Source organism: Miniopterus natalensis, chromosome 4, assembly GCF_054644295.1.
Source record: "Miniopterus natalensis isolate mMinNat1 chromosome 4, mMinNat1.hap1, whole genome shotgun sequence".
NCBI classification, from domain to species: Eukaryota; Metazoa; Chordata; class Mammalia; order Chiroptera; family Miniopteridae; genus Miniopterus; species Miniopterus natalensis.
The window spans coordinates 7,807,311-7,879,399 of NC_142084.1; the positions used below are offsets into that span (position 1 = coordinate 7,807,311).

General features: G+C 45.2%; 1 protein-coding gene across 7 annotated transcripts; it reads left to right on the forward strand.

Annotated features, from left to right (window-relative positions):
• Nucleotides 1–30,432: 30,432 nt before the first annotated feature.
• MGAT1 (alpha-1,3-mannosyl-glycoprotein 2-beta-N-acetylglucosaminyltransferase) lies at nucleotides 30,433–50,318 on the forward strand. Of its 7 annotated transcripts, none has more exons than XM_087816241.1 (3): nucleotides 30,433–30,620; nucleotides 31,721–32,151; nucleotides 47,748–50,318. In XM_087816241.1, exon 3 carries the CDS (start codon nucleotides 47,857–47,859, stop codon nucleotides 49,198–49,200), a length of 1,344 nt encoding a protein of 447 aa, XP_087672367.1. In that variant the 5' UTR covers nucleotides 30,433–30,620; nucleotides 31,721–32,151; nucleotides 47,748–47,856; the 3' UTR covers nucleotides 49,201–50,318. The 7 variants fall into 7 exon arrangements, with proteins under 7 accessions (XP_087672367.1, XP_016057001.1, XP_016057004.1 ...); XM_016201515.2 differs by having other exon boundaries at nucleotides 30,433–30,610; XM_016201518.2 differs by lacking the exon at nucleotides 30,433–30,620 and adding an exon at nucleotides 30,824–30,838.
• The last annotated feature ends 21,771 nt before the right edge of the window (nucleotides 50,319–72,089 follow it).

A 72,089-nucleotide genomic window follows, 5' to 3' on the forward strand; every position in this document is an offset into this window, starting at 1 on the left:
TATTGTGCATTCTCTACATGTTCTTTCTGCTTTCTGGGGCCCTTGGGGGATGGTGGAACCTGGGTGCCTGAATGATCACCAACAATGGAACCACCCACTGACTTAAACACCCATCCTGGAATGTTAAGTGAGCAAGAATTAAATTTCTATACCATAGAGACTATACTGTAGAGCCATTTAAAAAGAAATTATTAATTCTCATCTGTTGGTGTATCAGTAATATGCTAACAAGTGAGAATATTTCTTCATATGCCCCTGACTCCCAATGCTCATTTTTCATAAGACCCAACCTCCTACTTCCCTACATTCAGTGAGCAACAGGTACCGGGCAGGTACACTACATTCAGTGAGCAACAGGTACCGGGCAGGTACACTACTAAGACCTGTGATGCCCCTATCTTTGTCTCTTCGGGCATACCTTCCTTCCTTGTTGGCTTTTCTAAACCAGGTCTCCTTTTTCAGTTATACTGCTCTGACCACGTCCAACTTTCTCTCCACTGGCTACTACCAAAGCGATCTATAGGTTCAATACAATTCCTATTAAAAAGCAATGGCATATTTTTACCGATCTAGAAAATATATCCCAAAAATTTATATGGAACCCAAAAAGACCCAGAATAGCCTCAACGATCTTGAGAAAGAAAACAACATCGGAGGTATCATACTACCAGATATCAAACTATACTACAAGGCCATTGTAATCACAACAGCGTGGTACTGGCATAAGAACAGGCATATAGATCAATGGAACAGAAGAGACAGCCCAGAAATCAACACACCTTACAGTCAATATTTCACAAAGGAGGCAAGAGCATACAGTGGAGTAAAGGCAGTCTCTTCAATAAATGGTGCTAGGAAAATTGGACAGGTACATGCAAAAAAATGAACCCATATGTTCATTTTCCGGATGCTGGTAAGACCTCTGCCTGATTCCAAGGGGAAGGTTGTGATAAACCAGGAAGCACATCAGAATTATGAAACTATGCAGAGCTTTGTGTCTCTCAACCAAAGTCCACCAAAGAAGATTTGCAGTCCTGCTTGATTTGTGTGGCAAGGAGAGCCCCCATGAAGGAGAGACCGTTTTTTCCCTCATTGGAAAGTTTTTCTACTCGCCAAGATCTCCAAGGCAAGATCATTTCACTGGACACCAGAACCATGCGTGTGAGTCCAGGCTGGGAGGACCTGGTGAGAAGGTGCGTTCTGAAGGTCCGTGCACAGCGTGGGGGGGAATCTCTGTCCTGTGCCAAAAGGCATCATCGTGAGGTGCTGAGACAAGGACTGGCTTTCAGTCAGATCTACCATCTCTCCTTGCCCAACAGCATTTGTGTTGTTGCACAAACAAAAAGCAAACTCATCAGTTCTAAGACTACCAATGAGCCACAGCTGCTCATACCTTTACATATGCTTCACAGAGAGCAGAATGTGTATTTGATGAATCCAGACCTGGCTGGACAAGTGATGGAGAAGCCATTGAATCCAATTAGCTCCAGCAGCCTTGCCCATCAGGCCATGTGCAGTGCGAGCCCAGAAAATGGTGTAAATGGAACAGTAACTTCAAATGGACCAGACTCTCCTGTAATAGAAAAGAGAAATTGTCATAATGAATTATAATCTAATTGAGTAATGTCCCCAAAGAAATCGGCTTTATACTGTATCTTTCAGCACTAGAGATTTTTTTCTGTGCTTACAAATGCAGTTTATGCTCTTTGGGTTTTGCTACTATACTGTTTCATGCGTTTTTTTAAAGGGCAATTGACAGGAAGATAATTACTATAAGTGAGAAAAATATTTTAGCTTAGACTAAGCTACTTGCTTTTAAAATAGTTCAGGGACCATGACCATATTTTACTTTGTTTTTGAATCTTTGAACATTTTTCTAATGATTTGGAGAGAGAACTATTTACAAAAATTCTACATATATATCAATGATACAATTTTTTGCTCTCACTGATTTTTTATATTAGCAAGATGGTCTTTTCCAGCCAAGTCATATTTTTAAGTTATCTTTCAGGGTAAAATGGAGATAATATAAAGGTGGTTGCCAAACTTTAATATGTTTTCAGTGTTCTCTAATTTTTAGGAATTTTTGTAGCCTTTATACTAGGGAAAAAAGATTTGTAAATTCACCAAAATAATAGTGTGCTTTATTTTATAGGTAGTGGTTGTTAGTGTTACACCCCATTTTTTAAAAAGAAAAACCAAACACATATACTATTGGTTACAATGTGGAGATTCATTGCCATATTTGTTGAATCAAAATATCTTCTATTAACATAAAAGTACTTGTGAAGTAAAATCTTTCCTGTGCATTTTCAACACTTGTAAACAGGAAATCAGAAAATTAAATATTTGCTATAAAAAAAGGTCTGATATAGCCCTTTTTGATATGTTAATAAAGATTCTTTTTAAAAATATATCTTTATTGATTTCAGAGAGTGGAAGGGAGAGGGAGAGAGAGAGAGGAACAATCAATGATAAGTCATTGATCGGCTGCCTCCTGCAGCCGGGAATGGAGCCCACAACCCGGGGATGGAGCCCACAACCTGGGCATGTGCCCTGACCAGGAATCAAACCACCATCTCCTGGTTCACAGGTCGATGCTCAGCTGCTGAGCCACGCCCGGCCGGGCTTAATAATGATTCTTAGTGGGGCTTGTCATAAGTTCAACATGCATAGCATCTTAAAAGAACATTGTTTAACCTGCAAACCCTCTTTAAAAATAATGCCTACTTGATTTATATCTACAAAAAGAATGTCAGGTAATTATATTTGGAAAACATTTAATGCACTAACCTTAAAAAAATTGAAAATACAGGTGGATAAATACTCTTAAAAGGACACAGTGCTTTATGTTACAACTATAGCTTTGGTCCCATCTTTAATTAAGAAGCATTTATCTGTATAAAACATACTTTTGGATAAATATATATATATATATATACACACACACACACACACACACACACACACACGTATTTGTATCTCTACACAAAGTCTCTAAAGACATTTGAGTAAAATATTTGGCTCTCTTTTCTATAATTATCCTTTAAAATCCTTTTGTGGTCTTTACATACATGCATTGCTCCTTTCGGTGTTCACATCTTGTCCCCCACTTCTCACTTTTGTCACCAGTTCATCTTTGTACCGTCTTGAGTATAAAGGTGCAGCCTGTTGGCTGTGCAAGTGAGAAGTTTCCATGCTGCTTGGGAGCCGTGCTTTCTGTTTCTACCTGTTTACCTACTTCCTGGGAAAAGTAGTAGCTCTCTGTAGCATCACGGAGTTTGGAACCACATTTTTGCCATTAACAACTGGCATTATATTGAACCATTCTTTGAGAAATCAATCAAAATAAATTATTTTACTTTTACAAGCTAAAAAAAAATAGAGTGAACAACTGATCTGTTTACACAAGTTGTGCCAGTGTAATTATTTCCACAGGTGTCTCAGTGTAGATGATAAATTGTATGGACACCCTACTTAAAGAGCAAAGGACTTTCTATCTCTCTCACTTTACATGGCAAAGTGAGCATTCCTGGCACTCTGCCCTCAGTTCTTTTACAGGATTGCTCTGCAGACTTCAGGGCATTATCATCTGCAAAATTGAAGCTGGGCTGCTGCAGGTGGAGGTAATCATCAGTCATTTTTTAATTTTTTAATGTTTTGATTCCCCTTGTCAAAGAAAAAGCAAAGTAAGGCCACAGTTTGAGCATAGCCCTACACCAAACTCACAGTCACAGAACCAAAACTTAAAACTATCCTGATTTTCCTGAAGTGCTGACTCTGAGCTTAAACAAAAGTTAAGCTTTCTTCATTTCAGCATGACCTTACAGCTTCCTAGGAAAGAAGTAGCTTCCTTACTGTACATGAGTATGCAGTGCTTTTAGCATCAAAAGAATGTCAATGTCTAGTAACCAAGCACAATAGACAACAATGTATTTCTTCATTCTGCTTTCAAATGGAGCTGTAACTGCTGAGCACTGAGTTTCTAACCACTTTCAGTTTGAAGTCTCCCTGTTCAGTGTTTTCTCACTTAATAAAATATTCCTAACAGTAAAGCTCTCTGGATTTTCTTTTGATACCATCCTAGACTGTAGGCACAGAGACCACTTGGGTCCAGTTGTTTTTTTGTAACTTATTTTGAGATAATTTAGATTAACACTCAGCTGTAGTACTATAGAGATCCTTTACCCAGTTTCTCCTCAAAGATATTATCTTGCAAAACTATAATACAATAGTTTTATCATGAGTAGGATGTTGATATTGGTACAACCTAAAGATCTTGTACATATTTCCCCAGTTTTATTTGTATTTATGTGTGTGTATTTCTATGCATTTTTATCACATGTGTAGGACTGCATAACTACCAGCAGTCAAGACACAGAATAGCCAAGTTTGTTTTTGCTTACTTCACTTCCTTCAAGGCCTAGTATAATGCATGTCACAAAGATGTAAATACTTGTTGAATGAATGAATGAATGAATGAATGATTGACGAGCAGAGTGGTGTACTAGCTCAGGTTCTAAGATGCAATGAACCAGCTCTGTAAATGAGATACATGTAACAATTTCAAGATGGCAGCAGAGTAGGTAGAAGCTCCACTCACCTTCTTCCAGGACCAACCTGGAATTACAACTAAACCAAAGAACAATCATCCGGAATAACCAACTGAACACTAGCTGAAGAGGAGTCTTATACCCAGGGACCTACAGAAGAAGCCACATCAAGACTGGTAGGAAGGGTGGACAAGCAAAAAGGGCTGGCCCCACTCCCATGGGCCACGGCTGAGGGATATCTCAGCTGCAGGGTGTTCACCCCAAGAAATGTGGGGCCTAAACCCCAAGTGGGGCTCCCAGCCCAGAGCATCAGAGCTGGGAAGAGGCTCCCACATGCTGTGAAAAGCAGTGGGGGTTTCCGTCATCCTGGGAAAGAAGAGTCCGATGGAGACACAGGCACCCTCTTGAAGGGCCAACACACAAAATTTTATTCACAGCCTCTCACCCTGGGCTCTGGCAGAAGGAGGGCAGAGCAGACTAGAATTGCCTGAGGAAAATCTGGGGATTGAGGCTCTGGGGAGGGAGCTCGGGGGATCAGCACCAGGATCCTTGTGCTGAGTCATTCTATGACACAACAGTTCCCAGCTTTCTTGGGTGGAGCACTCCCCTCAATATGCATCAGCCTAGGGGAAAGCAATTGCCTTACCCTCTGGACTCCCACTCACCCCACCCTGCAGAGCTTAGTTCCTTCTGAAAAGTCAGCTGCCTTGGCCAGGGTGTAGAGATCTGGGAAGGCTCGGGGTGTCAGCGCCTGAGTTGTCTGGCTTTGGGGCAGGGACCATCCCCCACTTTTCTGTGAACCTGACTGGCACTTCTCTCTCACAGGTAATCCAATAGACACATCCTCCCAGCTTCCTGCAACCCACCTCGGGGCTCTGCGAGGCCCACTCACCTGACTCCTAGTGGCTCTGCAAAATCTGGGATAGAGTCGTGTGGCACTGGAGCAGGGACCACACCCACCACCTTCCCTGAAGCCTGAATGGCACCTCCCACTCATGGGGCATCCAATAGCCTCATCATCCTGACTCCGCCAGAAGCTCTTTCAGTGACTGAGTCTAACAGGCAGCCGGTAGGTGGAGGCGGATCTCAGGGTGCCTTGTGACTTTTGCTGACCTGCCCCTGGGCCTATTGCTGGTAAAAGCTGGCCTTGGTGTATAGCTTGGTCATTTCCCTGCACACCCAAACCCAGCAGAGGCAGCTATAAACGGAGGATCATTTTTAGCTCCAAACAAGTTGCCAAGGACCAGGCACAGACAGCATCTGGCATTAGTGTGCACCAGAGTCCCTCCCAAGAGGCCTAGAACCAATACACCCAGCGACCAGCTTCAGACAACATCAGAACAGGATCCAGTAAGCTTCACAAACAGTATATCCAAAGGGAGATCTCAGCGAGCACTGAACCCTGCTGAGGTGAATTCTGCTTCATGTGGTCAGGATCTGCACAGCAGCTCAAATGCCATGGTTGGGGTTGAGCTTCACAGTCAGCCAGCGTGAGGGTTGATCACACAGTCGAATGGACCAATAACAATCAAGACTCAATTATAGCCCAGCCCGCATGGCTCAGTGGTTGAGTGTCAAGGAGGTCAAAGTTTGATTCCCAGTTGGGGCACATGTCTGGGTTGCTGGCTCAATGCCCAGTAGGGGGCGTGCAGGAGGCAGCTGATTGATGACACTCTCTCATTATTGATGTTTCTCTCTATCCCCCTCCATTTCTCTATCTGAAATCAATAAAAACATATTTTTAAAAATGACTCAATTACAACAGGAGGGTCCACATGACCCATGCCAGGGACATTCCTGGAGCACCCACATCAGGTGATCACTGAGACTCCACCACTGGGTCCCAAAGAATACCTACTACGTAAGGCCACCCCGCAAAGACTGGGAGTCATAGCAGATCTATCTAATAATTAGAAACAAACACCTTCGTTAAATTTATACCTGGGTAATTTATTCTTTTTGAAGCAGTTGTGAATGAGATTGTTTTCTTAGTTTCCCTTTCTGATAGTTCATTAATGGTGTAAAAAATGCAACCAATTGCAGGATATTTATTTTGTATCCTGCTACTTTACTGAATTCATTTATCAGTTTTGGTAGGTTTTTGGTAGAATCTTTAGGGTTCTCTATATAGAGAGGCCTTTTATTTCTTCTTCTTGCCTGATTGCTGTGGCTAGGACCTCCAGTACTATGTTGAATAAGTGCGGTGAAAGCAAACATCCTTGTCTTTACCCGATCTTAAGGGGAATGCTTGTAGTTTTTGCCCATTGAGTATGGTGTTGGCTGTAGGTTTGTCATATGTGGCCTTTATTATGTTGAGGTATGTCCCCTCTATTCCCACTTTGCTGAGAGTTTTTATCATAAATGGGTGCTGGATTTTATCAAATGCTTTGTGTCTATTGATATGATCATGTGGTTTTTATCCTTGATTTTGTTATGTGGTGTATCACGTTTATTGATTTATGAATATTGTATCAACCTTGAATGCCTGGAATAAATCCCACTTGATGATGGTGTGTGATCTTTTTAATGTGTTCCCGGATTCAGTTTGCTAATATTTTCTTGAGGATTTAAAATATTTTGTTTAGGACATAAAGGACTGTACTCAGGAAATTATAAGAAACTGAGGAAAGAAATTGAAGAAGATACAAAGAAGTGGAAGCACATAGTGTGCACATAGTGGACAGGAAGAATTAACATCATTAAAATGTCCATACTGCCTTGGCCAGTGTGGTTCAGTTGATTGGAGCAGCGTCCCATACACTGAGAGGTTGTGGGTTTGATTCCTAGTCAGGACACATACCTATATTGCAGGCTCAGTCCCTGGTTGGGGTGCATACAGGAGGCATCAGTGTTTCACTTTCACACCTATGTTTCTATCTCTCTTTCACTTTCCTTTCCCATCTCTCTAAAATCAATAAAAACATATCCTTGTGTGAGGATTTAAAAAATAATTTAAAAAATGTCCATATTACCCAAAGCAATCTATAGATTCAATGCAATTCCTATCAAGATACCAATGGTGTATTTAAAAAAACTAAAACAAACAGTCCAAAAATTTACATGGAACCACAAAAGACCCTAAATAACAACAATCTTGAGAGAAACAAAGTTGGAGGAATCATGCTATCTCATATCAAACTATACAACAAGGCCATAGTAATAAAAAAAGCATGGTACTGGCATAAAAACAAACATATAGATCAATGGAACAGAATAGAGAGCTCAGAAATCAACCCACACCTTTATACTCAAGTAATATATGACAAAGGAAGCAAAAACATACAGTGGGGTAAAGATATGCTTCAATAAATCATGTTGGGAACATTGGACAGATACATGCAAAAAATAAAACTAGATCACCTTCTTATCCTACACACAAGAATACACTCAAAATGGATTAAAGACTTAAATATTAGACTCAAAACCATAAAGATCCTAGAAGACAACATAAGTAGTAAAATCTCGGACATTTCTTGTAGCAACATTTTTCCTGTTATATCTCTTTGGGCAAGGGGGAAAAAAAGAAAAAATAAACAAATGGGACTACATCAAAATAAAAAGGTTTTGCACAGCAAAGGAAACCATCAACAAAATGAAAAAACAGCCCACTGAATGGGAGAGCATATTGGCTGAAACATCTGATAAATGGTTAACATCCAAAATTTATAAAGAACTTATAAAAGTCAACACCAAAAAACAACAAACAATCCAATTAAGAAATCGGCGAAGGACCTGAATAGACACTTCTCCAAAGAGGACATGCACATGGCCAACAGACATGAAAGGACACTCAATGTTGCTAATCATCAGAAAAATTCAAGTTGAAACCACAATGAGATATCACCTCACAGTGGCTATCATCAGTAAATCAACAACAAGTGTTTGGCAAGGATGTGGAGAAAAGGGAGCCCTCATGCAGTGCTGGTGGGGATGCAGACTGGCGCAGCCCCTGTGGAAAGTGGTATGGAGCTACCTCAAAAAATTAAAAATGGAGCTGCCTTATGATCTGGCAATTCCATTTCTGGGAATATATCCAAAGAAACTCGAAACACTAATTTGAAAGAATTATGCACCCCTATGTTCACTGAAGCATTATTTACAATAGCCAAGATTTGAAAGCAGCCCTAGTGCCCATCAGTAGGAAGTAGCTGAGTGGCTGAAAAAGCTGTGGTTCATTTTCACGATGGAATACTACGCTGCTGTAAAAATTAAGTTCTTACCCTTTGCAACAGCAAGCGTGGACCTGGACATTATTATGCTAATTGCAATAAGCCAGTCAGAGAAAGACGAGGACCATATAATTTCACTTATACATGGAATCTAATGAACAAAATAATCTAATAACAATGTTGGAACAGACACATGGATACAGAAAACGTACCGACAGGTGTCAGAGGTGAGAGTGTTGGCGCTGGGTGAGAAGAGTGAAGGGATTAAGTAAAGAAAAAATAAAAACAGACACAGACAACAGTATGGTGGTTGTTGGGGGGGGGTAGAAGAAGGTGATGGGGGATAAATGGTGATGGAAGGAGACTTGACATAGGGTGGCCAACACACAATACAATGTACAGATGATGTGTTATAGAACTGTATACCCGAAACCTGTATCATTTTATTAACCAGATACAAGTAACAGTCCAGAAGCTGGACTGGCAGGACACCGGAGCCATCTGCCTCTGGGCCAGGTGACTGCTGCAGTCTCACAGCGTCCCTAGCTGATGGGTGGGATAAAGGCAGGGCAGGCCCAGTTGTCACAAGGGCAACACCTGGACGTGGCACGGATCGCTTCCCACCTTACCCCACGAGCCAGAGCTTAGTTGCAAGGACACGCCAAGCGTCAAGCGAGGCTGAGGTCGATTTTGCTATTTGCCTGCAAGTCTTCCTCCCCTCCCTGGCCTTGGCAAGGTTCACCAAGGTGGAGACGACTTCCCCATCCCACTGATGTTGGGCTTTGGCTCATGGAATGTGGATAGAAGTGACAGTGTGTCAGCTTTGAGCTGAGGCCTTAAGTGGCCCATGGTGCTTCTGCTTGTCCCATTGGCACAACTGCCACCCTCAGTGAGAAGAGCGTGCCCCAGGTAGCCATTGGTCCAGAGCATGAGAGACAAGTGAAGCACCTGCGATTGATTCATGGCCTGAAGCAGAGCTGCCTCTGCCTGCAAGAAAAATAAATGACTTTTTTTTTTTTTTTTTTTTCGGTAAACCACTGAGCTTTTGGAGTTGCTTGTTATGCAGCTTTAGGGCAGAAAAAAACTAATGGCCGTGAGTTCAGCCTGACTGAGGAGTTCTATTACTAAATAAGGGTTGAACCAACATTGCTGGAGCAGAGACAGCCTGACCTATGGGGATCCTTCAGAGTCCAGAGCATTGCCTCACCAGCTTATCTGGCATGAATATAACATAAGGGGGCCCACTTTCCTGGGACTATGTCGTGGGTGGAGGCACTAGAGATGGGCTGACCTGGGGTCAGCCAGCACTGGGAGAGCAGACTGAAGCACCACCGTCTTGAGGCATCTTGGAAGGAAGGGCAGGTCGGGGATGGGAGGAATGGTGATGATGGAAAACTGTCAAAACTGTCACATTAACAGAAAGAGTGTGGGAAGTTTCCCTGGTGAGTCAAGAAGTGGTATCAACAGAAGCCTGAAATAACGGTGCATTTTACCGTATTAAACAGTTAATCAGTGTCTACTTGTTGCCAATACATGTTTGTAGCTGTGGAGACTGATGCCATTCCAATCTGTAGCCTGGATTTCGGGCTCGATCCCCAGTGGGGGGCGTGCAGGAGGCAGCCAATCAATGACTCTCATCATGGATGCTTCTATCTCTCTCTCCCTCTCCCTTCTTCTCTCTGAATTTGTGTGTGCAAAAGTGACATCAAAGTCTATCCACCTGGGAAGCTGCTAGAGACATGCAAAAGGTAAAATCTTTCGAAAGCATAGCAATTTGGGAGTGAATGTCTCTTTTGAAGTGGATGAACTAGTCCCTGGTAAAGTATTGGCTACTTACTTGAGACTAGTTGAGGAAAATAAAAACATCGTTAAAATACAATATGTTCTAAACTTTACCTAGAGGTTTTTTTGGTATTTATTTTCTTTCTTTTGTGAAAAATTTAAAACACTTTAAAATATTGAAAGACGAGATGGAAAAACAAGATGGCGGCCAGGTAACAGCTGCACCCGCCGCCTCCCGCAACCACATCAAAATCACAACTAAAATACAGAACCACTGTCACTCAGAGCCTCCTGAGATCCGGCTGCACAGAAGCCCCACAACCAGGGAACTGAAGGAGCATCAGAGCGGTAGGAGGGGCGGAGACGCGGGCGGGTCGGGGCTGAATCCAGGGACAAGGCCGCGGGCCCACACCCGGTCCTGCGGTTGAAACCCGGAAGGGAATCTCGGGGGCGGGGGTTTCCCGGAGGAGGGAGGGGTCCCAGCCCCACAGCAGGCCCCCAGCCCAGGGCTCCAGGGCCAGGAAGAGACGTCCCCACAACTCCGGGCTGTGAAACCAGTGGGGACTGTACCTGAGGATCATGGAGGCTGCGGGAGCCCCAGCAGCTCCCCTAAAGGGCCCGGCACGGACTCACTCGGACGCTCCCTCTGAGCCCAGCGCCGGGCAGCAGGAAAGGACCCGGGACACTCGGGGGGGAACTAACCTGCCTGAGATCCGGGCGAGAGGCGGAGGGCGGCTTCCTCCCGGGCAGAAGGGCTGGCGGAGGCCATGGCTCCTTGGCGAGTCCTCCCCGCACAGCCGGCAGCAGGCGCCATGTTTGAATCCCCAGCACCTGACTCTCACCTTCGGCCCCGCCCCGTGATCCCCGGAGGCCCCGCCCCTCCCCACCTGCAGCTCATCCAGGCCATTTCCAGGGGCTTTTCTGTGCAAGTGGCCTCTGGAGCCTCATGCTTAGGACTTTCCTAAAATCTCTCAAACAAGCAGCAGCTGCCCCAAACGGCTTGATAAGCGGCCCCAGGCCTGGCACTAGTGGCAGCTGCACTGGCTCATACCTTGGCCTCTCCTGGACACCTCCAAGCCCAGCACAAGGAGCAGCCAACTAGGTTTGCGTGTAGTTCATGCTGGGGGACCCTGGGCAAGGCACTGGCACAGGCTGACTTTGCACCTCCCGGGAGGCCCCAGAGACAGTGCACCTGGTGGTCAGACTTGACCACGCTGGATTACAGCCCTACCACATCCATGAGTGACACACCCAAGGGGCACACTTGGTGAACCAAAGCTCCGCTGAAGTAAATCCTGCTCCATAGGGGTGTCTCCAGCACAGCAGCTCTTTGGCTGTAGATGCAGCTGGTCCTCACAGCTGATTGGCCTGGGGGTCAGTTCTTCCCAGGGACGCCAACAGCAACCAAGGCTCAACTACAACAGGACAGTGCACACAGCCCACACAGGGGAGCACCTAGAAGGCCCAGCTCAGGTGACTGGGGAGGCTGAGCCACTGGACCCTACAGGACACCTACTACACAAAGCCACTCTACAAATTACAGGAGACATAGCAGCTCTACCTAATACATAGAAACAAACACCTAGAAGCAGCCAAAATGCGGAGGCAAAGAAACATGTCACAAAGGAAAGAACAAGAAATCTCTAGAAAAAGAACTAAATGAAATAGATCCAAGCAAGCTAACAGATAGAGAGTTCAGAATTTTGGTTATAAGGATGTTTAAGCAGATGGTTAGGGAAATAACTGAGAAAATCGATAACATAATAAAGTACCAATTTGAAATGAGGGCTACACGAACTGAAATGAAGAATAATTTACATAGAATCAACAGTAGAGTAGAGGACGCTGAGAATCAAATCAGCAATTTGGAACATGAGGAAACAAAAAACACCCAACCAGAAGAGCAAAAAGAAAAAAGAATCCAGAAATATGAAGAGAGTATAAGGAGCCTCTGGGACAACTTCAAGAGGCCCAACATTCGTATTATTGGGGTGCCAGAAGAGGCAGAAACAGACCAAGGAATTGAAAACCTATTTGAAAAAATAATGACAGAAAACTTCCCCTACCTGGGGAAAGAAATCGACTTTCAAGTCCAGGAAGCACAGAGGGTCCCAAACAAGAGGAACCCAAAGAGGCCCACACCAAGACACATCATAATTAAAATGCCAAAGGTTAAAGACAAAGAGAGAATCTTAAAAGCAGCAAGAGAAAAGCAATTAGTTACCTACAAGGGAGCACCCATAGGACTGTCAGCTGATTTCTCAACAGAAACCTTGCAGGCCAGAAGGGAGTGGCAAGAAATATTCAAAGTGATGAAAAACATGGAACTACAACCAAGATTGCTCTACCCAGCAAAGCTATCATTTAGAATTGAAGGTCAGATAAAGAACTTCACAGATAAGAAAAAGCTAAAGGAGTTCATCACCACCAGACCAGCACTACAGGAAATGTTGAAGGGTCTTCTTTATGAAGAAGCTAATGAACAAAAGGATCTGATGAACTAAATAGATCCAGAGACATTGACACATACAACAGATGATCATATTTCAGAAGAAAGAGGGAAGGGGGGTGGAGGGTGGGAAGAGATTAACCAAAGAAGTTATATGCATATATGCATAACCCATGGACACAGTCAATAACAGGATGAAACCCTGGGGAGGGGGTGGGAGTGAAGTGGAGGGGGTCAGTTGCGGGGGAAAATGGTATACCTGTAATACACTCAACAATAAAGATAAGTTTAAAAAGTAAAAAAAAAAAAAGAAAAAGAAACTTACACTTTTTTAGTTTTAGTGTAGTATCCAAGAAAATATTCACAATTATCTGAAATGGCTACTAAAATACATACTTCTTCCTCTTCTAATAACATATCTATGTGGGGCCACATTTTCTTCAAATACTATACTTCAATCAAAACAACATATCACAACCAAATGAATGTAAAAGGAGATATGAAAATCCAGTTGTCTTCTAACAATCCAGACATTAAAAGTTTTGCCAAAATGTAAAACAATGCTCCTCTTCTCACTAATTGTTTTTGTTCAGGAAAATATAGTTATGTTTTATTAAAATGTTATTTATGTTAAAAATAAAATAAAATAAAATATTGAAAGACTACAGCCACAATGTTTTACATTTGCTTTCTCTCCTCTCTCTCCACGCCCCACAGACACACACAGATGACACACATTTTCAAAATAAGTTGTCAATGTGACATCATGACCCCTAAACACTTCAGCATGAATCTCCTAAGAATGGCAATTTCCCACATAACCACAATGCCGCTATCACACCTACAAAAGTAACAGTCCTTCTACAGTCACAACTAATATCCAAAGACAAACTTTCCCAACTGTCCCCTACGGATTTCTATGCAATTTCCCCCCAGGATCTAACCAAGATTTGTAGAGTCTAGAAAATATCCCACCTCAACTTCTGCTTGGTTTTGAGCTATGACATTGGCTTTTGAAGAGTCCACGCCAGGTGGCTTAAGGGAAGTTGTATGTTCTTTGTTTGCCTGGTTGCTTCCTGATGGTGTCCTTTAACTTTTACATTTAAGCCTGTATTTCCCTTAAAATGGAAGTTAGGTTTGGAGGCTTGATGAAATGTGAGTCAAACTTCTTCTTCTTTTTTTTTTTTTTTTGTGAGAATACTTCAGAGACATCTCATGAGGAGGTTCATATACTGGGTGTTCCCACTACTAGTGACCTATCTCCATGGAGAAGAATCTGCCTGGAAACAAAGACTGAGGCAAAGTTTGCAGGCTAATATTTTATGACAAGTGCAATCCTATGAAAACAGAAAAGGGGGAGGGAGAAGAATTGAGGCAGAAGGGTTGGGAAAATGAATACAAGGGGGGTGGGGGGTGTTGCCAAGCTGGCCACAGCTTCATAGGCAGCTTGCTGGGCGCTTTGTCATGTGGGACGTCTTCCAAGCACCGTGTGACATCATCACATCCAGGAGGAGTCCTTCTCCGGGACAAAGCCCACACGGCATGTTACTGCCCCCAAACTTCTGGATTGTGGGCAGCCGCTGGGAAAGCCTGGGCCTCCATGGATCCTGCTCCACGGGCCCTGGGCATGGGCACTGCAGCAGCTCCTGCCCTGATGGGCATAAGGAGCCCCTGCAAAGGCAGAGAAGGCTCCCACTGTAGGAGGAAGACAAGATGGAGACTGACGCTTCACAACTCGGTCAGGGCAAGTTGGGCCAAATGCATCTGCGGGGCTGGGCATACACGGGATCCAGTACAAAAAGGCGCACCTTTCCCACTGAGAGTAAGGATCTGCCTTTCGTGTAATGCTTTTAGTACCCACTGCTGCTAGGGTGTCATTGCTTCTCAGCTCCCTCAGGAATACAACTAGGAAATCCTATATATATGTATTTTATATATATAGAGTGAGTTCATATTGCTACCTTTTAACATAACAGTGTTTTTCTTAAATTCTTTTAATATTTACCTTATCCTCTTATACTAGAAATTTCTGGTTCCCAATAATATTTATGTATGTATGTATGGCCAGAGTAGTGTGTTTAAGTTACCCAAAATAACTCTTTTATTGTTGGCTCAGTAACCAATTTTATATAGAGTTAGGTCATTTGTTTCTTTTATGACCCAATTTTAAAGCATTTTCCCTTTATGATTTACTTTTATTTCATGGTTCAAAAATCATTGTTGTATAAACACATTTAGTCAGAGAGATCTCACTCCCATGCATATCCTCTCCACACTGTTCCAATCTAACCCTGACATTAGTGTTTGGTTCCTCCTTTACTGTATTTCTTTTTGCAAAAATAAGCAAATACATTTGTACATTTTAGTTTCCCTGACTTTCTTACATAAAATGCAGCACACTGTATATTCTGTTCTGTAGCTTGCTTTTTTCCTCTTAATAATATATACCCATGGAATTGTTCCATACTGGTTCACAAGCTACCTTAAATGCTAAAATTCATTAACTGTTTACTACATACATGTCAAGTGTATTACTCAAGGCAGGCTATGCCATGCTGCAGTAACAAACCCCCACATCTCAGCGGCTTTACAAATAAAGGATGATTTCTAGCTCACATAAACTCCTGTGTGGGTTGGGCCACCCTCCTTTGTCTTGTAGCCACTTTACCTGGAATGTGTCCCCCATGGCAGCCAGGCCTAGAAATAGCCCAGGCCAGAGCCCAGTCACATGGCCCCAAACCAGCCACAGGGGAGGTTGGAAACGTGGTCTCACGCTCATGAAGAGAAAACGGAAGTGGACTTGGTGACTATATGGCATTGCCTCTGCCACACCGGGCTTTACATTCATTTTCTCATAGAAACCCCACAACAGCTCTGCAAGGCAGGTACTTTCACTATTCCTCTCTTACAGCCCTCACAGGCCCTTCAAAATCACAGTGTTCCTGTGCGTCAGGATGGGTTTCAGATCCCAGCGTATTTGCCTCGGAAGCCTGTGCTCTTTCCACATTCCATGGGCAGCCAGCACTGTCCACTAGGGAGCACGGCAAATCCATGTCACCCGCGCCCGGGTGCACATCGGGAGAAACGCTGGCCATCAGAACAACTGGCACAGGGCACTAAATATCTAGGCTTAAGATTCGTAAGTTCTTCTCTACGAAAGAGTGCAAGGTAAATCCCTGGAACGATAAAGATGGAACCGCGCTGGCTGGTGTGGCTCAGTGGTCAGAGCGTCGGCCAGCAGCCTGAAGGGTCCCAGGTTCGGTTCAGGCCAGAGGCACGCACCTCAGTTGCGGGCTCCATTGCCACGGGCAGGAGGCAGCCAATCGGCGCGTCTCCCTCACACCGATATTTCTCTCCCTCTCTCTCCCTTCCACTCTGCCTCTCTGAAAAGCAATGGAAAAAATAAAAGAGACTAAACCATCACAGGACACAATGTTTCAGTAACATTGGATGATAAAACAGCTTTATAAGTTCTGAATCAAGAGCTAATTGTTATAAAAACGTTTGAAGTTGAAAGTGAAACTGTAAACACGTTTCCTTCCTCTTCCCAAGTAAAAGCATGAGGGAAATGACGACTCTCTCCACCGGGGTAGCTCTAATGAATTAAGCCCAGTAATCTCCAAGGGTTTCAAAATTGAAAACCCTTCCCTTTAGGAGGAGATAATTTTAACAGCCCCATGGCCACTTGGACAGTGCCTTAGTCCCACATTACCGCCTATATTTAATTGGTGAAGATTCAGTGCAACAATATTAGATTCCAATTACACTTTCGGTAAGTGATTACAGTAAAATGAACAAAACGACAAGACTGGGAACTCAGATTTCAGGGAAGCGCCGGCCACTCATATGCAGGGACTCCATGAAAAGGTGAGGTGGTTCCAGAAGGTGATTTTTCCAGAACAATGCAAAGTTCAGCCTCACTTGAGAGTGTGACACTAATTCATCCTGGCTGCCCACCAACACATTTTTCACAGTAATGCCCTGCAAGTCTCAATGTCATATCAAGGCTTTCAAACATTTTGGATCCTGACAACAGTTAGCCATTTAGACACACACAGTCACTCACAGAAACTAGTTTTATGAGACAAAATACAGGCAAAATACTCTTATCCCCTCCCCCAACACCCCTCCCCTCCCCTAAACACTGGCCTGACCTGGATTCACAGCTGTAAGTTGTGGCCGGCTGTTGGACATCCCGAGCTATGGCCACCTGCTTTGGCTGGCTGATCACACCAGCCTGTGCAGAATATTTATTTTCCCTTTTTGTCCCACAGCTCCAGAGGAAAGGGGGACTCAGTGCTTGCAGAGGACAGTGTCACCTGGGAATTAGCAACCAAACCCTGGAGCCTGGAGGACTCGCAGCCATTAGTGGAAGTTGCTGCTACTATTCTAACACCGTCCTAAAAAATTCTGAGGTCCACTAAGCATGTGATCCTGTCACTAGGAATGGCAGGTTTCGCAAAGCAGACAAAACCAGGATGCCTAGTTACATTTCAGTTTCAGATAAACAATGAATACTTTTTTTAGTGTGTGTCCCATGCAATGTCAATAATTCCTCATTTTAAGTTCAAATTTAACTGGGTGTCCTGTATTTCATCTGGCAACCCCACTGGCTGATGCCCTATCCCTTTTCTTTGAAGGTCCTAAATCTTACGAATGGGCCCAGGCTGGACTGGATGTGGGTACTGCTCCTGGGATGAAGGGGGACATCTGTCTTGGCCTCTTTTTGCTCCTCTCAGTTTTCATTCCTGGTTACACAACCCACGGCCCCCTGCAGGTTTCCCTCATCCGGTGGGCACCCTCTCAGACAGGGAATTGGGTTGGCAAGGTGGCCCGAACCCTCCTCCTGATCTGTCCACTTGACCCTGGGATCCTCCTGGAACCGGGGCATGCAAATCTCGGGGATGCAGGCTGTGCCACTGCCACCCCTAGCTGGAGAGAACCCCATTTCTCCCTCCTGCAGTCACATCCCGCTCTCGAGCGACCTCTCCATGAGGGAAGGGTCACAGGGAGGACAGGAGCCCCTTCCCTCCAGTCTACATCCCCAGCCTCCCTCCTGCCTCCTAGTCTGTACATCTCAAAGAACAGTCTTGCCTTTCCATCTAAGCACACACTGTGCACACAGGCCAAGTCTGCCCATCCCCTCAGAATCAGGGCCTTTGGACTTGGTCTTTCTTACTCGCCCTTCCTCCCCACGGCCCCCCTCTACACTCCCGCCCCCGGCAGAAAATTGGTCATTGTCTACAATCGCTGACAAATAGTTTCGTGAAGAGCTGTGCCCTTCCCTGCCTCTTTCCTGTTCAGGTGGTTCCCTTAACATTTGGTTAATAGCAAGAATAAAAGTCAGCTCCTGGCCGAGGCTTCTCAAAGTCCCCTGGCAGCCGGGCACCCAGGCCAGGGTTCTGAGCACAAGGGCCTTGCGGGGCCTCCCTTCAGGCCTGGGTTGTGTTGAGAGGCTGTTGACATGTCTATTTATCCAACTGGCTGTGAGCAGCACCAAGAGAGGGACTCCGTATTTTGGAATCAGCTGCTGCAGCTGGGCAGAGAGGGGCAGTTGAGAAGTACAGTCTAGGTACCTGCTGTCCCTTCCTTTTGCTTTTAGCAGACTTTTCAGGAAGCATATCTTCTCTCTGACTGCCAAGGCTCTCCAGACCAGCAGCTCAGGCCACAACTCCTCCTGGGGCCTTCTCTCCCTCTTTGAAAACTTACATGTCCAGCCCTAGCGGGTTTGACTCAGTGGTTAGAGCCTTGGCTGAGGGGTGTTGGGTTCAATTCCGGTCAAGGGCAGGTATCTTGGTTGCAGGCTTGAGTCCCAGCCCCAGTTAGGGCGTGTGCAGGAGGCAACCAATTGATATGTCTCTCTCACGTCAATGTTTCTCTCTCCCCCACCCCCTTCCTTCCACTCTCTCTGAAAAGCAACGGAAAAAAATATCCTCAAGTGATTAAAAAATATCCTCAAGGGATTGAAAAAACAAAAAGACCTTACATATCCAGACCCTTCTCCCAGGGCCATCCGGTTCTTCCAAAGTGGCATTAAAAAAAAAAAAAATCATTGCTAATATGTAAATGGTTGCTATTGGAACAAATTTGAAATTTTGTATTAAAAAAACTAACAAGTGTTTATTAGCTCTGCTATGTGTGCTGAACACTGTTAGGGTCACATAAGATTAAGACATAGTTCCTGCATTCAAGAATCATACTGGAAGACAAGATTTCAGTACATAAAAAGCCATTTAAGTATGACCCGAAGAGCCTAGTAGATAATGCATTTGAAGTGACTTACAAAGGTCATATAATGATACTGCGTTTCATTGTCTGTGGAATCGCAAAGGATTTAATCAGGTTATCCCTAAAGTTTCTTTATTTTTCCAAATAACTTGCCCACTAGAGCTTAGAAATTTCTTATCACAATGCCATCTGGTATTCACTTTGTACCAGGCCTCATCGCATCAACACTTCCAGTCTTACAAGAATACTCTGAGGTGGCCGGGGGAAGCTGGGGCGCAGGGAGGTAAAGAATGGCCCATGGATAGAGCTTAGTGGAGGAGCCGGCATCTGAGCCCCGGCGGCAGGCTCAGCGGGCGCCCACGGCAGGCCACGGCCTCTGTGCAGATTCCCGCCTTCCCATACGGACTTTCCAGGTTGTGCTGCCTTACTTTCCAAACGGGAAAACAACAGATCACCCTTGGAATGCCTCTATTTTCCATTACTTCATGCAACCAAGTTTCTAACACGTTCTTGGCTTCTCTAGGGATAGCTATCAATTTCACGCAGAGTATAGCCCAAAGTCCTGCCTCCACTGTATCACATTAATTTCTTGGTTTTCGCAAAATGTATGAGGTTAAATCTTCAACATTTTATATCTCTCTACCCCTCTTTCCTAATTCCGGCTTCACAGCCTCCCTAGGAGGATTTGCATACAGTGCTTCACTAAAACTTTGGTTTCCTCTGTGGTGCTTCTTTCTTCTACATTCTCTAGCTATTCACACTCTACTTGAATCTCTCAAGATACTGCTGGGGGGGGCGGGGATCGAGGAATTCATGAAGGAGTGGGACCAGGGACAGCTGTTCAACAGTGAATTCTAACACGAGGCGAAGAAGAACCAGCACCCATGCACCCGGCAGCAGACCCAGCTTAAAGAGCACAAATATTCTTACTGGAGCTTGGTTCTGCTCGAAGGAAGGACTCATTACCCCCAGACCAGGGGTTCCACTCCGCCTCCCTTCAAGCCCTTCCTGGTGTGAAATGTTGACATAAGTGGGGCCGTTTACAAATAGAGCCAGGGCTGCCATTCCAGAGGAAATGCTTGCATGACTTGCTCCTTGAACCTTTGGGTTGTTTGAACTGGACAAAATAACCTTTGGGCCAAAGCAACAGTCTCACAAACAACTATCCGTAAAACTAACAGGAAAGCAGACATCCTGGCCCCAAGGGCTGTTGATGATACTCTTTCTGAAAATAGAATCCATAACCAGCCACGTATAGCTAAAGAGTAACACAGCTTGTCAGCACCGACAGGAATTATTCTATTCATGTAATTATTTCCCTTCCTAGTCTCATAATACCCCTTGCCTTCACCTCATGATCGGGGCACAATTTGGGTTCCTGCATGAATCTTTGCCCACAGATTGCAGTTTTAGGGTCTCAGATGTTCATTGCCTCTCACTTTGGCTTTTTATTTTTAGGTTAATATTGATCCACCTAACCGGAGGTACACCTAATTAACTTTATATCCCTCTAAACAATTCTTTACATCAGCACTTCTGAATTGTCTTCATTTTTTTGCTTACAAGTTTCCTTGTTTTTTGTTGTGAATGAGTCTCTTCCTGTGACTGGACATATCCTGAAGGCAAAAGACACTTGTATTTTGGACTGTGCTCCCTGGATTGCTCCCTTCTTCCTCTCCTCCCCTCTCCCCACCATGCCTGCTACTAGAGGCCCAGTAGTGGAAAAACAGGATCCAAGGTTTCAAATACTCAATAGGTAACTGGACAACCCCCACTGACAGAGAAATCTAAGGAAATACTAAGCTGAGCAAATGCTCTTGGGTTAAACGCAAATTTAAGAACCAACCCACAAACCCAGTGAGAGTCACAACTTATAATACTATTATCCAAAGGTGTTTCAAAGCAGACTGGCTTTCTCCATGGCATAATCATACTTTGAAATCCCTGAAAAAGGGAAAGGCCAGGTGAGACACAGGAGCAGCCTTCTAAGGGAGGGGATGCTTAGGGCTGTTCTCAGCTGGAGAGGCACTGAGCGACCCCCTGAAAGCTCAATGCGACCCAGCACCCCGGCCTTTGACTGCTATCTGTAAACTTCTAAACATCATGTTTACATAGCTTTTCCCAGTTTTAAAAGGGTTCCTACACCCTTGGTTTAATTTGATCCTCTTGACTATCGGGTGTTGGACAGCTTTCAATACTGCCACCTTGGTGGAGGAAACCAAACCTCCCACGTCCACAGAAATCAGAGGAGCCAGGATCTGAGCCTACAGGTAAATATTCACTGAATTGAATAAATGCAGAAATAGATGAGTGTTTTAAGGTAAAGAGGGTCTCTGATGAAGTTCATGATCTAGTTGGGGAGAAATGCCCCAAATTAAAATGATTAAAATAACAATATAAAAATTAAATAAGGGAAGACCAGACACTAGACAGAAAGGCATTGTGAAAGGAGGCATGAAAGTGTTACGATTTTAAATGTACTTAAATAAGTTCCATTCCATGATTGAACTGAAATTGCCAGTGTTCTCCACCTGCCAGCCCACCTTCAGCCCAGGTCCCAGCTTAATATTCTGGGTGTTACTCAGATTCCTCACGGCACCATAAAGTCTTCAGCTTTACACCTTTGCTATGGTGATGTCTGGGCTTGTTGCATGCTCTTCAGTCCTGTAACTACAGGCCAACTTTTTTTCCCCCCCCTTTTAAAGCCACAAGGAACATGAAAAAGGCGGTGGGGATATTTGTTTTCGGTGTTCCAGAGAAGTTCACCCTCACCTCCTGGAACTGCTGGAGTAAGTTTTAGAAGATGGCACGATGACTGAAGAACCACACATGAGGAGAAGCACACGGGAGGAGGGCATTTCAGGAAAGCACACCAATCAGGCCGGAGGGGGGTGAGTGCGCCGGTAAGGAGAAAGACGGAACATGCCCGCGGACAGGACTGCCGCCACCTGACAAGAAACGTGGTGACAGTTATGTGCATACTACTAGGGATAACATTTATTTAAAACTGGGATTTCCCAAAATCTAGGATAGCCCTGGCCCATACCCACAGCCCTCCGGAAAACAAATTCCCCCAAATACCTCCTCTCTCACCTGGGGATTCTGGAGCCTTTTACATAGAGACTGTGGTCCTGTCTCCTTACTCTCTACATCACATTGGCAGAAACAGATGCACAGTGGAAGCAACTCAAATGTCCATTTGAATGGATAGATCGTATGTGGTGTATCCATACAACAGAATGTTATTCAGCTACAAAAACGAATGAAGCGCTGATACCTGCTGTAACATGGGTGAACTTTGGAAACGATACTAAGGGAAGGAAGCCAGAGGTATAACCTATGATTCCATTCATACAAAGTGTCCAGAACAGGCCAACTGAGAGAGACAGAAAGTCAGTTAGTGGTTGCCAAGGGATAGGGGAGGGAAGGATGGGGAGCAATGGCTAATGGGTAGGGGGTTTCTTTTTGGGGTGAGGTGTTCTGGAATTAGTGCTGATAGTTCCAAGACTGTAAATATACTAAAACCCCACCAAATTATACACTTTATAAAGGTGAAAATAAAAGCTGTATAATGTTAGAGCTTTAGTTTAAATGAAAGGAAAATATGAGGGAATGGGAATGTATTAATCTGATATTCCCATGAAAACATTAGACGCAAGAAACAAAGACATGATAATGTGGGAGATGGAAGAGAGTGAAATGAGCCCCGACATACTGGTGTTCCTAAGGGAGGGAGTAGAACTTTTTGAAGCGCCACACTGAAACTTTCGGAGTTAATCATAAGAATGGTAGCTGACATTCACTGAGCACTAATTGTATGTGCTCAGTGTCATTTTAAGCACGCATGATCTTATTTAATGCTCACAATAACTGAACGTGGTTAAATACTATTCGTCTCTCCTGTGTTCGTGGCAAACCTAAGGCACAGAGAGTTAGTAATTTGCCAAAAAAAAAAAAAAAGAAATAAAACTTGAATCTGCAGATTTAAAGGGTATAACATGTCCAGGAAAAACTAGTATTCCCAAATCATTCTGGTAAAGTTTACAGAACTTTAGAGATAACAGAAAACCTATATATGCGTCCAGAATGGAAAACTCAAGTTCTTCCCAAAGGGAAACATCAACTTAGCTTCAGCTTTCTCCTTGGCATCAGCTAGTATCAGAAGGTCAGGAGGCTGAGTAAGGCCAACAGATCCTAAGGAAGTAGGACTCAAGTTTTATGGTTGGCCCAGGTGGCCTGTAAGTTGAAAGGCTGACATTACTGTCATTTGTGCTTGAGATCTGCCACCTGAGAGAAACTTTCCCTGGATTCAGTAAACCCTGGGAAGAAGCTGGTTGGCCAGGAATGGGTCTTATGCCCCTCAGTTCCCATGACCTGGGCAAGAGATGGCATGACTGGCCAGCTTGAGAAGAGCACAGGGTCATGAAGAATCGAGGTGAACTTCACAGGGTGTGTTGACTAACAGGATGTGGAAACTTCGTGGAGGACTTCTGGGTTTCCAGCACAAGCAACTGGTTTCCCTGATGGAGCCACTCACTGAGAAGGGGGATGTTGGGAGAAGAGCTGGGAGGTACTGCGAGTTCAAGTTTAGACACTTTAATTAGAGGCATCTGCAAGTTGAGAGGTCAAGCAGGCAGCAGGGTAAATGGGCCTTGAGGACAGAGAAGAGGCCTGAGGGGCTTGAGTGTCTCTGGCACAGAGGTGATAATGGAAGCTGTGTGACTTCTGTGGGATCACCTAGAAAGTTGGGTAGAGAAAAAGAGGGAGGAGGGAAAGCTAGTTAGGAAGGCTGAGAAGGAGTGGGCAGAGAGGGAGCAGGACACCCAGCAGAGGGGTGGCATGGGAGGGAGTCCACGGGCAAGAGCTCTGGAAAGAGAAGCGCGCCGTCAACTGTCACAAGTTGCTAAGAGGTACAATAAGATAAAGGGAGAAAATGAGTGGGGCTGCTTCCTTATGGGTCAGAATTTTAATGTACGTTCCAGGATAAAAAAGCACATGACAAATGGCAAATATACAAACTGCCTCTCATACCCATCAGATTTTGGACTAAAAGCAGTACAAAGGATACTTGCCAGGGTTAAGGAGAAGCCCGGTAAATTACAAAACAGTACTTAGTTTTTTTTTAAATTCAAAATAATTATCATCTGAAAAATATGCCCGAAAACATATATATCTAAAAAATTTATCTGTGAAAATGGCCAAGAAAACATTGAAATACAGGGCAAAGGGGGAAGACTCTTACTGCCAGGTGCCAGAATAAATAACTGCCAAACCAGAATGGAAAGTCCCAAGAGATTAGTTTAGCGGGGACTATGTACTAGCTCTCTTGTCGTTGGGTTTGGCGAGATCTGGAAGGCAGAAGAAAGATGCCATTTCCCTGCTGCCTCTGACGGGAACATGAGGTTTCCATGGGGAGGAGGGACCTACATGGTGTAAACAGCCCCTTGGCCACCCCTAATCCAAATGACGGTCCAAGAGACTCTGCCTGCTGGTCCTGCAGGTGGAGTAACTGATACAAAAATCTTTATTTATTCTGGGTATTCAAAGACAGAGCAAGTATGAAAGACCAGACTTCTAGCCCAGTGGCCTGGACTCTTGCAACGTCAAAAGAGCATGTAGACATAACTGAAAGTCAAGTAACAAACTGGGAAAACATCTGCAACATAGCTAACAATATTTTATATTCTACAAAGAGTTCTCACAAATGAGTCAAAGGAACATGAGTCTAAATGGGCAAGATAGGAGTAGGCAATTCACATAAGTGATGTCTAAAAACAGGTTTGACTTTACTAGTTATTAATGAAAATATAACTTGAAACAACAGTGCAAAGCCACCCACTGTTTTATCCAATTAACAAAAGTGACAAAGAATGGTTAAGAGGTGCTGGCAGGGTGTGGAGAAAAGGACTGTCCTGCCCACGGTGTCAAAGCAGTGCCACCTTTCTGTAGATCTGCTGACAGCACGATTCAAAACCCTTCAACAATAATGCACCTCTGAACACCAGTTCCAGAATTCTGTGAGAAAATAGAGATGTGCAGAGAGATTTAGCTTCAAGTAAATCTGTGAAAGTGAAAAGTTGGAAACAACCCAAATATACAAAAGCAGGGACAATAATTCTGGTGTATTTGCATCATGGGATACGATGCAACCATTAAAAATACTGTGGAAGTATATTTTTCAACGTGGAAAAATGTTGGGTCTGTATTAAGCAATAATAGCTAGTTATAATATTATCCCCTACATGCAAATATATGAACAGAATAAATTTGGAAGGCTTGATTGTTTCTGGCTGCTGGGTTTACAGGTTTTTATTTTTTCATTTCTCTTACTTATGATTTATTTTCCTATAATGAATGTCCATTTCTTTTATAATAAGTTTTAAAAGCTGGCAATTACATGAAAGTGAGAGAATAAATTCTGAACTCACTGGAATTAAATTACCTCATCACTAATAAAGAAACAAATCATAAAGTGCTAGTATTTACCTTGAATTAACTAGATTTAGTTTTTGCCATCAGAGGGAATGAGGTCTCAAATAGAAAGTGACTTGAGTTATACAAAATAAAGTTACAATTCAGGCATGCCTTCTTTGAACTGTGAAATTTGTACCTGTTACATATATATATGTGTGTAGAAAATATTTGGAAGGACATCTACTCAATTTTAAAATGGTTCCCTTCAGCAGGGTGTGATTAGAGGGGGAGGGAAGACAACTTTCTTTACATTTAAAAAGCAAAAATGGTTATAACTATGGAAATATTTAGAAACATGGATAAGTATCCATGGTTTGATGATACAAAATCATAATGCAAAATATGTATACCATGCTTATAACTATGTTCATGCGTCTGCATGTGAGAGAGGCCTCGATGGGAATACTCTATCATGAAAATAGTTGTTCAAGTCCATTCATTTATTCCACAAATGTTTGTTGAGCACCTACTATGGGCCACACACAAAGTAGGTTCTAGGCACTTGGGAGTCAGCAAGAAATCAAACCACCAAATATGCCTCCCCTGGTGGAACTTACATTCCAGCAGGGGGAGATAGACAGTTAAGTAGTAAACATAATGGAAGGCCTCACTGAGAAGGGTGACATGTGAAAAAAGATTTGAAAGAGGTGAGGGACTAATGCATATATCTGGAGAAGCTTTATAACCAGAAGGAACAGCCAGTGCAAAGGCCCTGAGGTGGGTTCAAGGAACAGCAATGAGGGCATCGAGGCTGGCAGAGTAGCAAGGAAAGAGAAAGTCAGAGTTAATTAACACTAGTTAAGTGTTGGGTTCTGTAGATTACTGTATGAACTTCGGCTTTTCATGTGAGGAGTGAGAAGTGAGGAGTCACTGTGGGGTTTTGAGCATAGGAATGCGAGGATCTCTCTGGCTGCTGTGTGACTTGGCTACTGGGGTTGGGGGAGGGCAGAGAGATCTGGTTTTCTAGGTGAGGAATGGAGGTAGCTGAGGGGATGCTGAGATGTAGGATTCTAGACACACAGTTTTGAAGGTAGAGCCAACAGGGTTTCCAGACAGATTGGGTAGAGGATATGAGAAAGAGGAGTACAAGGATGGCTCTTGGGGTTTTGGCCTAAGTAAGTGGAGTTGCTATTAATTAGGATAAGAAAGACAACAGGGTGGAGTAGGTTTGGAGTTGGGGAAGGATAGGGGACTTATCTGTGGGCCTGTTATGTTTGAGTGTAGCAGCAATATAAATTTTGTCTGCAGAATGTCTTGAGGAAAGAGTGAGAGTAGGGAATATATAAAATGGAATCACTTTAACCAAGCTGCTAAAGTTATTAACATTATGAAGATTGGAGGCATGAGGAAGGACTCTATTCTTGTTCTAAGGAGCCTGGGAACTTAAAAACTTTTTCAACTTTCCAGATCACTGATGTGACCAGACCTCCTGGTGCCTACCCTCTAGAACCACCTGGCACCCATCATCCGGACAGCCTGACATCTGATTGCCAATGGTCCTGGACCAATCCTAGGGCTGATTATTCTTAAGAATGACCTTTTTAATTAAAAGCTCTTAACATTTCTTTCTTCGGAACGCTTCTGAGTTTTTGCCTAGCTGTGTTCCGAGTGTGTAAACTCTAAGACCCTTGAATAAATCTATCATTTATTTCTAGCCAAGGTCTACAGGCTCTGAGTTTGTTCGACAGTTTCCAATGATAATATCTTCCCAAATAAAAAAGTAATTTCAAGACTCCTGACCCAGCAACTATTACATTCCCAGTACTGAAAATATGCAAATTAGTTACTGCTAGTACTCTGGAGAAATCATGGAGATAGAAGAAATCCCAGAGCATACTAGAGCCGAGGCTCCAGTTTTCAAGAGGTGGAGGGAGGGGAGGAGACAGAGGCTGCAAATCTGTCCACAGATCTGGCAAGATTCCACACATCAGTAATGGATGACATGAACTCCAGAAATTAGTAGTAGCTCCTTTAAGATTCAGGCTGAAGAGCAAGTGAGACCAATATACAGGGTAGGGCAAAAGTAGGTCTACAGTTGTTTGTATGGAAAATAATACAATAATGAATAAATAACACAAGAATAAACTGTTTTGATTACTCACAACTGTAAACCTACTTTTGCCCCACCCTGTACATACTAGAAAAACCTAGTCCTGCCCTGGCCAGTGTGGCTCACATTGATGTTTCTCTCTCCACGCCCCCCCACCTCCCTTCCACACTCTCTAAAAATCAATGGAAAAAACATCCTCAGGTGAGGATTAACCAAAAACAAAAAGAAAAACCTAGTCTTCCCACCTGTGTGTCTCCTTTACTAATACTACTCATACAGAATACTTCACTTCTCACACCAAATATGTGGAGTATCAATCAATCCTCTGTGACAATCAATTCTCAAGCTGCGGTTGTCCTACAATTTAACTCAATTCTGATACTATCTACCTGGAAACATCTAGGGTCAGATCCCACAGGATGAGCTCAGTCCCATGAGATTGCTTCCTACCCCCGCCACCTGACTTCAGCTGCTAATCCCAAGTAGTAGGTCCCCAGGTTATCCATAATTTCTGTACCATTTAGATACAAAATGAAGTTTCCCATGACCCTCCCCCACACTCAGACTTGATTATTTGCTAAAATAGGTCACAGAACTCACTGAAACTCACTACCAGTTTATCAAAGGATAAAGATGAACAGCCAGATGAAGAGATACATAGGGTGAGAGGTCTGGGAGGGTGCTGAGCACTGGAGCATCCTTCCTGGTTGAGTTGGGGTACATCACCCTCCTAATAAGTTGATGCGTTTACCAACTTGGAAGATCTCTGAACCCCATACTACTGGGATTTTAACGGAGGCTTTATCACAGTGGGCATACTTGATCATTGACTCCACTTTCAGCATTTCTCCCTTCTCAAGAAAAGGGGCGGGGCACCTGAAAAATCCAAGCTTGTAATCATGGCTTGGTCTTTCTGGTGACCAGGCCTCATCCAGAAGCTACCTAGAAGCCTATCCAGTCACCTCATTAAACAAAAAAACACTCCTAGCACCCAGAAATCACAAGAGTTTAAGGAGCACTGTGTCAGGAAGAGCAGTTAAGACCAAATATTAGAAAAGAGGCTCCTAGTGCTCTTAGGAAATTCCAAGGTTTTACGAGTTCCGTGCCAGAAACAGGAAAGGTGGGTGGGGTCAGTAAAGACTAAATATGTATTTCTTAAAATTGTTGATATAAGAAATGTCCAAACCTGTAAGAATTTTTTATGAGTTTATTTGAGCCAAACTGATGACAACTGCCGGGAAGCAAAATCTCAACAGATTGTGAAGGTGCTCCGGAAAATGGCAGTTTTACCACTTACCTTATACCTCAGAATCAAAGGGGAAGAGGTAAGGGGGTTACATGAGACCCATTGGTGATAGCTTAGGGAGGCAGGAGAAAGCAAAACGGGGAAACCCCTGGATTGGATAAAAAGTAAAAGGAATAGACACATGCTTCCTCTACAAGGGTGGGTATAGGACAGTTAACAATTAACATGATAATAAGAATGGGGGGACGTGTGGTCTCTGCTCTGGCTCACACTTTGAGGGGTGGAGGAAGGAAATTACTTCGATAGTCCAAAGGTATGTTATCACAGGTGGAAAAAAAAAAAAAGCAAAACCAGGCAGGCTCAGTTAAGGTAAAGACTGATCTTTGTTAGGGAAAAATACCAGCCTAGGACATACCTGACTACCCACCATAAACTGATTTTAGTTAGAAAGTTTTAATTTCAGACCAACCTATATGGTTTCTTCAGGTCTCTGAGTTTGTAAGGCCACCATGCAGGCCTCCCCTGAGCTTGTCAGGTTCAGTACTTGGCCCCTTTTTCGTCCATAAATTAATCACAACGTCACAGAACACATGCCAAAAGAATGGTCTACGTTCCAGTTTTCAAAAAGGGGGAAAAGCAGAGCCTGGAAAAAAATCCATCCATAGTCCTGGCAAGATTCTAGAACATGTCATTAAATGGATGACATATGAACTCCAAAAATTAGCACTAACTCCTCTGGGAATCAGCTCTAAATCAGGGGCAAGTCAGCCCAATATATTTAGGAAAAAAAGCAACCAGGGCAATTTCAGAGCTTGTAAGTCTGAAGTTTGCAGAGCAAAGGCTTCTTCAGAGGAGACGCGTCCCGGGTGGGTGCAGAGTGGCACTACCGCCTCGTGCTTCAGACGCGCCACCAGCCCCCAGGGGAGCTTCGCGCCCGGGGGCTTCCTAGTCAGTGCCCGCCAGCAAATCCCTGAGCCTCGCACAGCGCGTGGGCAGCGAAGGGCCGTCCCGCGGGGGCACAGGGGCGCTGGTCCGGATACTCTCACCCTTTCCTTTCTCTTTTCACCCCGAGGAAGGCCCAGCCACAGTGAGAGGTGCAGCGAGAAAGTAAGCGATGAACGAACGACAACTTTCCTCTGGCACTGCCACAAAGGTCACAGCACGAGAACGGTAACCGCGGGCCTTAATTTCTGAATTGTTTTTCGCCGGGAGACCGCCATCCGGGGAGAGGAGCAGCCGCAGCCTTTCCCCGAACGCGGGCCAGGCGGGCGGTTGCTAGGCGATGTTAGTTCCGAGGGAAACGGAGCGGCAGGCTCCGCGCAGGCTCCGCTCCCACTTCCGCCCTCCTGGCCCCGCCCTCATCCCCCAAATCCCGCGGGGCCAACCTTCCTCTCCTCAGCGCTCACGCCAGGCAGAGGCATTGTGACGCATGCGCCCTACTTCCCGCACGGCTCGTCGGGACGTTTCCTCCCGCTCTCCCCCCAGTCTCTGCTCCGCCTCTTCGTGCGCAGCTGCAGCTGTCTCCCCCAGCTGCTTCTCACCCAGGCCCAGCCCACACCTGGTCGTCAGTCCTGTGAACAGTGACTGTAGAACCTCAAGCCCTGCGCACCCACGTCCCATGCTCCCACGTTGGCGGCGGTGGCGGGCTGGGGTGCTGGGGTAGACTAAGGCAGGATGAGGGGAGGTGGCTGTTGTCGCGGGCTCACTTCCGGAGGACGGGCGGAAGTGGCTGCAGTGGCTGGGGTGGGAGGAGCGCGAGGGGAGGGCCGGGCTGCTGAGGGTCGAGGGGGTGGGGCCTGAGCCGGCCGTGGGGACGCAGAGTGGGGCCTGGACTCCGACCCGGGGCGGGACGCGGCTTCTTGCCGAGACGGGGCGGGCGGGACCTAGGTAACGACCCAGTGCAGATAGGGCGAGGGTCGTTCCGGCGGTGGAGGGATGGGGGGTCAGAGTCTAGGGAGGGTCGCCGTCACCTCTTTCCCGGGGAACACAGAGCCCGGCGTTTCCGCGGAGAGGGGTGGGAGGAGTTAAGTTCTCGGCAGGGGGTGTCCTGCGGACGCCACGCCCCTACAGGAAGGAAATAAGAGTGCTTGTGTGTGTGTTTGTGTGTTTAGGAATAAACTTAGAGGGTAGGGGCGGCAGGGTGGGCTCCCGGATTGCGGACTTGGAACGCTGTGGGGCTACTGCAGGCTGGACTCAGGCCTCAGACCTCCTAGGAGCGTGCTCTTGGGAGTGGCCCTGGGAAGGAGTTTGACAGCCATTAAGAATTGCATCCCTGGCTCAGTTTTGGAAGCAGACGAGGAGTAGAGGGTGAAGGGAAGGTAGCAAAGAATGCATGTGGAAGGTGCCAGCATTTAGGTCTGGGATGGCTTTAGTTCAGTCCAGGAGAGCTGACAGAGCACTGAACACCTTGAGAAGCTTGGGAGATGGAGGGCGATTAGTGTGTGGCACTCACTAGACAAGAGGACATGAGGAGTGTGTTCTTTTCCAAATTTTATTAGAAGACAGTCGCCACACACTGTCAGTGCTTTTGGTGACTTTTATGTTGTGAAAGGTGCAATCTTTCCTTCTTCCTGAGCCTATTGATGAGGTGACTGTTTTGTGGGGCAGTATGTGAGTGAAGTAGGTACTTTGTGTATCTTGTGGAGTGTTTAAGGATGGGGTTTAAGTGGTAGAGCATAATAAAGGGATCTAATTTAGGTAGAGGGTCTTAGGAATCCATTTGGGAATATAATAGATTAGGCAGTATCATAATGTTTAAATATTCTGCAGGTTAACACAGAAATCAGCCTCCTGGGCCATGCCAGTTCTAAGGCCTGTTTCTTCTCATGAGCCCCAGAAGAAGACAGATGGGCCGGTCTTCACAGTGGATGACTTCCCCTCCTTGAGCAAGAGATGGGGTAGTACCTGGGATCTGCCCATTACCAGACTCTGGGCTTAATAAGCCAGCTGAATGAAGGGCTATAACAGACCCTTGGGAGGGACACTGAAGCCTGCAGTGTTGGGGGGGGAGGGGACTGGACATACCCCTTCCCCCCCATCTCCTCCCCCTCAGAGTACACTCAGCCATGGACTTTGGACTCGGATAAAAGGAGAGAAACTGAACTTTGGTGTCCTTGATTTGGGATTCTCAGTTTTGGAAATGGCGTGCTGGATGGGGGTTTGATGATCTCCAGGGGAGCAGCTAAGAGAAGAGAAGAAAGGTAAGGTTCTTGTCTCATTTCCCGGTTTGTTTCTTCCTGCTCATTTGCAGAAAGTGTTGAGTGGGACAAGTATGGTGACACTTCCGGATGAGTACCCTTACCCTGCTGGGTAACACAGGAAGCTTCACCTCTCCTTCACTCTCTCGGGGTGCAGACTTGTTCCCAGCCACTCCTCATCCAGGAAGGGAGTACCTTGTAATTGGTTGTGAGCAATAGCAATTATGAGGTTAGGCCAAGAACAGGGAAAGAATTCAGCCCTCCAAAGGGAGGTTGGATTGGATTACCTGTAAGGGCCTTTCCAACCCAGAGATAATAGGATTCCAAGTCAGTTGGGGCTAAACTAAGACTCTGAAGTGGATTACCCAGGCAGAGGCAGGCTGTTATGTTTTGAAGAGCTGAAAGGGCGTTGAGGGGGTGGGTTGGAGATGGTCTATATAACCTCCTGAATTGTCTCTCTTTCCTCTGAAAGGGAGTTTAGGCCATGAAACCTCATGGAAAGAGCAGAGGAACAGACACAAGATTGGGCATCAGTAGGATTTGTGTTCTAGCTCTTGCTTTCTTGTGTACAACCCTAGATGTATATGTTGGCTAATACCTGCCATGTTGTCTCACCTGCAACATGGGAATAACTAGCTTTCCAAGCCCCTCACGGGTTGTTAAAAGGAGCAAAGGAAACGAAAGGTTTTGAAAATTGTCCAGGGCCATGTACATATAACACAGTAACATTGACATTGCTGGATATGTGTGTATAATTGTTACATAGAGAAAAGCTCTGTTCTTTTATTGTGTTAGTGTGCTGGCAAAGCCTTAGATGGCCTTAATTAAAAGCCTACCCTGAATTTGTCTCATCTTGTTGTTATTAAATAATACCTGGGGTCATCAAGTTGTGGAAAGGTATATGGTCCAAGAACCTAGATTGAGGGATTCTGGCCCTCAGGGTTCTCTAGTCAGCCACTTAAAGAGCGGGGAGGAGCCCGGCCAGGCATGGCTCAGCGGCTGAGGGTGGACCTAGGATCCAGGCACTCGGGGTTCAATTCCCGGTCAGCGCACATGCCCAGGTTATGGGCTCGATCAGTGACTCTCTCATCATTGATGTTTCAATCTCTCTCTCTTCCTTTCCTTTCCTCTCTGAAATCAATAAAGATATATTAAAAAAAAAAAAAAAATGCGGGGAGGAAAGTTTAAGAGTCAAAGCCTCTAGGGCCAAGTGCTCTATGGAGATGGAGCTCCATTTCTTGGAGTGAGCACTGGGCTGTTCCTTCCTGTGCTATATCCTAGTCTTCTCTCCTCCTCTTTAAGATGACAATTTTTTCTGACTGCCATCCCTTAGCCCTTTATATTTCCGGGCTCTGTACCCACCTAAAGAAGACCTGTTCAGAGTTACCTCACCTCCTGCCTGTTCCTTCTTGGGATTCCAGTTTACCTGGGCCAAGATGCCTGCTTTTCTCAGTGACAGCAAAGGAAAAAGTATTGGGAGAAAGGAGAGGTGTTGGGGATTTTGATAGACAGTGGGGTATGGCAGCCTGGGTGAAGGGCAGGAAGCTTGGCTTCTGACATCTGTCTGCCTCTCACTAGCTGCGTAAACATCTCGGCCTCACATTCAATGAGGGCTGGCAACAATAACTAAGGTCATTTGCTAGGTGGAAATCCTGTATTTATGATTCAGTTTCTTTTTCCCCCTCCTTCCTTCTTAGCCTTGGGAGTTCTTGACTGCCCCAGTGGCCTGAGGGTTGGGCAGTCAGGCCTGGGTAGAGTCAGTAGTCCTGAGCTGTTCCTTCTCCTGTGGCCTGATGCTTGGGGGAGCCCTCTTTGAGGCCAGGTTTCTACTATAGAAGATCCAGATTTCAGGGAGGGCATGTCACCTCTCCCAGCTTCGCCCAGCAAATCATTGGGATCACAGCAATCCCTCAGGTAGGTGTGGTTCCCCGGATGCCACTGTGGCCCTCATCCTACATAGGAGGCCTGTGAGTACTTCGAAATACTTGAAGTACCATGGAGTGTGCTCTATTTGTGCTTACATTATGTGAAGTGTCCAGGCTGTTGTGTTGTGTCAGTTCTTTTTATATTGTTGTGAGGAGGAAAGAGAGGGATTATTTCCCCAGTTTGATATGTGAGGGGAAGCTATAGGAACTCTGAGCAAGAAGGGCTTGCCTGAGTGGCAGGCCTGTGATTGCCTGCCCTATACTATGCTGCTTCTACAGCGTCCCACCTGCCAAGGGCTGTCTGTATTCTGCTGCAAATCCCCAGGGAGGGGAACTTGGTGCCTTGTCAGGCACCCTCTCTGGTAAGACATTTCCTCTTTGGAGTGAGCCAGAATTCCTCTCCCTGATTATTTCCACTGAAAGCACTAGTCCTGCCCTCTGCCTGACCCTCGCAGGAGACAGTCCTCTCAAGAGGGACAGTGCTCTCAAGACAGCCTTCTCACATCGGCACCTTCTCACAAGGGCACCAGGATGCTTAAGTCACTTAGCCAGGACCAGTGACAGACTTGACCAAATGTTGTGTGTTTTGTTTTCTAAATATATCTTTATTGATTTCAGAGAGAGGAAGGGAGAGGGAGAGATAGAAACATCAATGATGGGAGAGAGTCATTGATTGGCTGCCTCCTGCACGTCCCCTGCTGGGGATTGAGCCGCAACCCAGGCATGTGCCCTGACCAGGAATCAAACCACAATATCCTGGATCCTAGGTGGATGCTCAACCGCTGAGCCACGCCAGCTGGGTATGAGTGTGTTTTAACTAAACTTATTTCTACCCTTCTTTTTTCTGAAAGGAATTGTAGGTGGCGAATGAAAAGTTCTTCACACACATTGCTCATTAATGATTATGATAATCTTTTCTCCTTTCTTTGATCTTGATAAGCTGAGTTTCTGGGTCTCCGTGGGAAATGAGAAATGTTGGGAGGAAGGAAGGGGGAAAATAAAAACAACATTGATGTAAAACATTGCTTTTACTTCTGATGGTTTCAAGCCAAGATCTGTCTGAAGTTCAGAGCATAAATTTTTTCCAAATTGTAAAAAAATTCAGGTTATCTTGAGCATGATTTGTGGAGGGCAGTTGCCTGGGATAATTTTCACTTCCTTCACCTTATCCCTCTCGTCATCTTTTGGAAGTGGTAGGAGTGAACAGGATACAGCATTGCCCCTTCTGTTCTCTCCTGTTCTATAACCAGGTCTTCCTTTTTCTTCCATTTTCACATAATCCAGTCTGAGTTTCATCCCTGGTATCAGGCTCCTTGTTTCTTCTGTCCTTATTTCCCCATAATCCCTCCCCATGAAACCTCCATCGAGAGCCTGGAGCGTCTTTTCCCAGGTCAATTTGGCACTCATCCTGGCTTCTTGATTCTCAGACCAAATGTTTTCTCTTGCTTGCATCTAAGAATTCAGCCCATCCCAATTCTCTGACAGACCTTTCTTGGTGGGACAGTCCTCTTAAGTCTCTACTTAGGTCCTCCTCTGAGCCTTGGAATTTAAACAAAGGACAGTAGTAATGAGGTGTGAGTGTTGGCGCACCGATAGTCTTCTGTCTTCTTCCCCATTGAACTGCTTTAGATGGAGAATTGTTAGAGGTGGGAATCTGACATCTCACGGGCTGGTTAGTCTCCCTACCTTTCAACACCCCTCTATGTCCTTTGTCCTGGAGAGTGGTTTTAGCTGCTGATATCTTGGATCTACAAACCATTTCCCAACATTTTAGACTTTTAGGAAACTTTATTGCTTTCCCTCTTGCTTTGACATGGAGTGTGAGTGTGTAGACTTCCTGTATCCCCTACATGAGGAAAAGCTCGGAGAGGGCAGAGGTGCAGACACTGGCCGCTGGCTGGCGCATAGCATGGGCTCATACCTCCTGCCACAGTCCACACAATCAGCTAAGCCAGAGACCTTGGACACACACACACAGTCCAGCCTCACTGATGTGTCAACTCTTCTCTCACTGCCCTGTCAGGGCTGAGCTCCAACTGCTTCTACCAAGATCTCCCTGCTGCCCCAGCCTGCGCCTGTCATGCTGGACACAGACATTAAGAGAGCACTTGTATCAAAGGGTGCATGAGAACTCCAGCTTTGGAGGCAGGGGTGCCTGGAGCTAAAACCCAGCCACGTCCCCACTAGGTCCTGTGACCTTCATCAGTTGGCACTTAAACACAGCCTCAAATTCCTCATCTGCGGAACAGGGTGATAGGGCAGAGCTGCTTGCAGGGTTAAAGGAGAGAGACTGAGGGAGGGGTCTAGCATGTGGAGGCCTCTGTGTAATTTTGTTTTAGCACCTCCTGTCCATGTAGAGGCCTTTAGGGCATGCCCTGCCTTTTGTTTCTTTAGAACCCTGCTTAATACCAGTTTTGCGTAGAAACAAGTTAGCCAACAAAGTTCAGGCCTGCGCTGTTCTTCACCACCTGGAAGGGAAGAGGAGGGGGAGGGTGTGGTGCCAATAGAGTGGGTCCTGATCACATGTTAGGTTTGGCCCTGGACTCAGTCTTTCTCAGGAAAGTCATCTAGAGAGCAGCCAGTACTCAGCTCCCCACTCCCACTTCTCAGTGTCATACAGACATGTAGGCCTTTGTGAATTCTGTCCCCCACCCCCTTTCACAGGGCTATCACAAAATCCTGTGATTGAGTCCTTTCCTCCGAAGGTCTGGTGGTTCTACCCTGGGGACATGTCTGTCTCTGCTTTCACTCAGAACTAGCAGCTCTTATTCCCCGACCCCCCGCCCCCCCCAAAGAAAGAAACCACAGCTGGCCCTCTACTGCTTTAGACAGCAGGTGGTGTCCTGTACATCTCCCCGCCCCCCCCCCCCCCCCCCCCCCCCGTTTCCCTTTTGGCGCCCTGGTTCCTGTTCTAACCAGGGCCCCTTTCTTGTCCCTGACTACTCTTTCCCGGAAGCTAGCACTTGGGGGGTTGGGAGAGCTCGCCCCCAGACTCTTGGCCTAGAGTTTGGCAAACTCACTACCGGTGGCTGCCCGGCATCTCAGGCCGGGTTTTGCTCCCCAGCGCCGCGGCTAGGGAGGGGGGGAGGCTCGAGAAGCCTGGCCGGGGGGTTGGGGGGTGAGGGTGTGGTTGGGGTCTGGTATCGACCCGCGCAGTTGCAGCTGGGAGCAGGAAAGGGCCCAATGGTACCAGCTGCCTCCACATCGCCTCCCGAAATCGGGGAGCCGGGAAACTTGGGCTGTCGGGGCGAGAAGGCGGGCCCGGGAAGGAGCGGCCGGGGCGAGTCGGGCGCAGCCCCGCCCCCGGCCCGCCCCGGCCCGCCCTGGGAAGGGCCACGTTGCCCGGCGGCCGGGCAGGCGGAAGGCGCCCGCAGCCTCGCGAGCTCCCGGGACGCGCCGCGCGCCAGGCTCGCTCCCCGCGCCCGCGGCGGCCAAGTTCAGAGCCGGGAAGTTGGCAGGACCCGGTGAGTGGGGCCCCGGCACGCCGGCGTTCGGCAGCTCGGGGCTTGTCCCCGGGAGGGGACGGCGGTCCGACCGAGGGAGGCCCCGCGGGAGTGGAGAGGGCGCTCCAGGGCTCTGGTCCCGCCTCGAGCAGCTGCCCCTTCCCGAGCCCTTCGTGTCCCCGACAGCCCCGGTGCCCGTGAGCCCAGCCGGAGGGGCCTGGCCGGGGCCGCCTCCCGAGCCGGGAAGTGGCGTTTGCGCTCCGCTTTGGGAGCCGGGCCTCCGCCGCCGGACTGAGCGCGGCTTCCCGGCCGGGGGCGGCTGTGAAACTCGCTCCTGGGGGTCGGTGGGTGCGGGCCCGAGGAGGTGGGGCCGCTGGGGCGGGTTCGGGTGGCCAGAGTGGGAGGTCACCTTTCCCCAGACCCACCCCAGTCCTTTCCACAGGTCCCAGGGGTTCTTTCTCCTGGGCCGCAAGGAAGAATTAACTTCATGCGGAAATATGTAAATTGGCAAGAAAACTTTTTCCCCCCGTTTGCTACTGTATGTAGAGTAGGGGCTCCTGAGACTGGCAAGGTCCCCGTTTGCAAATTCTGGAGCAAGAGGGACTGTGGCAGGTGAGTTTGCGTCTCCAGAGGATAGTGAAGCCCTGGGGTGAGGCTCCACCTTGGTTAACCCTTGCCCCTGTGGTGTGTTTAATTAGTTTTTGCTTTAGAACAGCGATTTTCAGCCTTTTTCATCTCATGGTACATGTAAGCTAATTACGAAAATTCTGCGGCACACCAAAAAATATGTTTTTTTTACCATCTGACAAAAAAAGTAGGTATAATTTTAATTCATTCACACCATATGGCTATTTTGTGTTGGCTGTTGTCATTTTAAAATTTGATAATCTAAGGGAAAAGAGGTCAGTGCCTCTGACTAAATAGTCAGGTACTGCATGTTTTAAAAATTCTTGCGGCACACTTTTCAGAATATGTAGCCTTTTCTCTTAGATGTTCACATCCTCGGTGATCTGCCTCCCATGGTGAATCATTGCTGCCTGGCCTCATTCCTGGAGACCATTGAGCTCTGGGTCTCTGCTTCTGAGTCCTTCTCACAGTTAGAAAGCATTGTAGTATGTCTAACCTCAGCGGCATGTGTGACAGGTTGAACTCATTCCCTCTTTGGCACATTTGGGGAGATTGTTGCTACCTCTTCATCACCAGAGGCCAGGGACTCGATGAAGATCTGATCCAAACCAACCCTCTCCCTGTTCAAATGAGGGAACCAAGTCTCAAGGGGGTCAGGTGACTCACCCAAGTTTACCTGGTTTGCTGGTGCTGGATTGCCTGAATCCCAGGCCTTCATGCTTTTGCTGTGCTAGCATCCTACTTCCTCCTTGCCTCTTCTTTTCCGAGATAATGACCTGCACCCCTTCTATCCTAGGCCTTGTTCTCTGAGCCTTGAATTATTTAGTGTATCTTAGTGTATCTTTGACTCCCTCTCAGTGTTTGCACCCTTCGAAAGTATGGAGCCTGTGCGTGATACAGGAGTGTAGTGGAGGGCTAATAATGAACAGGAAAGTAATTCAGTTAGGTCTCCATTACCTCTGCCGTGTTCTGTGCCTTCTGGATATTTTAGGCAGTGCTTTTTAACATGCTAAGCAAGGCAGAGATAGAAGGGAAAGTCTGTCAATACTCCTTCAACTCCTATACTTTTTAAAAGCTAAATATGTCTTCTCTATTATTGCTCAAAATGGGAAGTTGACTATCTGGGGCTCTCTTGCTATTTCAGAAACATTTTTACCAGAAAGAGGGAAGTGGCTGGAGAATGCCATGAAATCGGAGTGTTGGAAAGGGATCTCATCTGAAGGACAGCTCCTAGGCAGTCCTTCAGATGAAGAAATAGAGATCCATAGGGGATGGTAGGACTTGCCCAGTGCCTCCTGGGTTTTGGCTGAGGGTTTTATATACTAAAAATGCTCCCCCCATGGTGCAGGTGTCTCTACTTGGTGGTGTGGACCAGCTGTACATCACTTCCCTAAAGAAAACCTCAAGCAAATCAAAACCAGTTTCGAGTTTGTGCCTTGCAGGCAAGTGTCATTAATAACAGAACATCAGAGACGCAGGCCAGGCTTATGGACTGTTGATCTATTTTAGAAAAGGAAGGTGTGGCAGATTGTATTTTCCCAAAATGGTACACCCATAAATATCCCATTCCACATGTTGTTACAGTTGGACATTGTCCTCCTCCCACACAGTGGTGGCATTTGTGGCTGTCCCCTCTTGAATGTGGGCAGGGACTTGTGATTCTCCTGACCTGTGAGTAAAGCAGACATGATCCAAGGTTGGATCATGAAAAGGATACTTGGCTTGCTCTCTCTTTTGGGACTCTCACCTTTGGAACCCAGCCATCATGTTCGGAGGAAGCCCAAGCCACATGGAGAGGCCCCGTGGAGGGTTCCAGCCAGCACTCCAGCTACTGTTTCATGTTTCAGCCAATGCCAGCATCAACCTGCAGACATGTGAGAATAAGCATTTAGGGGAGTCCACCCCCCAGCTTTTGAGTTTTCTAGCTGAGGTCTCAGACATTGTGGAACAGAGGCAAGTCATCCCCCCTGTGTCCCACTGTCCAAATTCCTGACCCATGGAAACTGAGAGGGAATAAATGATTGCTATTGTTTTAAGCCGGTGTTTCTGTTGTTCAGCAGTAGATAACTCATAAGGAAGGGGACGTGAGTAGATGCAGGCCTCCAGAATTTGGACGTGGGGCCTGAGCACAATGGGCAGAAAAAACTCTTGCCCTGCTTCTCAAGGCTACATAAATTGTTTTACTCATTGTTTCAGATACTTACTGCCTCATAATAAATCACCCCAAAACTTCGTGGCTTAAAACAACAGAATCATTTTATTCCTACCTCAGTTACGTGGTTCTTGCTCCTGGTCTTTTGTGCAGTTGTAGTCAGATGTGACTGAACTGGGATCATCTGGAAGACTTGTCTAGTGGCTGTAGCTAGGAATGTCAACTGAAATACCTAAAGATGTCCTGTCCATGTGGCCTGGGCTTCCTCTTGCATTAGTGCTTGGGGTCCCAGAGCAAGCATCTCAGGAGCACCAGGTGAAAACTGTATTATTGCCTTTCACGAACTAGTTTCACAAGTCACATATCAAAGAGAGAGAACACAGGCTCCACCTCTCCCACTTCTGGAGGGAGGACTATCACTTTGTAAGAAGAGCATGTGGCATGGGATTTGTTGTAGTCATCTTTGGAAAATATAAGCCTTCACTTTTTGCTGCTGGTTTGTTCTTATTGCTCCCTGATTTAGTTAATAATGCAGGCAGTCCTTCTAACCACTTGTGTTTTATATGTGTGCCAAGCACTGTGATAGGCTTAGAGGTCATAAGCCTTTTTCCTAAGGAGCAAGGTGAGAGCCAGGTAAGGCACGACCACAGATTCTGTTATAGCATGGAGGAAAAGACAGGAGTGTGGAGACGGTGTGGCATGGTGTAGTGGTGGGAAGGCTTGGCTCTGCCAGGGACTTACCTGAACTGGGCTGTAAAGGTGTGTGAGTGCTTGCACGTGGGGCTTTGAATAATACTTGGGGATGAGGAACCAGCCAGAGCAAAGACACAGCAGCGTACAAGTATACTTATGGGGGAAAGAGGTAGCCTTCTGAGGCCAGAGTATGGGGTTTGTGGGGTAGTGGCTGGAGGTGAGTTTGAAAAGGGATATTTGAGTCAGTTTGTTCTGAAGACTCTGTGTGTCATAATAATAAGTTTGAGTTTTACTCTGCAAGCAGTGGCAGCCTCATGGTTTTAAGACAGGTTAGTCTTGTGACCAGGCGTGCACTTTAACAAGGATGCTCTTGCTTTTGGGAACTTTGCTTAGAGGGAAGCAAGGTTAGTGATAGATAGGCCAGCTGAGAGGCTCCATCACTAATTCAAGCTTAAAATAATATTTTATAATTAGGAAAGAGAGTTCAGATTAAAGGGCTTGAGGGCTTGAAATGGGATGATGGCAGTAAGTAACTCTCCCCCATTTTCATAATTCTGAAATTCTTGTGGCTGGATGTATTTCAGAATTTAGAATTTTTTGGATTTTAAAAAGATGATCTGAGAACCATATGATTTCACTCATATGTGGGATATAAAACTGAAACTCAGGGGGCACAAACAGCAATGGTGGTTGCTAGAGGGAAGGGGAGTAAGAGGTAAGGATCCCAGCACAGCAGTTTGGCACAGTGGGGCAGCTGACCCTCATCAAGGGTCAAGTGGCTTGTAGCCAAGAGCAGATTTGACAGATGTTGATGGTGATGCTGATGGTTTGAAGGGGAGGTGGACCTCACCTAGTCCTTAGACATCAGGAAAGGTGTCCTGGTAGACACATGAGTCAGAGCGCACCAGGCGATGACAAGGAAGAGCAGATCAGGCATACAGGCACATGCAAAGGCCCTGAGGGGTGCTTGGGTATTTGGGGCCTGGAAGGAAACTAGTAGAGTGGAACAAAGAGAGCCAGCAGACTGGCTAGTATTTATGTTGTCATGTGCCAGGCACTGTTCTAAACACCTAATGTGGACTGTATCACCCAATCCTCACAGCAACCCAGTGAGGTATTTGATAAATGAGAAAACTGAGTCTCAGAGATGTGAAGAAATGTGGGGTGAAGCCAAGCATGACCCCAGGCTATCTGGCTTGCTCTTGTTACTCTCCATGTCCTCCTGATGGTAGGACTTGGTGTGCTTCCTGGAGGAATGTATGGGCTCTGCTGGCCAAAAGCCTGTCCTCCTGGGCTTGCTCATCTCTCGAGGCACAGCCAGCTACTAGAAAGTGCATGCATGCACTCATGGGTGTGCATTTACTACTAACTTCCGAAGAGAGGGGACAATTTTGCTCTAGAGAATATGGGGACAAGCAGTAGGAAACAGCACTGGGACTCTGGAAGAGCCTGTGTGGGGAAGCTGTGTGTTCTGGGAGTGGGTGTGTTGTGTTCTTTTATAGCAAGAGGAACAGTTCTCTTTGGGAAATTAGAGAAAAGGGTCATGGGCTGGCAAACAAGGGCCTGAGTGCTAAGGTGGAGAACTGGCTGTACTGTGGCAGCTGTTTCCTGTGGGCCATTGGGCCACTCTCATGTTTACAGACTTGCTAAGAATCCAATCTGCTGAGGGGCCTTGAGAAGGTTGCTTTGCTCTCCATGGTGAAAGTTCAGACACTGACCACATCCTGAAAGGCAGTGAGGAGGAAACTGGAGATCCACGTGTCTGTCCCTTGTAGGAAATGCTGATTGGTATATGATCATTGATAAAATGGGAAGTTAATGACACCATAAAATGAAAGTGGACTTGAGGTTTCTGAGAAGACTGGTGTAGAATTAGAGGATGGATGGTTTCTGGGAGGAAAGACAGGTGGGTTTGGTGCCGGCATGCGCTGGGGGAGTCTCCAGATCTCTTTAGAGATCCTTCAGGATCAGCCCCTTTGATACTGTGTCTACCTGCTTGAGAGCCGAGGAGCATAGAGATTACATCTGGGACCATGGTTTTGACTAGGATTAGAGAACTAGAGTGAGGCAGAGGGTATCTGGCAGAGCAGCTGGCACAGGAGGGCTCATACCTGAATGTCTGGAGTGTAAAGGGGCAAGATCAGAGGCAAGAAGGCCAAGGAGAGAGTCACATGGTCAGGAATGGCACTGTCAGCTGTCCAAGAGTTGGAGGGTGGAGTAGATCCTTTCAAGAAACGGAATCTGGCAGAGTGAGGGGGCTGGTGCAACCATGCTTTTTTCTTGTTGTGTGTGTGTCCCAGTCCCTTTCCAGGGCCAGGCAAACAGCAGGTGTGTGATGCATGTTGTTGAGTGGTTGAGGAATTCAGGACAAAGGGATTGTCCCATTGCCCTTAACTGCTGTGCCCAGCTGGGGCCATATTGATGGACGAAGCTAGTCAGTACTGTTGGCCATTCCCCATATTTGATTTTTTAAAAACTTTATTTGGAAAAATTTCAAATTTACAAAAACTTTGCAAGAATCAAAATGGTATAAGAACACACATTTTCTTTACTCAGAATCACCTGTTGTTAACATTTTGCTCCCTTTGCTCTCTTTCTCCATATATACACGTGATATTTTTGTTCTGAACCATTTGGGAAGTTACATCTATCATGGCCTTCTACCTCTAATTACTTCAGTGTGCATTACCAAAGGATTGGGATGTTCTTTTACATAACCAGAGTATGGCTATCAGTACTTTGAACTACTGTCTGTACAGGGGTGGGCAAAAGTAGGTTTGCAATTGTTTGTATGGAAAATACAATAATAAATTATACAAGAATAAACTGCTTTTGCCCTCAAAATTGTAAACCTACTTTTGCCCACCCCTTATTCCAGTTTTGTCATTCGACCCAAATATGTTGTTTAAAAAAATTTTTCTTCATTGAGGTCTAGTTGACATACAGTAAACTGCACATATTTAGAAAGTACAATGTGGCCCTGGCTGGTGTGTCCCAGTGGTTAGAGCAGTGACCTATACACGGAGGGGTCACAGGTTCTATTCCCGGTGAAGGGCACGTACCTGGGTAAGTGGGTTTGCTCTCTGCTCCCAGTCCCGGTGCATTCAGGAGGCAACTAGTGGATGTGTCTCTCACATTGATGTTTCTCTCTCTCCCTCTCTCTCCCTCTCTCTCTCTCTCTCCCTCCTTTTCTCCCTCTCCCCCCTCCCTCCCTCTCTCTTTCTCTTCCCCCTTTTCCCTCTCTTGCTCTCCCTCCCTCCTTTCCACTCTCTTTGAAAAGCAATGGGAAAAATATCCTCTATGAGGATTAACCAAAAAAAAAAAAAAGTACAATGTGATAAGTTTGGACATGTGTGTACACCCATGAAACTCTTGCCACACATCCATCGCCCAGTTTCCTCATGCACCTTTGTTATACCTCCCCTGCGGTCCTCACTGCCCCGGTCCCCAGGTAACCACTGATTTTCTTTCTGTTGTTATAGATTACTTTGTATTTTCTTGAGATTTATATAAGCGGAAACATAGTGCCTGTGCTTTCTTTTGGTCTTTCACATCTTGTTTAATTCCTTGGTACTCATCCATGTGTTGTGCATATCAGTAGTTTCTTCCTTTTTATTGCTGAATTATTATTCCACTGTATGGGTAAATCACAATCTGTTTATTCATAGTCCCTTGTTGATGGACTTTTGGGTTGTTTCCAGATTTTGGCAATTATGAATAAAGCTGTTATAAACATTCCATATAGGTTTTTTATGGGCATATATTTTCATTTCTCTTGGGTGTATATCTAGGAGTGGACTTGCTGGGTTATATGGTAACTCTCTGTTTAGCATTTTGACAGACTGCCACACTGCTATAAAAGGACATTAGTTCAGTTCCTCAAACCATATAAAAAAATTAACTCAAGCCCAGCCAAGTGTGGCTCAGTGGTTGAGCGTCCACCCATGAACCAGGAGATCACAGTTCAGTTCCCCGTTAGGGCACATGCCCGGGTTGTGGGCTCTCCAGTAGGGGGCATGCAGGGGTCAGCCGATTAATGATTCTCTTTCCTCATTGATGTTTTTATCTCTCTCTCCCTTTCCTCTGAAATCAATAAAATAAAATAAAAATTTAACTCAAAATGAATCATAAACCTAAATGTTAAACTAAAACTATAAAATTGAAAAAGAAAACGGGAAAATCTTTGTGACTTTGGGTTAGGCAAAGACTTTAGATACAATGCATGATCCATAAAAGCAAAAGCCCCCGATAATTGGACAACTTCAAAATTAAGAACTATTTTTCTTCGTTGATACTGTTAAGAAAATGGAAGGACAAGTTTTTGCATTTTTAGCAATCTGACGGGTGAGAAATGTTATCTCAATGTAGTTTTACTTTGCATTTTTCTTATTACAAGTGAAGCGGAACATCTTTTCATGTCTAAGGACCTAAGTCTTAGTCTCTGTGCCCTTGTCTTTTAGACAAGGATTTTTTTGCCTTTTTACCTCTTGCGGTTTTTTTGTGTGTGGTTTTTTAAAGTTCTTTGTGTATAGGGAATTGGCTCTTTATTTATGATGTATGTTGCAAATATTCTCTCCCAGTTTGTCATTTGACTTTTTACTTGGCTTAAATGTTTGTTTTTTGAGGATATTTTTCATTGATTCAAGAGAGACAGAGACATAGACATTGATGTGAGAGAGAAACATTCATTGGTTGCCTCCTGCATTTGCCCTGCCTGGGGATCAAACCTGCAACCCAGGTATGTGCCCTGACCAGGAATTGAACCTGCAGCCCTTCAGTGTACAGGATTGTGCTCTAACCCACTGAGCCACACTGGCTTATGTGTTTTTAGCCATGCAAAAGTATTTTATTTATTATCGTATCAAGATTTTGAATCATGCTCAGAAAGCCTTTCCCTGTACCCAGGTTATAGAGGAATTGACCTGTGTCTTCTCCTGGCACTTGCATAGTTTTATTTTTTATATTTAGATCTCTGAGCTACTTGGAAGTTATTCTTGTGTACAGATCTAATTTTATTTATTTTTTCCAAATAGCTATATAGTTGTTATGACACCATTAATAAGACCATATTTTGCCCCAGGATTTCTAAATATCATCTTTATCATACATTAGATTTCTGTGTGTAATTGGGTCTATTTCTGGAGTTTAAATTCTGTTCCATTAAGTGATCTGTTTATTTATATACCAGCACTACATTGTTTTAATTATAGAAGCTTTATAATAATATATAGTATTTTAATATCTGGTAGGGCTAGTCCTTCTTCTCAACTTGTTTTTATTATGTTTCTAGATATTGTTGCAGGTTTATTTTTTCATGTTAACTTTATTGTCAGTGTCTAGCTCCATAGAAAGGTATTTTTATTGAGATTTTTTATTATGCTGAGATGTCCTATAGAACAAGGGATTTTTTAAGTCTTTTGTGTCTTTCAGGAATTACAGTTTTGTTTATATAGGTTTTGAATATTTCTTGTTAAGTTTATTCCTGAGTAGTTTATCATTTTCATGGCTATTGAAATAGAGTGTTTTCATCTATTATTTCTTCTATTGAGTTATTTGTGGGTATGAAAGCTATTGATTTTTGCATGTTAATTTTTATATCCTGCAATCTTGGTCAGTTCTTTGATTGTTTGGGTTAGTTTTATCATTGATTCTCTTAGAATTTTCCAGGCTTATTCTCACAGGATCAGCAAATAGGGATTGTTTGCTTCTTTCCCACTTTGTCACCTTTAATTATGTTCTGTATCCATTTGCACTGGCTGATTCCCTCCAACAGAATGTTCAATAGCCATGTAGATCACAGGTGCTTGGCTTTGCTCCTGACTTTGGTAAGAATGCCTCTGGTCTTTCCTTATTGGGTAAGGTGCTGGCTTTAGTCCTGAAGTGTGATATTTGACTTTTTAATTCAGAAATCTTTGGGCATTTTCATTTGATAATGGGAGGCAGATGGTCTCACTTGAGCTCTATCCCTGAGCTCTGGATAGAAGATGAGAAATGAAACCTGTCAGGTAGGGAAGGGGAGGTGGGCTTCCTTTGCTTCTTCTCTTACTCTGCTTCCCCTTCAAACATATATTGCTTTTCTGAGGACTCACGTTCTCTTTTAGGGATGGAGAAGCATGTTATCCCAGTCCTATTCTCTTACTCAAATGACCACCCAGATTAGGGGGTGGGCAGCAGGTTTTTAAGAGAGCCCTTGAGTTACCTCCTGGCCTCCCTCTAGCACTTTTTAAAGCAGTTTATATATATATATTTGTTTCAGAGGGAGGAAGGGTGAGGGAGAGAGAGATAGAAACATCAATGATGAGTCATTTATTGGCTGCCTCCTGCACACCCCCTATTGGGGATGGAGCCGGCAACCTGGGCATGTGCCCTGACTGGGAATCAAACTGTAATCTCCTGGATCATAGGTCGATGCTCAATCACCAAGCCATGATGGCCATGCTCCCTCCTGCACTTTTTTTTTTTTAAATAATATATCTTTATTGATTTCAGAGAGAGGAAAGGAGAGGGAGAGAGAGAGATAGAAACATTAATGATGAGAGAGTCATTGATCGAGCCTGCAACCTGGGCATGTGCCCTGACCGGGAATCCAAACCTGATCGAAACCTGATCATCTGGATCCTAGGTCGACGCTCAACCACTGAGCCACGCCTGGCAAGGCCCTCCTGCACTTTTTACCTGTTCCTGGAATACCCCTCATCCCAACCCAGGGCTGCCCCAAGCCTTTGTGATGATGACTGCTTTTCTCTCTTCTCTCCCTAGGTGCATGGCTGCTTCCTAATCCCAAAGCCCAGAGAACACATCCCTAGAACTGTGGGGAGTGAGCCCAGCCAGCAGGGCACCCCCCTCGCGCTCCCTTGCGGGGGCCAGGATGCTGAAGAAGCAGTCTGCAGGGCTTGTGCTGTGGGGCGCCATCCTCTTTGTGGCCTGGAACGCCCTGCTGCTGCTCTTCTTCTGGACGCGCCCTCTGCCCGGCAGGCTTCCCTCAGACAGCACTCTGGATGATGACCCCAACAGGCTCACCCGGGAGGTGATCCGCCTGGCCCAGGACACCGAGGTGGAACTGGAGCGTCAGCGGGGGCTGTTGCAGCAGATCTGGGAGTACTATACGAGGCGGAACCAGCGGTGGAGGGTTCCCACTGCGGTCCCACCTGTGCCTCCACATGGGCCTGTGACCTTGCCGCCAGTTGTGATCCCCATCCTGGTCATCGCCTGTGACCGCAGCACTGTCCGGCGCTGTCTAGATAAGCTGCTGCACTATCGGCCCTCGGCTGAGCGCTTTCCCATCATCGTCAGCCAGGACTGCGGGCACAGGGAGACAGCTCAGGTGATAGCCTCCTATGGCAGCGCCATTACACACATTAAACAGCCCGACCTGAGCATCATCACTGTGCCCCCTGACCACCGCAAGTTCCAGGGCTACTACAAGATCGCACGCCACTACCGCTGGGCACTGAGCCAGGTCTTCCACGAGTTCAACTTCCCCGCGGTAGTGGTGGTGGAGGACGACCTGGAGGTGGCCCCAGACTTCTTCGAGTACTTCCAGGCCACATATCCGCTGCTGAGGGCTGACCCTTCCCTCTGGTGTGTGTCTGCCTGGAATGACAATGGCAAGGAGCAGATGGTGGACTCAGGCAAGCCTGAGCTGCTGTACCGCACCGACTTTTTCCCCGGCCTGGGCTGGCTGCTGTTGGCTGAGCTGTGGGCCGAGCTGGAGCCCAAGTGGCCGAAGGCTTTCTGGGATGACTGGATGCGGCGGCCTGAGCAGAGGCAGGGCCGGGCCTGCCTGCGGCCCGAGATCTCCAGAACCATGACCTTTGGCCGCAAGGGTGTGAGCCATGGCCAGTTTTTTGACCAGCATCTCAAGTTCATCAAGCTGAACCAGCACTTTGTACCCTTCACCCAGCTGGACCTGTCGTACCTGCGACAGGAGACCTACGACAGGGATTTCCTTGCCCGAGTCTATGGCGCCCCTCTGTTGCAGGTGGAGAAAGTGAGGACCAGTGAGCGGAATGAACTGGGGGAGGTGCGGGTGCAGTACACCAGCAGGGACAGCTTCAAAGCCTTCGCCAAGGCCCTGGGAGTCATGGACGACCTCAAGTCGGGGGTCCCTAGGGCTGGCTACAGGGGTATTGTCAGCTTCCTGTTCAGGGGCCGCCGTGTGCACCTGGCACCCCCACAAACCTGGGATGGCTATGATCCTAGCTGGAATTAGCAGGGCCTGCCTGGCCCTCTTGGGATCCTTCCTTGCCATGACAGACTGCAGGACCTGGGCTGCATCCTCTGTTTCTCTCTTGGCTCCATTTATCCTTTATTATATATTTTTTTAAATTTTTGAGTGATTCGAGTGCACAGATGATAAGGCGAAGATTATTCTGCCATTCTCAAGAGGGTCAAATCAGAGGAACCTTTCTTGGGTGTGTTGGGGGATATTAAGCAGGAAGTCACTGTGTGGTAGGCAGAGATTTGGGCTTGTTGGGGCCACAAACTTGTGTGCCAGGTTTTCTCCTGGGACATCTGTAGAGAGGTTGGCAACTTTAGTTCTTGACCAGGCACTTTTCCGTTCTGACTCTTACAGCCAAGGTAAGAGCCCTTCACTTGTACCTGACGTCTTCATCCAGGACCTGCCCCTGACCTCCAGGATGCAGGGGGAGCTGGGTCCTGTGAGAAGATGACATATTTGTGGCCAGAATTAGACTAACCAAGGGGGTTTTGTCAGCAGGCTCTAGGTGGAGCTGTCAGGTTGTCAGGGTTTAATGCCTCCTGCCTGTTTTTCCCCCCTTTCCCTCTCTCCTTATCATAGCTCTCCTTTCCCTGAAGCCTAACAATTCATGATTCTTAGAGGGAAGATTGAAGGGGAAAAGCAAAACCTCTCATCTCATCCCTGGAGGGGGGCGGGGGAGGTGATGGGAGGAAAGCTTGATGTGCTGGGGTATCCTCTCTTATCCTGCCTCAGAGAAACAGACCCTGTCCCTGATCCTGTCCTTTCTAAAAACTGATCCCTTCCCTCTCACTCTGGGAGGGCTCTGTGCTGGCTTGGTGGAAGAGAGATTAGCTCCTTGAGTTTCTTTTTCCCTGGGGTTTGTTGCACAGGCTCCTCCCTGAGACCTTGGCTTTGAGAGATCCTCTCAGTGTGAGGCAAAGCAGCCAGGACAGCATGGCTCAGACTTCCTTCCCTCCGCCCAAACACCCTGTGTCTGTTCAGATTAGGGTGCAGATGGGGGGCTGGAGAGCAATGTCTGTGCTTTTGTTTCTTGCCCGACCTCAGTTTATGGAAGAAAGCTGAAGCTGCAGAACTATTTTCAAAAATAAAAGGCTGAATTGTCTGAAAAACATTGTGTGTGCGTGTGTGTCCTGGAGAAGGAAGGGATGGAAAAGGAGGTGAAGGAAGAAAGGGAAAGAGTGAAGGCTTGAGGCGGGGCTGGGGCTGGGAAGGAGGCAGGAGGAAGTGGATCAGCTGAAGGAAGGAAAGCAGAAGACTTGGGGGGGCGCATGGGAGAGCTGAGGAGGAGTCTGGTGTAAACAAAGTCCAGGCTTGAATGTGGACAGGATCCAAGACTACTCCCCCACTGTCGGTCATGTCTAGAGGTGGGCTGAGGGACCTCGCTGGGCTTGGGCTTCCTGTGAGCCCTGGGGGGAGGAGTTGCCTAAGAGTGGGTGCTGTGTGCAGGGTGCGCCCTGCTGGCTCAGGCGGCATTTCTGGGCCTCCTCCAGGCCTTGCCCCTGACTTCCAGGATGCAGAGCTGTGTCAGCATGAGAAACATTCAAACCTATAGAGAATTTTTAAAAATATATATTTTTATTGATTTTAGAGAGGAAGGGAGAGGGAGAGAGAGATAGAAGCATCAATGATGAGAGGGAGCCATTGATTGGCTGTAGCCTGAATGCCCCCTACTGGGGATTGAGCCCGCAACCCCAGCATGTGCCCTGACCAGGAATTGAACCATGACCTCCTGGATCATAGGTTGATGCTCAACCACTGAGCCACACCGGCCAGGCTGTGGAGGATTTTTGTGAGTTTGAGCCAAACTGACATTTGCCAGGAAGCAAAATCTCAACGGACTGAGATAATGCCCCAGGGAATGGCAGTTTTGCAGCTTATTTTATACATTACAATCAAAAGAGAAGACGTTAAGTGTATGGGTTACATGAAACTCATTGGTGATAGATTAGGAAGGTGGGAAGAAGCAAAGTGGGGGAAACCTCTGGGACTGGATAAAAAGTAAAGTTATAGACATGCTTCTTTTACATGGGTGGGTACAGTATAGTTAACAGTCAACAATTAACTATAACAATGAGAGGATTTGTAGTGTCTGCCCTGGTGCATTGGTTGTGCCCTGGGGAGTCTGGGTAAAGGGGAGTTACCCTGACATTCCAAAGGTATGTTATCTAGATGCATGACAGGCAGGCTTGGTTAAGAGGAAGATTGACTTTTGTCAGGGAAGATTCTAGCCTTGACATGACTATATGTCATAAACTGCTTTAAGTTAAAATTTTAATTTCAGACCATCGTTGGTGGTTACTTTAGGTCTCCGAGTTTGCAAGGCGGCCATGCAGGCCTCCCCTGAACTAGCTTGTGAGGTTAGCATGTGGCCCCTTTTTGTCCAGAAGCCTCGTTACAGTCCCCTGGCCAGGATGGGGGTCCCGCAGACACTATTTGCAGAAAGGCTGGAAAAAGTAATTGTTCAGTGGAATCATAATTCCTCTTACTAAGGTAGGAAGTGTTGGCTGTGTGGGAAACCATGAGAATCTCTGCCATGCACTGGGCCTGGAGGACGAACTGTGACAGTGGCAGGGAAGGTTTGGGGTCTCTGAAGGATGATGGTTTTGAGGAGCCTGGACTGGAGAGGGGCAGAGTTTCAGCTTCCTGTGGCTCTCATCCCAGTGGATTGTACGAGAAGCACGTCCCACTGAGCTCAAGGGAACTAGGCTTACTGAGGGTCACACATGACAACTGAAATCCTTTAAGGCCACATAGCCCAGAAATGCTGATTGACAGGGAAGCAGGTTATTTTTCCTTCTTAAATATTTTTTGGGGTATATACCCCACATCTTTTCTGGACCCTCTGCCTTCTGGTTTCATTGTTGTGGGAAACCCTCCAGGACAAGTCAGGGGGGCCGGCACCCTCTGATCGATTTCTATGGTGTTACTTCTTTTGCTTTCTTTCAAAGGGAAAGGGATTTACCTTCTTGTGACTATTGCCTAAGCCACATGCCCAAGGTTCTGTGTGTCCATTCACAGATTATTTTGTTGACTCCAAGAATGAATTCACCTGGCTAACAAGGCTCAAATTTAAAAACAGAGTCTAGCAGCCATTTCTAAACAGAGGCCTCACACAAGCCATGCTTCAGGGAGAAGCCTGCACCAAACTGCCTGACGCTTGCACTGAACTGCCTGCCTGCACTGTGTCTGCCATCTGAGCCAGCCCTTATAAAGGAGCTCCTGGAATCATATTTCAACCAATAGGACTGGGACTGTCCCTATGCAATCAGTGGGGCATCCCACTAGCACTGTATCCCCATTAGCACTTTCACTGACCATTCAGAGTGGCTCCACTGTAACCAATCAGGATAGTAATTTCTGAACCAATTGAACTGTGAGGATTTAGTGTCCTTGTTTGAAGATGGACCAGTCAGGGACCAGTGGCAGGGACTTCTCTCTATATTAGCTCCCCTTGGTTCAGAGAGTGCGCTTTCCCTTTCCACCAAAGACTGAAGGTGCTCTTTCCTGGTTGGAGCTGAAACCCTGGAACAGAATAGAGCAGAGCAGAGCTGTCTAGCCAGCAGGCTCCCTCGCCTGAGGGCTGCCTCATAGCCGTGCTTTTACACACCCATGCTATATCATAATTGACCTGTAACAATACTGAGCTGTCTCAAATTGAGCTGTTTGCACTGAATAAAGTTTCCTCCATTGCACCACAAATTCGAGATTTCCATTGGTGTTGAGTTGGTGCCAACCACCACCGGTTGACATGCAGTACAACTCTATTAAAAACAGAGGACTTTCATCTGATAGGGTATCAGTCTGGCAGCTGGAATGGAGAGACCCAACATAACTGTGGCCTAAATAAGATGGTGTATTTCTCATTCACTCAAAAGTTCAAGTGGGTGGTTAGGGGGCTGCTACAGCAGATCCATACCCACAGGGACTCGGTCTTCTGTTTTGTCATCCTACCATCTTCAACACATGGCTCCTAGCTCCCAGCTGAAGGTGGTGCCCTGGCTCCAGTCAGAAAGGGGGGAAAGAGAAGGGGAGGGCAAGCCTCTTTCTTTTTAGAATGATACCAAGAACTTGTATATATCACATTCCCTCAATGCCCCCCCCATCCCCTCCACCCCCTACCTCACCAGAGCTTGGTCTCATTCCCCTAGTTGAGGAAAGACTGGGAAATGCAACGGCAGCCACATGTTCAGGGAAAACTTACCACTAAGAGTCTGCCCTCTCTGGGGCTGAGCAATATGGCAAAACCTGTCAAATCCTCTCCTTGGAGATAATGTTTGCTTACTTTTCAAAGTTTCTTTTTAGGAAAAGGCAGAAGTCCCTCAGGATCCCAAAGGGGGCGGGTGAGTGGCAGTCTGGCCTCATCAGGGCCCTTAATGGCTTCCCTGAGGACAGCAGCAGGAGCAGCACATAGTGGGACATCCGCCCTGCCCTCCATGAAGCCGTGCAGTGGGCAGGAGTGAGGTAGGGGCCTGAAAGGAGACCGTGCTTCTGCTCATCTGTAGAGCCTGAAGCTGTGTGGAGCTGTCGTGTAAGAAGCCTGACAACTCTAAGACTGCCTTGCTGCAGAGGTCACAGCCATCTGAATAAGCTACCTTGTACGTCCAGGCCAGGTACCTTAGCTGTCTGCAGCCCCACAAATGTGTGGTCTACCCTAAGGGACAACTCCCCAGCTGAGCTCTTCCTGAATTTCTGACCAATAAATAGTGAGAAAATGAAAACACCTGCTTTAAGTTGCTAAGTTTTAGAGGAATTTGTTAAATGACAATGTGCTCTGTCATTATGTAACAAGGAGGGAGTGTTTGAACAAATATTTTTAGAATAAGAATTCTTGAACATTTACTCATCAATCCCCAGGACTGAGAATATTGTTACCTAGGAGACTTGTTCTAAGATTAAGGTAGAAATGATCCTTGAATTAATGGATGTGAATACCCTGTTTTTACTCCCAAGACTTTTTTCAATTTTATATTCAAAATATTCCCCAAGTTTTTATTAAGGAAAATTTCAAACCCATAGAGAAGCTGAAAGATTTGTACCAAGAGGACTCATGTGCCTTCCGCTGAGATAATACAATGAATATTTTGCCATATGAAGCATATATATATATATATGATCATTTGACAGAAAGTTGCAGAATACCTTATTTTTAAATAACTTTTTTCCTGATCACGTAATATATGCTCATTGTATAATCTTATAAAATGTAGAAAAATAAAAAGAAAGTTCATTCAAAACCCTGCTGCCTAGATGAACTGTTCCCATTCTTGCTTGGCCTGCTGAACAAGTTTCTCATCTGAATTCGACTTTCATTGGACAGGGCTGCCCTCTACTGTTGGCTGGATGAATTGTCAGGAAGTGGGATTTTCATTTACAAAATCTCGTGAGTTTTTGTTGGATTCCTTAGACTCCTTACTTACGGATGATTTTTTAAAAATCTGAGTTTCTCTTTTTTGTGGTAATTTGGTTTTTTTTTTTACTTTACTTTTATTGTTGACACTATTACAGATGTCCATTCACCTACCCCCTTTGCCCACCTCCATCCAGCCTCTGCACCCCCTTCCCTCTGGCAATCACCTCACTGTTGTCTGTGTCTTTGTGTTCTACATATATGTTCTTTGGCTAATCTCTTCACCTTCTTTCATCCAGTACCACCTCCACCCCCTTTCCATCTGACAACTGTCAGCCTGTTCCATGGATCCATGCTTCTGGTTCTATTTTGTTCATCTGTTTATTTTGTTCATTAGATTCCACATACAAGTGAGATCATATGGTATTTGTCTTCCTCTGACAGGCTAATTTCATTTAGCATAATGATCTCCAGGTCCACCCATGCTATCGCAAAAGGTAAGATTTTCTTGTTTACAGTCACGTAGTGTTCCATGGTGTAAATGTGCCACAGCTTTTTTATCCACTCATCTACTGATGGGCACTTGGGCTGTTTCCAGATCTTGGCTATTGGAAATTGCGCTGCTATGAACACAGGGGTGCATATACTTTTTCTGATTGGTGTTTTGGGTTCCTTAGGATATATTCCCAGAAGTAGAATCCCTGGGTCAAAAGGCAGCTCTATTTTTAATTTTTTGAGGAAATTCTATGCTGTTTTCCACAGTGGCTGCACCAGTCTGCCTTCCCACCAACAGTGCACTAGGGTTCCCTTTTCTCCAACTACTCGCATACCTGTTGTTTGTCGATTTACTGATGATAGCCATTCTGGAAGGTGTGAGGTGATATCTCATTGTGGTTTTAATTTGCATCTCTCTGTAGTCCCATTTGCTTATTTATTTTTTCTTTATTTACCTTGCCCAATAAGATATATGAAGGAAAATATTGTTACATGAGATGTCTGAAATTTTATTGCCTGTGTTTTCTTCTGGGAGTTTTATGGTTTCGTGACTTACATTTAAGTCTTTAATTCATTTCGAATTTATTCTTTTCAAAAAATTTTAATTTTATTGTTGACAGTATTTTGGATGTCTCCCATTTTCTCCTTTTTTGCCCCCCTACACCCATTCCCTACTCCACCCCAGGCCTTCCCCATGCTATTGTCTGCGTCCAGTGGTTATGCATATATGTTCTTTGGTTAATCTCTTCCGGCCCCCTCTCCCCCCATGCCCCCTCTCCTCTGAGATCTGTCATTCTGTTCCATGCATCCATGCCTCTGGAACTATTTTGCCAGTTTTTTTCTTCTTTAGATTTCACATATAATTGAGACCATGTGATATTTGTCTTCCTCTAACTGGTTTATTTCGGTTAGCATAATAGTCTCCAGGTCCATCCATCCTGTCTCAAAGGGTAAAGGGTCCGTCTTCTTGATAGCCACATAGTATTCCATTGTGTAAATGTGCCACAGCTTTTTTATCCATTCATCTGATGGGCACTTGGGCTGTTTCCAGATCTTAGCTACTGTAAATAACGCTGCTATGAACATAGGAGTGCATATATTCTTTCTGATTGGTGTTTCGGGTTTCTTAGGATATATTCCTAGAAGTGGGATCACTGGGTCAAATGGTGGTCCAATTTTTAATTTGGACCGTTTTCCATAGTGGCTGCACCCGTCTGCATTCTCACCAGCAGTGTGCCAGGGGTCCCTTTACTCCACACCCTCACCAGCACTTGTTGTTTGTTGATTTGCTGATGGCAGCCCTTCTGACAGGTGTGAGGTGGTACTTCATTGTTGCTTTAATTTGCATCTCCCTGATGATTAATGACGTTGAACATTTTTTCATATGTCTCTTGGCCATCTGTATGTCCTTTGGAAAAGTGTCTATTCAGGTCCTTTGCCCATTTTAAAAATTGAATCGTTTGTCTTCCTATGTTGAGTTATATGAATTCTTTGTATATTTTGGAAATTAAATCCTTTTCAGAGGTATCATCAGCAAATATGTTTTCCCATACAATAGGTTTCCTTTACATTTTGTTGATGGTTTCTTTTGCTGTGCAGAAGCTTTTCAGTTTGATGTAGTGCCATTTGTTAATTTTTTCCTTTGTTTCCCTTGCCCTGGGCAATGTATTGGTGAAAATATTGCTACATGAGATGTCTAAGATTTTACTGCCTATATTTTCTTCTAGGATATTTATGGTTTCGAGACTTACATTTAAGTCTTTTACCCATTTTGAATTTATTCTTGTGTATGGTGTAAGTTGGTGGTCTAGTTTCATTTTTTTGCTTGTACCTGTCCAATTTTCCCAGCACCATTTATTGAAGATACTATCTTTACTCCATTGTATGCTCTTGCTGCCTTTGGTCAAATATTAATTGACCATATCAGTGCAGGTCAATTTATAGGGTCTCTGCTCTGTTCCATTGTTCTTGAAGAGGGGTTTTAGGAAGCTCCAGACACAGATACAGATGCCTCAGTAGCATGAGGTATAGAAGTGGTTCCAGGGGAGGAAGGGCACTTCACCCAGGCTCTGCATGGATACCAGCACTGTGGTGCACTGAGGAAGGAAAGGTTGAGGAGCACCCTGAGCCAGTGCCTCAGCTGACACATGAGCATTCTCATGATGGCCAAGGGAAGTGGAAGATTCTCTAAGGGGCTGTGTGGGCCACTGATGTGGCAGGTAGAAGGGGGAGGAAGTTGTAATAAGAGATAATATGTATGAACACTTAAGTGTAAAGCAGACTTCATAGTTAGCACTTTAGGTGATTATATTTTTTAAGTATCAAAATGACCCTACATGGAATATGATATTGTACTATAAGTACAGCCTCAGGCTTAAGGGTCAGCTCATATGGGGATGAGTCACAGTGTTGCCATCCTCAAGTTATTTAATTGCTCTAGGTCTTAGCTCCATCACCTGTAAAAGACAAAAATAATAATGACTATGTAGTGAAAACTAAAGGGGGTAATACATGCAAAGCACTGACATCATGGAGGACTTATATAAGCACTGTGTAACTCTAACTCATTATGATCATCCCAATTTTATTTGTTAGTAAACAGATGATCAGTAACTTACCAAAGCCACATACCAGGATGTACAAGCATCCACATTTGAATGACTGACTTTGACGCCAAAAAAAAAAAAAAAATCTTATCCACTAAAGTGTATTTACCCAACATACTCAAAACTGATAGTGTCTTCAAATGATCACATATTACTATCAAGGTGGTAAGGATATTTATGTATGAGTCCAAAAACTTTGTATCTATATTATTTTTCAAAATTGAGAGGTAAAAAAGAGTCATTAAAGATATAGAATGAGGAGATTCCAAGAGGGCGGTAGACTGAGTGGAAGCAACACTGACACTCTCCTGGGACCAAACTGGAATTACAACTAAAATACAGAAAAACTATCCTGAATAATCAACTGCAACTGAAGACTAGCTGGGGAGAACCCTCATAACCAAGGAGGAAAAGTGGAGACCACGTAGAGACTGGTAGGAAGTGCAGAGGCGTGAGAGGACTGGCTGGGCTTCCACAGGCAGCAGCTGAAGGTCCAGAGGGATATCTCAGCTGTGGGGGGTTCAGAATACTGATCCTAAAGATGCTCAACAGCGTGAAAAAAGATATAGAAACTATGAAGGAAATTACGAATGACATAGTAGAAAATAAAAAAAAGTTGGAAGGAATGAACAGCAGATTAGGGGAAGCTAAGGATCAGATAAGTGAACTAGAAGACAGAGTAGAAAAAAAATCACTCAATCAGAGATCCAAAAACAAAAACAATTAAAAAACAGGAAGACAACCCGGCCCGGTGTAGCTCAGTGGTTGAGCGTCGACCTAGGATCCAGGCGATCGGGGTTCGATTCCCGGTCAGGGCACATGCCCGGGTTGCGGGCTCGATCAATGACTCTCTCATCATTGATGTTTCTATTTCTCTCTCTCCCTCTCTTTTTCTCTCTCTGAAATCAATAAAGATATATTTAAAAAACAAACAAACAAACCAGGAAGACAGTTTACGGGAGTTATGGGACAACATGAAACATAACTATATTCACATCATAGGAGTGCCAGAAGAGGTAGAAATTAAACAAGGGTTAGAGAATCTGTTTGAAGAAATAATGACAGAAAACTTCCCTAACCTGGTCAAGGAAAAAGTCACACAAGTTCAGGAGGCACAGAGAGTCCCAAGCAAGAAGAACCCAAAGAGGCCCACGCCCAAACACATCATAATTAAAATGCCAAGAATTCAAGTTACAGAGAGAATCTTAAAGGCAGCTAAAGAAAAGCAATCTGTTACCTACAAAGGAGCTCCCATAAGACTGTCAGCTGATTTCTCATCAGAAACTCTACAAGACAGAAGGGAATAGCATGAAGTACTCAAGGTAATGCAAAACAAGGATCTGAAACCAAGACTACTCTATCCAGCAAGGTTATCATTCAAAATAGATGGTGAAATACAGAGCTTCCCAGACAAAAAAAGGCTAAAGGAGTTTATCACCACCAAACCAGCACTGCAAGAAACGTTAAAGGGACTGCTGTAATAAGAAGTTGAAATAGAGAATGAGAAACATAGGCATAAAGAAATAAAATAGCAATAGATAAGTACCTATCAATAATAACCTTAAATATAAATGGATTAAATGTCCCAATCAAAAGACACAGGGTAGCTGAATGGATAAGAAAACAAGACCCAAATATATGCTGTCTACAAGGGACCTACCTCAGAACAAAAGACTCACATAGGATGGAAAAAAAACCCCAACAAACTTCTGAAGGACTTTAAAGGAGAGATAGACAACAATACAGTCAGAGGAAGGGATTTTAATACTCCACTGACTTTACTGGATAGATCTTCCAGACAAAAAAATCAACAAGGAAACAGTGATTCTAAATGACACACTAGATCAGATGGATTTAATTGACATTTACAGAACATTCCACCCCAAAGCTGCAGAATACGCATTCTCCTCAAGTGCACATAGGATATTCTCAAAGATAGACCACATGTTAGGACACAAAACAAGTCTCTATAAGTTCAAAAAGACTGAAATCATACCAAGCATCTTCTCAGACATTTACACCATGGAATGCTATGCAGCTGTAAAAAAGAAGGATCCCTTACCCTTTGAGACAGCATGGTGGGACCCGGAGAGTATTATGCTAAGTGAAATAAATCAGTCAGAGAAAGACAAGTGTCACATGATCTTACTCATATGTGCAATATAAGAACAAAATAAACTGATGAACAAAATAGACGCAGAGACGTAGAAGCATGCAATAGACTGAAGAATCTCAGAGGGAAGGCGAGGATGGGTGGGGAGAGATTAACATAAGAATTTATATGCATATATGCATAGCCTATGGACACAGACAATTATGTGGTGAAGGCCTGGGGGGAAGCGTATAGGGTGTCAGGATCAATGGGGGGAAAAGGGGACATCTGTAATACTTTCAACAATAAAGATAAATTAAATATATATATATAGAATGATTAAGAGACCTTACTTCCATACAGCTTCACTAGAAGATCTACTGAAAAATAATTACAGCAAGAACAAAGGTGGACTCAGAGAATATACCAGGAATGTATGAAAAGTGGTTCCAGAAATGTATATGTATAATTATATAATATAATGAATTTCTTTACCCATTTAAAAAACAAAAATGTCTAAATAACAATTTTTAAAATTCATGGGAATAGTGAATGGGTATTTGGACTGTGCTAGAACCCTTTTAAGGATACATATAGAATAAATGTAACTTTTGCTAGAAAATTTTTAATTAAACTGATTTTAGGATGGGACTTCCAGAATGGCAGAGAGGGGAGGTGGACAAGTCCTCTCCTCAAAAGCAATGCTGGAGGCGCCAACTTCATAACAAGACGCTGTAGACTGACTTCCCTGCTTCTGCCTTCCAATGCCTCGGGGATAATTACACATAAGTAAAGCACTCTGAAGGCTGAGGAGAAGATAGAAGACTGACCAGGGACCTTAGAACTTGAGGTGTGGCATGTAATGAGTTCCCTGTGTGGGGTTTAAAACCTCTAGTATACAAAGGACTTGGAGCCAGGGAAGTCTGAAACCTGGAACTACCAATAGGAATATACAAGAAAAAGAAAGGAGGGAAGGAGGGAGGGAGGGCGGGAAAACAGGGAGGGAGGGGGCAGGGAGGGAGGGAGGGGGCAGGGAGGGAGAAAAACAACCCAGCAACAGTAAAAGAGCCCTTGGTCTCCCTGCCTTTCACCAGTGACGTAAGAAGACCCAGAAGCAGTGGCTTCTGAACCAGGCCCCTCTTCAACAGAAAGTGGCCCAGGGATACAAGGCAACCTAGGGGACACTTTCTGTCCCTATAGACAGCACCAGCAAGGACTGAGGAGGAGCCTGGGAGCCCCAGAGAATGAAGCAGATCAGAATAGCATTTCAGGGCTCTGAAAGCTAAACTCAAGCTTACAAAAAATAGGTCAGACCTTACAGACTAAACCTAAACAGCCAAACTGCCTAATAAATATAAGATTGATACAGGATCAAGTGTCTCCTAACATAATAACCAAAATATCGAGGATACAGCAGAAAATCATTCCTTATACCAAGGACCAGAGAAACCACAATTTGATGAGAAAAAACAACCAACTGACACTAATACCAAGATGAATGGTCAGACAAGGACTTTAAAGCAGTCATCATAAATATGCTTCAATAAATCATTTATACATGTTCTTGAAATAAATAAATAAATAAAAGCAATGAAATAGAAGTTATAAAAAATGGGTAAAGAAACAAATGGAAATCATATAACTGAAAAATAGAATAACTAAAATTTTAAAACTTGCTAAATGAACTTAGTTGTAAGTGAAGATCACAGAGGATAGGATCAGTGAACTTGAAAAATAAATCAGTAGAATTACTCAGTCTGAACAGAGAGCACAAGAAACAAAAACAAAAAACAGACCCTCAGGGACTTGAGGGACTATAACAGAGTCTAGCATTTACAGACATTCCCGAACATCTCCCACCTCCCCACCCTCTGCTCCATCAGCACAGTATTTCCACTAGGCGAGGGCAAGAATATTTTCTACTGGAGGTGGCTGACTTGATTTGGAGCAGAGAATAGAGTAAACCAACCCGAGTGTGTTGTTGGACACAGTGGCGATCTTGGTAAACAAATGGGAAAGCCAATATCACAACAAGCCTGAGGCTGGATTCCTTGGTTAGAGCAAGCAACAGACTAGAAGAATAGTCAAAAATTTAGTAGAAGGATCTGGGGAACAAGACAGGCATGATGGGTCTTGATAAACTCCCCCGTACCTGAGGTCTGGAAGGCTGTACACATGGGCAAGGCTGTGTACAGGCTCGGGAGAGTCTGGCGAAGGCTCTAGCTATGTGCATCTCACCACTTGGAGTAAAGTCTTAATGCGTGTTCTGGGGATGCCCAGAGGGCTTTGTGAAAAGTAAAAGTTGGAGGTAGACTTATAACTGCCTGAACTTTTATTGTTTGCAAATCCACACACAGATCTATCAGCAACGGGTGAAAACCCTACTGGCTCAAGATGTTTCAACACAATTTCTGATTGTCCAGTTATTGGCTAATCACAAAGATAAGCTAACACACAGGCAACCCCTGGGAAGCCAGGCTTAAAAATCAAAACGAGAAATAAACCTGAGCATAGATATCAGGGGTTGCTCACTATGGAGGAGGTAAACTTCACAGAATTTGTCCAGGTATGTCACTAAAACAAATAAGCAAACACAAGCAGCAACAGAAGCAACCTTTAGAATAGGGGAGAGTCATTATCCAAGGCTGCTGCATATATTATCTAAAATATCTAGTTTTCAGGGGTAAAGGGGAAAAATTGGGGGACATCTGTAATACTGTCAACAATAAAGTAAAATAAAATACCTAGTTTTCATCAACAAAGAAGTTTAAAAGTTTAATGCAGAATAACAGGGAATTGTGACCCATATTCAGGGGGGAAATCTAGACAATAGAAACACTTTCTGAAAGGGCCCATTTGTTGGACATAGCAGACAAAACTTCAAAAAAGCTACTATAAATATGTTCAAAACAATTCTAAGGAACTGTGCTTAAAGAATTAAAGGAAAGTATGACAGTGACTCATCAAATAAATAATTTCAAGAGAATTTTTTTAAAAAAATGAAAATCCCGGAACTAAAAATATAATCGAGCCCTAACTCATTTGGCTCAGTGGTTAGAGCATCAGCCTGTGGACTGAAGGGTTCTGAGTACAATTCCGGCCAAGGGCACCATCTCTGTTGCAGGCTCAATCCCTGGCCCCAGTTGGGTTGCATGTGGGAGGCAATCAATCGATGCCTCTCTCTCACATCAATGTTTCTCTCTCTCTCTCTCTGCCTGCCACTCTCTCTGAAAAGCGATGGGAAAAATATCCTCAAGTGAGGATTAAAATATATGTATTCGAAATGCAAAAAGCCTAGCAAATTTGAGATAGAAGAATAAATTTGTGAACTTGAAGATCAATCAGTAAAAGTTATCCTATGTCATAAACCAAAAGAAAAAAAGAAAAGAAAAATTAGAACCCAAGAAACCTGTGGGAAATGGCACATCAGTATAATGCGAGTCCTAAAAGAAGGGGGAAGAAAAAATATTTGAAGAAATAATGGCACCAAACTTCTCAAATTTGATAAAACATGCTCATCTACAGATCCAAGAAGTTCAATGATTCCCAAGTGGGATAAATACTAGAGGGTCAATATTAGACACACCAGAGTCAAACTATTTAAAGACAAACAATTTAGAGAAAACCTTGAAAGCCGAAAGAAAAAAAAAAATGACATCACCTACAGAGGAATCACAGTAAACTGAACAGCTAACCTCACATCAGAAACTTTGGAGCCACAATGCAGTGGATTGACATAGTCAAAGTTATAAAAAGTGGGAAAATGTCAACCAAGAAGTCCATATCCCAAACTACCTTTCAACAATGAAGGTGAAATAAAGACAAACCCAGAAAAACACAGACTGAATATGTTGCTAGCAGACCAGCTGAATAAGCAGTACTAAGAAAAGACCTTCAGGTCGAATGCTAATTTGAATTCACATAAACAAATAAAGAGCATTGGGAAAGGCAAATATGTAGGTAAATATAAGACATTGATCATTTTTTTTTTTCTTTTCTTCCTGTGATTTAAAAGGCATACAATTGCATAACAATAATTACCAACCTGGACATTTAACATATGAAGATGCATTATTCTCTCAGACGGGGCGAGAGATAATGTATCTATATTGGAGCAAAATTTCTCTTAGTTATTGGAAATAAATTAGTATTAATTCATTAATTAGTATTAATCTGAGGTATATTACTTTTGACTTTTTATTTTGAAATTATATATTCACAAGAAATTGAAAAAAAGTATTGGGAGTTCCCATGGACCCTTCACCCAGTTTCCCTCAATGATAACATCTTATATGACTACAGCACATTGTAAAAACAAAGAAAATGACATTGGTACAATCTACAAAGTTTATTTAGATTTTACTATTTCACATGCATTTTTCTATGCAATTCTATTACAAGTAGATTTATGTAACCACCACCACAATCAAGATCTAGAACTAATCCATCACCAAAAGATTCCCTGTGACATCTCTTTATAGCCACTCATATCCACTGCCCCTCCCATCCCTAGCCCCTGTCAGCCACTATCTGTTCTCCATTTCTATACTTTTGTTATTGCAAGAATGCTATAAAAATGGACTCATATGCTATGTAACCTTTTGGAATTGGTGTTATTCACACTCATAATTCTCTTAAGATACATCTAAATGTGTGTATCAACAACTTGTTTCCGTTTGTTACAGAATATTAGTATTTCATGGTATGGAATACTACTATTCACCCATTGAAGGAATTTGGGGTGGTGTCCAGTTTGGGGATATTATAAATAAAGCTGCTATGAACATTTGTGAACAAGTTTCTTCATGAAAATAAGTTTTCACTTCTCTGTGATTAATGCCCCAGAGTACAATAGCTGAATCATATGGTAAGTTCCCTTTTGGTTTTCAAAGGAACTGCCAAACTGTTTTCCATAGTGGCTGTATCATTTTGCATTTCAGCTAGCATATTATCACAATTTATTTCAGGCATTCTTATAGTTGTGTAGTGATATCCCATTTTGGTTTTGAGTTTCATTTGCCTATTAGCTAATGATGTTAAACATATTTTCATGTGCTTGCCATTGTATGTCCTGAAGTAGATTTTTGAAAATTTAAGGTAGATTGTAATTCTTAGGGCAATCACTAAGAAAATAACTCAAAAATAATAAAAATAAGGGGAGGAAGGAGGGATTTAAAATGATACACTAAAAAAAATATATATTTAACACAAAGGTAGTAATGGAGGTACAGAGAAGCAAAAAAACAAACAAAACAAAACAAAAAACAAACAAACACACAAGAAACCCCACCACCAACAGAAAACCCCCAACAAAACAAATGAACAAAACCCAGAAACTCATAGGACAAACAGAAAATAAATAGCAAAATGGAAAAAGTAAATCCAATAATTACAATAAATGTGAATAGATTAAAAAATCTAATTAAAAGGCAGAGACTGGGTTTTAAAAAGCAATACCCAATTATATTCTGACTATAGGAGATAAACCTTAGATTTAAAAATACAAATAGGTTGAAATTAAAAGTATGAACAAGATACATTTATTGCAAACAGTATCCACAAGAGAGCTGGAATAACTGTAGTAACATTTGAGAAATGTTAAGGTTAAAATGCTGACTTTAAGGTTAAAATATTACTAAAGAGAAAGAGGGACATTTCATAATAATGAAAGGATCAATAATCAGGAATATATAACAATTTAAAACTTGCATGCCTCTGACGATAGAGCCCCAACATCCACACAGCCATACTGACAAAATTGAAATGTGAAATAGACAATAAGACAGTTATAATTGAGTATTTTAAAGACTCCATTCTCAATAGCTGATAGAAAATTTAGAGAGGAAATCAGTAAGGAGAAGAAGACTTGAACATTACCCAACAACCTGACCTGACCTGAACAAACCTGCTCAAAAACAGAACAAACCTTTTCAATGAAGGAGCATCTTCCAATTATAGAGCATATGGTTGGCCATAAAAATGTTCCAATAAGTTTTTAAAAACTGAAATCATTAGATATAGGCTTAAGGCCACAATGGAAAAAAATTACAAATCAAAACCAGAAAGAAATGTGGTAAAATCCCCAAACATTTGGAAATTAAAGAGCACATTTCTAAACTTATGGATCAAAGAAAAATCACAAGGGAAATTAGAAAATATATTGAACTGAATGTAATTCAAACAACAGCAACCTTTTTTTGGAATGTGAATAAAGCAGTGCTTAGAGGGAAATTTATAGCCTTAAATGAGAAAAGAGAAAGGTCTCAAATCCATAGCATAATCTTCCATCTTAGAAAACTAATAAGAGAAGGGCAAACTGAACCCAAAGGAAGCAGAAAGAATGAAATAGTAAAGATTAGGACCTAAATTATTGAAATAGAAAATAGGAAAAAAATAGAGAAAATAGAAAACATAAAAATTGATTCCTTTAAAAAAAAATGAACAAAATTGACAAGACTTTAGTCACACTAGCCAAAAGGAGAGCAAGAGCAAGAATGAGACACAAACAGACAGAGATACAGAGAAAATACATTAATAAAATTAATAGTTAAAGAAAGGATATCATTTCCTACCTTACAAATATTAGAATTCTAAGAAAATACTATGAAAAATTTTGTAATAACAAATTAGACAGCTCTGATGCAATAGGAAGACTCTTAGAAAGACACTATGAACCCCAAGAAGAACTACCCAAATGGACTTCTCATGGTTAACTGGGCCCAAATTCATAACCCAAGTCTAGCAGCTATTGTTGACAGAGGCCTCTCACGCACTCTGCATTCCTGGGAAAGCCAAAGACTTCGTTTTCAGCTTCTTGTACTATGCCCCTTGTCTGTTTACACCACCTGAGTCAATGACTGCAAGGAAATTCCTGGTTTCATTTTTCCACCAACAGATTGAGATATGCTCCATCCAATCAGAACTGCACAAATTGTATCCTCATTTGCATCTGTACCCTTATTTGCATATTGACCAATTAGAACCGCACAATTTGGACCAATCAGAACTGCATGATTTGGAAACCTTATTTGCATAAATGGACCAAATTTGGAACTTGGGTGGAACTTTCTCTAAAAGTCTGCTCTCAGTGAGCGCACTTTTTGTTTCTGAGGCTGCATCTCCCTGGCTTGCAAACTGTTCACCTGGATAAAGTTTCTCCTTTCTGTGCTTTTTTGGGAATTTTTGCTGACAACTCCAGTTACTGAAACTGACTCAAGAAGAATTAGAAAAAGTCAGTAGACCTTCAACAAGTAAAGAGTAATTTCAAATCTTCCCATAAATAGCAATCCAGGCCCTGATGGCGTCGCTGGTAAATCCTCCCAAACATTTAAAGAAATTATACCAATCCGTCTAAAAATTCTTCTACAAATAGAGGGAGGAACCCTTCCCAAGTCATTCCACATGGGCAGTATTACCCTGACATCAAAACTAGACAAAGGCATCATGAGAAAATTTCAGACCAATATCTTTCATGAAAACAGACACAAAAATCTTAAAGTATAAGCAAACTGTACACCAAGCAGTGAATTTTCTGTTTACAAATTCAAATCAATCAGGTTGTTGGAAGAACCCAAAATGGAATGCAGATTTGTAACAAATGCGTCTAAGTGTGTTATGAATGGGTGACATAACCTCACTGAAGAGGAGCTGAAATGAGTGAGACAAAGGAACTTTGTAAAACATTGTTTGGATACAGTAAGGCTAAACACAGAAAGAATTACACAGCAACCCTTTGGTAGGTTGCTCACATGGCTGACAAAGTTGAAACTCCTTTATGTGTATACTGGGGTTACAAATAAGTTAATGCTTTGTAGATACAGAGACCAGATTTTCCTTGGGAAACTGCTGGAGAAAAAAGTTACACATAAACCAGGGGGTTCATTTCTGGAATGAACCCTGTGGTTCTGGATTAGTCTCAGGTATCAGTATGAACTCATTTACACACACACACACAGGCATGCATAGAAAAATATAGAAATATAGGTATGTATATGAATAGGCTAGAATACATATGTATATTTCCTAGTTCTGTCTGCTGAGATGGCCTAGAAGCAGAGACTCCATAGCAGCTCTGAGCACACCTGAGGGTCTGGATCTTGTTTTTAAAATTCCATTCTCCAATAAAAAGAACCAAAGCTCTTTGGAGAAGCATTTGATTCCAGAACAGGGTCAGGTAAAATACAAGAGCATCTTGTGGGACTAGAAAGTAAAGAAGTCCTTTAACAAGGGGGGTGCAGGAGGTGCAGGCATGTTAAAAGGACTCAGGAGCTAACCTGAAAGAAATCAAAATTGTCAAATCTGGAACAATTTCAGCAACAAAATTGATAGTAATAATATTAGATAATAGCTCCCCAAATTACTATTGATAAATGATTGACTAAATAAATAGAGAGAATTCTTCCTTAGAGAAGAATTCTAATTAAATGTAGAAGAAATAAGGGAAGTAGAAAATCACCATTAGAACACAATAGTCATTGCTGCAGGCAAGATCCACTGATGATGATAAAATTTAAGGATAAACAGAATTTTGTGCAACATCAAAGTATGACTCCTCAAATATTTATTACATAAGGAAAAATAATAACTACCCAGTGGAGAGCTCTGGCTGACACCACCTTAGCGAGGTGATCAAGGCTAACATTTTGCCTAAGACATGTGGATATTACGTAGCCCTAAATAATGTGTTAAGAAGGGTACATAGCCTCTGTGGAGTTCTTCTTAAAAATCCATAACTTCACTTGTACTTATGAGAAAACAGTAGAGAAATCCAAATTAAGGGAAACTATGCAAAATACCTACCTGGTACTCTCCAGACATATCAAGGTCACACAAGATATTAAGATGGAGATACAGTCACAGTTTGGAGGAGACTAAAGAGGTGTGACAAATAAATGCAATGTTGGATTCTGGTTGATACTGGGACAGAAAGAAAATTTTACTGGAAAAATGGGGAAATCCAATTAAAGTCTGAAGTTTACCTAATAGCATTGTTTCTATAAGCTAATAGCATTGTTTGGCTAATAATTGCTCTATAAGGAGAACCTTGAAGACTAGATGGGATTCTCTGAGCTGTGCAACGGTCCTGTAAGTCTAAAATTATATAAAATTCAGAAACATGTTTTAAAGAGTAAAATTGTAACGAGTCATTTCCTACCATACACTGGGCATGATCTAGCTCAAAGTGAGGCGAGGTGGGCAGGGGAGAAGAGCCTCCTCACTTGGAAAAGCCAGGTGCCTGGGTTGCCGCCGCAGAGGCTCACACACAGAAACCGGGAGGCGGCCTCCACAGGCCTGAGGCGCCGCTCCCCTCCCACCGGCCGGGCCCCAGACAGCCGGATAGTTAAGTCTGGGCACAAGTCAATTCTTCCTCCACTGTGGATTCAAGGAGCAAAGACACAGAAACATGCTACTCAAAAGTCACATGCATACTCAATATGTACTATGATATGAAATATAATACATATTACCTATCGCATGCATAATATACATATGTATGTACACGCTAAGTATACATATGTGTGATGTGCACAGTTCTACATATTATATATAACATGTACGCGATATAGACATAATATTGGCATATACTGTATATTAATTACATTATACTGATATATGGGTTACATATTAATTACATAGATTATATGTTCGCATATTATTCAGGCTCGTCACCGGGCGAGGCGGAGGCGCGCGGCTGCCTGAGGGCCTGTCTTACCCTTCCAGGACCTTGTTGATCCACTCGAACCCGGCTCTCTTCTCCAAGTCAAGGTCTTCAGCGGTGACTCGATAGCCTAGCTGCAGGGGCGGGGGCAGGGTCAGCGGGTCGTTTCTCCTCCAGGGCAGCAGCAGCCGGGTCTTGCGCTTCTGGGGCCTGGGGCTGTCCGAGGGCGAACAGCGCACGGCCCGCGTCTGCCCGGCGGCCGCGTCTGCAGCCGCCTCCCGCGCGCCGTTCCCCGGCGGCCCCGACCCGGGCGAGGAGCCAGGCGCCCGGCCTTCCCCGCCCGCCGTCTCCGCGGGCGCGTGGGGCCGGGAGGAAGCGGGGCGCCGCGGCCTCTGCCACGGTGCGAGCCCTCGGGTGGAACTGTAGGAACTGGCGATGGCGTTTCGTTTGCTACAGGAGCTCAAGAAGCAGGCCTGGGACCTACTAAGCGAGCTGCTTGGGGAACACAAGCCTCTCCGCAGAGGCCCAGGCCTGGGCACGAAGGAATGGAAGACTCCGTTGACCATCAGGCGCCTAAACGCGGACTGCGCGCCCCCGCTGTCCCCGGAGCCCCTCCGCCGGTGGCCCTGACTCCGGGGGACCGGGCGCGCTGCCCCCTGCGCTAGCCCCGTCCCGCTGTCCAGAGCCGCCCGGTCCTTCTGCTCCTCGGCTCTCCACTGACAGCCCTGTTCCAGGGCCTTCGCCGCCTTTACGCCAGGGTTGGGGAGGTGACGCGACAGTGAAGGCCACAGGCAGGTGACCGTCTGCTTCAGGGCCACACGAACAGTCACTTTGCCCTTCGAAGATGCCACCTTCAAGGTCACCAAGGCGCAGAGCATCTTGGAGCTGCAGGCGGGCAGCGCTGGCTTCTGAGAGTTGCTCCTGGGCACGGCGGAGAAGAGCCCCAGGAACAGACAGCGCACCTGCCGGAGGGGGTACTGCCGCTGGCGCACTGTGACAAACCTCCGGCGGTGCCGGCGGAGGCGGGGCGAAGCCACAAGCTCCTCGTATGACAGCCTGCGAGCCAAGTCCAGGGTCGGGGCCCCCGAGTGAACCCGTCTAGCCCGGGGGAAAGGGCGGCCGTGGCGCCCGGGTTTCTCTGGCGGGTCCCCGCCCTGCGGAGAGGAGGGTGGCGGCCGGCGGAGAAGCCAGCTCAGGTAACTGCCCATGGGGCACCGTTCTGCATGGTCGGGTCCTTCAGAAGGAGTCGGCGGCTCAGGGAGGTTTCCGTTGACCGTCGAAGGGGCCCTTAAGTTAGGCGCGCACTGGTGGGTGGCCGCCTGTGATGCGTGGTCCCAACGCCTGAGCGAAGGAAGGGGCGCGCGCGGCCCGCGGGGAAGGGCGCGCGCACCCGGGATGCCGCCCGGCCCTGCTGCGGGCGACGGTTCCCGGATCCCCGAGCCCAGAACCGCTGTCTGCGCGACAGCGCCCGCGGGGGGCCGCCTGCCCCCCGACCCCCCTCCTTGCGCGCGGGGAGAGCGGCTCAGAGCCCAGCCCGCCCGCGCCGTCCACTCTGCCGGGGCCGGGCGCACAGCCGCGCGGGCGCCCCGGGGCAGGGAGGACCCCAGGAGAGGCCCGCAAAGCGGGGGTGGGGGGCTGGGGTGCCCGGGCGGAGCCGCTGCGACCTCCCTGCCCCCACCTCCTCCCTTTCTGGAGAACGTCGGCTCCCCTTCCCGGTGCCCGGGAAGCGAGGACCCCAGACGGATACTGACCAGAAACAGGAGCTAAGGGGCCGCAGACGGAGCAGGGTCACCCGGCGCCCAAACTTGGAGTTTCTGTTGTGAAGGTCGCGCTTTGCCATCACCCTAATGTTTGTTCCCTGCTCCTCGGCTCACCCTGCGGGGTTTGGGTCGTTCCTTCCCGGTGAGTCTGTGTCCGGGCTGGGACAGGTGACCGGCGATTGGAGCTGGACCTCGGCGTCCGCGCGGCGGGCGTCCTGCGGGCCCAGCCCTCTGACCTCCGAGCTGGGTGCCCTCGGGATGCCCCCCGTGTGGGCGCCCCGGGCCCTCCTGCGGGACCTGGGCCTTGATCGTTGGTGTCCGGTCGGGGGCCCTCCCCCGGGCTGGCGGACTGAGGCGCAGTCCCCACCGCGCTGTGCGAGCGGGTTCGCAGGCGCTGACGGCACAAAACAAAACACACCGAGGACCCCCGACGACAGCAAGGGGCACAGGAGGAAGGGGAGCCAGAGCAAAGCCAGGAAAACACATGAGAAGGGGGGGGGGGGGGAGAAAGACTGTGAAAGGAAAGCGGAGAGAGGAAAACAAGAACAGAGAATGGGAAAGGGCAACGGTGGGAAAGGAAAGGGGAAGGAAACAGTTATGGAAAGGAAAAGTAAGAAAAGGGGAAAAGAGGCAAAAGAAGAGAAACAGGATAAGAAAAGGAAAGAAAAACAAGAGAGATGGAAGGAAAAAGAGAAGCGAAAAAAAAAAAAAAAAAGCAAAGCAATAAAAAGGGAAAAAAAGAAAGAGAGGAGCTCCTGTGGCGGAGCGTAGTGCCCCTGGGCTCCCTTTGGCTCTTCCCTGGCGCTGGGGGAGGCAGCCTGCTTCCCGTGCCCTTCCCCCTCCCGGGCGGTGCCCCGGCGTGGCCACTGGCAGAAGCTGTGCGTGTTTTGCTCTCAGCAGCCTGTTGGAAGCTTCAAGCGAT

Excerpts from the sequence above, each read along its gene's own strand:
- MGAT1 (XM_087816241.1), top strand. The coding sequence starts at position 47,857 with ATGCTGAAGAAGCAGTCTGCAGGGCTTGTGCTGTGGGGCGCCATCCTC.